General features: G+C 42.8%; 6 protein-coding genes across 7 annotated transcripts in view; 5 read left to right on the plus strand and 1 right to left on the minus strand.

Moving 5' to 3' along the window:
• Positions 1 to 6,466: 6,466 nt before the first annotated feature.
• LOC139922494 (odorant receptor 131-2-like) lies at positions 6,467 to 7,414 on the minus strand. Its single transcript, XM_071913023.2, has one exon. It carries the CDS (start codon positions 7,412 to 7,414, stop codon positions 6,467 to 6,469), a length of 948 nt encoding a protein of 315 aa, XP_071769124.2.
• Positions 7,415 to 21,680: 14,266 nt separating this feature from the next.
• On the plus strand, positions 21,681 to 31,931 carry LOC139922495 (odorant receptor 131-2-like). Its single transcript, XM_071913024.2, has 7 exons — positions 21,681 to 22,625; positions 22,962 to 23,115; positions 24,796 to 24,889; positions 26,205 to 26,302; positions 26,818 to 26,940; positions 27,598 to 27,709; positions 31,907 to 31,931. The coding sequence occupies exons 1-7, from the start codon at positions 21,681 to 21,683 to the stop codon at positions 31,929 to 31,931; spliced, it is 1,551 nt and encodes a 516-aa protein (XP_071769125.2).
• A 2,256-nt stretch (positions 31,932 to 34,187) lies between these two features.
• Positions 34,188 to 35,156, plus strand: LOC139922497 (odorant receptor 131-2-like). Its single transcript, XM_071913025.2, has one exon. It carries the CDS (start codon positions 34,188 to 34,190, stop codon positions 35,154 to 35,156), a length of 969 nt encoding a protein of 322 aa, XP_071769126.2.
• An 8,985-nt stretch (positions 35,157 to 44,141) lies between these two features.
• On the plus strand, positions 44,142 to 45,110 carry LOC139922498 (odorant receptor 131-2-like). The gene has a single exon (XM_071913026.2). The coding sequence runs from the start codon at positions 44,142 to 44,144 to the stop codon at positions 45,108 to 45,110; it is 969 nt and encodes a 322-aa protein (XP_071769127.2).
• Positions 45,111 to 60,002: 14,892 nt separating this feature from the next.
• Positions 60,003 to 60,965, plus strand: LOC139917561 (odorant receptor 131-2-like). Its single transcript, XM_071906702.2, has one exon. It carries the CDS (start codon positions 60,003 to 60,005, stop codon positions 60,963 to 60,965), a length of 963 nt encoding a protein of 320 aa, XP_071762803.2.
• Positions 60,966 to 69,845: 8,880 nt separating this feature from the next.
• Positions 69,846 to 72,089, plus strand: part of pgap2 (post-GPI attachment to proteins 2) — a 15,321-nt gene continuing 13,077 nt past the window's right edge. The window contains exon 1 of one of the 2 annotated variants that reach the window (XM_071906704.2): positions 69,846 to 69,941. The gene's annotated coding sequence lies outside the window, so the exon portion shown is untranslated. Of the gene's footprint in view, positions 70,132 to 72,089 lie in introns of both variants that reach the window. The other variant, XM_071906703.2, reaches the window with a different exon arrangement.

Raw genomic sequence — 72,089 nt, forward strand, 5'->3', positions numbered from 1 at the left:
AATATATGTAGTGTTCATCGTGTGAGGCAATGCAAATAGCGCGATGCAAATAAAAAATAATGACCCACAAATAACGGTGCGACCCTATAATTGGTCCGGGTTACCGGGGACTGTTATCGCCGACGGACAGGTGTCGCTATGTGACTGCAGACTACATTAGGCTACATTGAGTTCCTTACTTTTCTTTTATCCCGCCGCGTACGCATCACTTTGATTTATTTTGTCAGAGAGAGACATATATGCGTATAATGTCCCGCTGGGCAGCAACTTAAAAAACTTTTTTTTGGAAGTGTTGTGAACGCAGCGCGCTGGGACGAATGTCCGCGTGTGCCCAATAGAAACGAGGCAGCCAGCCAGGCACGGAAGAAAACTCTCCATGGCAACGCTGCTGTAACTTTCACTCATTGAGAAATGTTTCTCTGCTTGCATCAAGCCCGGTCGATGTCCCACCCCCGAGAGCCATATACCCCACCGTGATTGGTAGGTTCGTTCAGCTCCGCACACAATACTGTAAAGTGCCATCCATATAAAACTTGCGGGCCGCACTAACATTAAACTTTCATATTAAGGTGGGGGCCACAAAATATCGTCTCGCGGGCTGCAATTGGCCCGCGGGCCGCGAGCTTGAGACCCATGGTCTAGACTAACAAACAAGCAGAGAAAGGTGGGTGGCTGAGAACTTAAATACTGGACTAGCAAATTAACTAACAAGACACAGCTGGGGAGGCACTGGAACAGCATGTGGGGAACACCTGACTCATGTTGGAAAACCCCAAACAAGGCAGACTAAGACAGATGAGAGGGAAACAAGGGAAACTGAACCAGGGCCAGGTGTGGAGTCAGGGTGAGCACAGGAGACAGAGGTCGTGACACAGCAGACGTAGTACAACATGACAAAGTTGTGAATGCAGTGTGGTGGAACTTGGATTGTTAAAGAGGGGTTCAAAGGAGCTCAACCTAAGTCACATACTATCCTTGTCAATGGATGGGCCCAATGTCAATTGGAAGTTTGTGGAGCTCCTATAGCAAGAACATGGGGAGCAGTTTGGCAGAGCCCAACTTGAGATAGGAAGCTGTGGCCTTCACACCCTGCATAACTCTTTCAAGAGTGGTTTTGGAATGTGGCGGATGAAGAAACTTCGCAGAGCCCACACTCTCTCTTCCACTGTGCACCTGCAAGGAGGGAGGATTTCAGCTCTGTATCCAAGTCTGCTAAATTCCCCTTGCCCTTCTGCAGCCATCGTTGGCTTGAGAATTTGCCAGCAGTGGAAACGGCAATCGAGATTTAGTCGTCCATTGTCAACTACGTGGACCTGGTCAAAACCAAAAAGCTCCCACACCCAGGGACATCATCATATGACACCATCTCTGAGGCTTGACTGGATCCCCTAATTCTGTCAAAATTACATTTTTTCATGGCCATCTCCAGTTTTCATCCTTTTCTGTCCAAGTACCAGACATATGCCCATATGATCCCTTCCCTCTGCAAAGACCTGGAAGATTTGATCAGGGTAATTATTCATAATCTCTTTGTAGGTAATCAGGCTGTTACTCTATCCATCAGCGGGAATTAGACTGTACCTAAATCAGTTTAAAATGTCCCATCTCTGCCACCCTGCATATATAGCCTATATATTGATAATTAATGTAATTCATTCAGTTAACCCACTTGGCCACACACACCAGCATTGATCCTAACCAACTAACTCACTCAACCACTCACTCATGTTGTGAACATTTTATCTCTTTTCAGAGTCTTCTCAGACGCTTCATCAAACGGGACGTCCTGACGTTTCCCTGTCCAAGCTTGTCGAGCTGGGTGTTACAGACCAGAAGCTGTGGGTCAGTCCAAAGCAGGTGGACATTGGCATTGGCAGCAACAGCTGCCCTGAAGGTAGGACAGTAACTGTACTGAAAGTTAGACATATTCATTTTTCATATTTCCTATCAGTGACACTGGATACACACTGTAAAATCACTAGAACAATTATTGATTGGTAAACATTAAAGAATGTTATGTGAGAATGAAGTTATGTGAAATTGAAGTCAAGGATTTATTACAATTGTGGAATGATTCAAGCAGTTAACATGTCGTTTAAAATGTACAGCTGGGTAAAGCATAACCAATCACTAGTATGTTTGTTTTTTCTACAGAGAAGATATACTGTATTTTTTTTACTTTTGTCAGGGACCAGGGAGCGGTGTAAGTGAGCTTGGTGTCTTGCAGTTTATGAAAGACAATGAGAATGCTCTCTCAAACATCTGCAGGAAAGCTCTGGAAAAGTGTCCACTGAAGTACCCCATAGTTTGAAACATGATGTGTTTGGACCCAAAGAGAATGTACTCTGAACCAGGTGTGTGCTTGCAGAGAATGAAGTGTCTCATCCAGAAGTTTGTGCAGGATAAACAGTTGTCAGGCAGAATAACTGCTGGTAAATTACAAATAGGAATAAGAATAGGAATAATATAGACAACACATTTTAGCATGAGAGGCCATGTAATCCGTTGCCTGAGTGTTAGTGCCATGCTCTATGCAATGAGCTACACAATCTCATCACAGATTTTGTTAGCACTCTAATCTATATCATGGATAATTGTTACTAATACATAGACAGATGATCTGCTGCATTCAAATGGTATTATCTGGGCTACATTGCTGGAATCATGGGACAGTCATTCCACAGTAGGGGCACATTTGTATTTTTATTTCATAGGTGTCATTAGTCCTTATTTTACTTGATTTTTATTTGTTTTTAATTTCATGTCTATTATTTTAATTTTTTAATTTTGTGTTTTTACTCCCTTTGTGTTTATAATGTGTCTATTTTTATGGCTTTTAGTTCATTCTAATCTCTGTGCTTCTAATGTGTTCTGTTTATTGTAAAGCACTTTGTAACCGTGTTTTGAAAGGTGCTATATAAATAAAGTTTATTATTATTTATTATTATTATTGATGATCATCAGTTCAGATTGACTGCCCTAGTTGGGCCTCGTTAATCATCAATTGTCAATATAGGTAAAAGGTTTAAATTTGAAAATTTACTCTGCCGTGCCATGCTTAAGTTAAAGCACATATTATGCATCCCAACTGTTTCCAGAAGACAATAAAGCTATTTGATATCTTTGTATTTTGGTTGGTAAATGTGTGAACATTTATTAATGTTTTTTCCCATGTCTAATTGCAGGTGATGTGATCACACAACAATTTGAGAGGTTCCTCTTCAATGAGGTCAAAGCTGCAAACTTAATGGCCTTCAATCCCCTGGACCCAGGCTCAAGGGAATTGAAAAGAAGGCATTTGAGCTGCGACATGTTATGAGAGACATTGTCATCTCTACAAGCAGAGAATACAATGGGGACTAAGATGACAGCTTTTAATAAGATTGAACACACATTACAGACAATGTCATCTTCATATTTAATTTCTGCCTCAGTCTGTTTAAATACAATAAATAGAAATGCATGCTGTATTGAATTTCGTGGTTCATGCTGTACCAGTAGACTCCTATGTCCTATGTTGACTCTTTGTCAAATCCCTTGGCGTCGCTGTAACAACGTTTAAGGTACCCTTTTGCATCTGTATAGGACGCACCGGGTGTGTTCTGACCGTAACTACAACTTCTGTACGAAATAAACGAACGGAACGTCACTGTTGTTCTTATGTTCACTTTACTGAATGTTCTCAAACATGTTTACATCAGTAGCATAACCTTAGGCTAGTCGCCATATTTCTCTCCGGAACACACTTCAGTCTAACATTCTCTTCCTGTATATTCAAGAACAAGGCATTCTGGGCCTGCCAAACATGTAGGCATTCTGACGTTAACTGACCAATACTGCCACCTAGTGGCAACTATCAGGTAGGTTTCTTAAACGGTACATAGATCAAATAAATCAATAACAAATGCTACATAAATCTATGTCCATGTATTATATGCAAATATGTATTATGTATTAATCCCAAACTAGCCTACATAAAACCAATACAACAGGGTGCTCAATAGACTCCATGGCCTACAGCTTTCTCTCCTAGACCACGAAACACGGAAGCGTTACAGAGTCTAGCCTACATTTTCTGCCCAAATAAGGGATTCCAGTTTGCTGCATTTCGTTGCTTGAGCTCTTTGGTTTAATATTATTTTTTTTTTTAAATTGGTTGATATAGTTGTAGATCAATTTCGAGGCCAAATGTAAAAAAAAAAATCGCTTGCATTTTAGTATTTGATGTCACCTGCAAAATAAATAAATAAATACTTTTGGCTCATAACCTATATAACAAGTTATTTCAGTGGCATCTCAATAAACTCCATAAAAGATAGCACTTTATAACGACTGTATTGTTACCCTCTACTTTACAATAAGCACAATTTAAATAGAAGAACGCAGCCGGGAGTTCTGTTTCTAAACGTTGCATAATCCGTTTCGTCATTGAACATACCTCTTCTGCCCGTGAAACATAGCTGAGAAAATCATGGCAAAATAGCGACAACAAAAGTATATTTTTGTAATTTTGTAATCCTCTTATAACATCAAACTTTTGGTTCAGATTGTATTGCATCTTTGTAATATTGAGCAGTTTGCCTTTTCAAAACCGTAACCTTCCACCCAGAAAATCTACAGTTTGCACTGTTTAGCACTACACAATAAAAGCCCTGCTGCGTGGGTTTTGTAGTTTTATTGTTGTTTCTCCCATAGTGGAACGTTGTAAACATGGAATTGATATTGTTACTGGGGTATTTGAGGGTGGAAAAAAACATTTTTTTGTCAGATTTGTGCCATCTTAATGGGAAGCAGGAGAATTTCAGAAAATATTGCATTTCAACCCAACTCAGTGCCGCCTGCCATCAGTAACCCCACTCCCATGAAAGTGCAGCTCAATAGCTTTCTACATAGAAAAGTAGACCCCATGTCTCTAGCCCGGGGCTATTCAATTGGTGGCCCTGGGGCCGGGTCCGGCCCTCGAGGTAATTTGTACTGGCACTTTGAGTAGGCTACTTATTGCTTAAAAAAAAATAATAATTAGCCTAGTTAAAAAAAATAAAATAACTAAGTTTATAATTTTTGTATGATCCTGTGTCACAATTATTTTCCACTCTGTTTGTCCCGCCTCACTGTGTCACAACTATCCCTGTTTGTCCCGGACCAATATACCTACGGGACCAATCAATGTAAAAAAGTCATCCCTGGCTGACGCATGCTCTGCTCTCCGCTCTCGCCTCTCCACGCGCTCTTCTCGGTGCCTGTGGCATTGAAAACCAACTTTGCCACTAGGTTTGATAATTTCAGTATCCCCACTGAAGTGATGAGATTTGTGAAGGACCCTTTCTGTGTGAATGTTGAGGGAGAGTTTGCATTGAAAGCAAAGGAGCTGGTAACGTCATTGAATGACATTCAGTCATCAGATGACCTGCGACAGTCATTCCAGCTGGCAGGTTCTGAAAAGTTCTGGACTCATGAAGTCAGCCACGAGAAATTCCCTCATTCAAGGGGTCTTGCGCTTTTTATCCTCACGATGTTTGGCTCAACATACACATGTGAATCATCATTCTCACACATGAATGCCATTAAAACTAATAATCGTGCATCCCTCACTGCCCAGCATCTGCACCACTGTATGCGTATTGCCCTGACAACGTATACAGCTGACTTCACTTCTCTTGCTAAATCGAAAAAATGTCATTTCTCTCATTAGATGGCAAATGTTGGCTAAGTACATATGTTGGTAACAGGTATGTTAGTCAAGTTAGTAATAAGGATTGATTTTTGAACAGGTTGTATGTTGCAGTTTGAATATTACTGACGTGTCTTGATATTCACTTAATAATGCCATATTATGCACTTAATGTAGCTATTGATGTGGTATGGCTCACCTGGACTGATTATTGAGGTGTCTGATGCAATTTCAATATAGAAATAATTTGCCTTGATAAAATACTATGCACTGATGTTGTTATAATTCTATTCAATACCATTTTATGCACTCATGTTTTGTTTTTGTTGGTACAGTTGTGTGCACTTAAGTGGATGTTGCCTGTTAGTTAAATGAGTGAAATTCTAAATGTCTGTGATATGGCTCACCTGGACTGATTTCTGAACGTGTAGAAATGCCTTGGGCCTATGTGTCTTGATACAATACAATGCACTGATGTTGTTGTTATGCATTTACAAAATACAATATATGCACTCCTATGTTGTTGTACTTTACTGTATCTGTAGCTGTTAATATGATTACTCATATTTCAAGCCATATTTCTCAGGCCCCTCATTTGGGATCATTTTCATGAACTGGCCCCCGTTCCAAACTAATTGAATAGCCCTGCTCTAGCCTGTTCTGTTGCTGCATATTAAGCCTTCAAAAGTGGCCCGGGGTCAGGGTTCTGCCATTGCTGCTCTCACAGAAGTGGATGTAGTCTGTGATGCAATGGGAGAGACTCTCGATTACAAACACATATTCAAAGCATTCACTTCATTCACTGGTTAGGAAAGCTGAGCGTCTCCACTGACAGCATAGGTGGTACATGAGGATGGGTCTGATGGTTTGGTCTCTGAGGCCATAGATGAGAGCATTCAGACACCTGGGGAGGATACTGAAGCACACAAAGAAAACATTGTAGAGACGCACAACAACTAATCTGTCTGCTGTTCTAGCAATGGCTATGATCATGGTGGAGTACAGGGTAGAGGTGAGAATCAGACCCAGCTGAGTCAGGTGAAGCAGAAGAGTTTGACTAGCCTTTCTGGTCGAGGCTTTGTCTGTTGAAGCAGACCTGGCTACAAGCATCACACCCATATAGGAGCAGATAATTGCCACACCCACTGACAGGAAGAGAATGCCTGCATATGCTTTGTCAAAATGATACGAGATCGGTGCAAGAAACAGGGCTTCTTTGGAGCAGAAGTCCTTCATCTGCAGAGTCAGTGAGAATTTAACGTTTGAATATAACAGCAACAGTCGAATAAAGATGTTGAGGAAACTGAAGGCCCACACCACAGCGATCGACACGCCTGTGCTTCTGATGGTGATGATGGCCGCGTGCCTCAGCGGATAGCACACAGCCACATATCTCTCAAACGACATCACCGCCAGGGTGAGAGGGGAGATTGTGGTCGTGAGAATTGAGAGCATGATGAGGGTGCCACATACGTAAAATGTCAGTTTTATCCGAGAAGCAGCCAACACGTAAAGCAGCAGGTTTAATACCAGCTGCAGAGTGTCTGCAAAGAGGAGATTGTACAGCAGGATGAAGCGGGAGGTTTCACGAAACACCATCTTACTCCTCAAGGTGAACAGCAGAACACTGTTAATGTACAGGAAAGTGCAGCTCAACCCTGCGGACACAATGATAGATATCGTTAGCTCCTGTGATGTTTGATACTGCAGGCCAGCAGTGATATTGGCCTTAGACTGTGGCATATTCAACATGTCAGAAACGCATCTGAAGAAAAAAGAATATCTTTCAGCTTGGTTCTGTTATTGGAGCAGAAGACTACAAAGAAAAGTGCATCATTCCAGAAAAGTTCAAAAATGATCCACACCAGAGATACTTATGTCGACCTATTGAGTTTGCATGTAGAATACAAAATCATCCATCGATTTTCCCAGTGCAGACAGTTAGCAGGTTAGAGGTTGTGCTTTATTTCCACAAGAGCAGAGCTGGTCTGGAGGGTTTGCCTGCCCTCCCATCCTGTATATGAGCTTTGTCCTCACACCTACACACATGACACCGTCACATGTGCCAGCATGGTCACCGGATTAGAAATGTGTGATGTAATCTCTCTGCCACCATTTCCCCAATAACCTCCCATTTTCCCTACTTTCCCCGTCCTTCTTAATGAGTTTATGACAAGTGTTCCTTCGAAGCTTTGAAAGGTTAGGGTTAGGGTTAGGGTTGCCCTCACCCTCCACACTGCCCTCTCCCACCTGGACCAGAGGAACACATATGTGAGACTGCTGTTCATCGACTTCAGTTCAGCATTCAACACCATTGTGCCCTCTAGACTGGTCACAAAGCTCAAGGATCTAGGTCTCAACTCCACACTGTGTAGCTGGATCCTGGACTTCCTGACGGGCAGACCATCTCCAACCACCTCCACTCTGACTCTCAGCACTGGAGCCCCCCCAAGGCTACGTGCTTAGTCCCTGGACAGGCCCATCAGCGAGGGCCCGTCCTGGACCCGGCACACCGGTGTCCTCATCAAAACGGCAAGGCAGCAGCAGCTCTTCTTCCTACGCAGGCTGCAGAGGTTCGGCACAGACAGCAGGATCCTCTGTAACGTCTACAGATGCGCCATCGAGAGTATCCTCACTGGCTGCATCATCGCCTGGTATGGCAGCTGCACCGCCCTGGAGCACAAGGCCAGACAGAGGGTGGTACAAACAGCGCAGCACATCACCAGGCCTGAGCTTCCAGCCGTGTAGGACCTCTACACCCGGAGGTGTCGGAAGAAGGCCCTGAACATTATTAAGCACTGCAGCCACAAACAGTTTGAACTGCCCACTTTAGCCAAGCGCACTTAACATCTCATCCTCATTCCATCTCATACGCCCATATATTTTGAAAGGTGTACATATATTTTATTTTATTCAATTTATATATTCTATTTTATACTGTTATTTACTCTGCCACTTTATATTTTTATTACTTCCTGCTGATGGTCACTTTACCATTTTGCACTGCTATTTTATTACTGCATTGTTTGTATACTTTATTTGTTAAACTTTGTTTACATTGTTGTGGCTAGCTCTAGGCTCAAGAATTTAATATGTAACACTGTTCTGCTCTACTGGCCTTATGAACAGCGCCTAGATTCGTTTACTTACACTCAATAGTAATACTAACTATGCTGTATACTTCTGATGTGTACTGAGTGGATGACTGTCTACTTTATAAAAGAATAAAGACCCGTAAAGTATGTGTATGGTCTCAATTATAATGCACCTCTAACTCTCTCTGAATAAATCACATTGGCAAAAATGAATCACATTAAACAGTTTTAATCCTCAACATTAAAATATTTATTAAACCAAAATTAGGCCTAAATAGTGAAAAAATAAAATATTATAACTACCCAAATAGGCTACCTGTTGTAGGCAAATCTCACAAAATAAAAGTAAACAAATTCACCAGTTGAGGATTTCACTCTTTTCCCTTCTGTTGGGAAGTAGTCTACTCAACTCCACTTAAACAGTAGTAGAACTACAGCAAATGTACGTTTAGGACACTTTAAACAATTGTACCTTTAATTACCTTACCCAAAATGATTCAACATAGCAATACACATAACATGTTGGTGGGCCCACATTCTAATTAAAACAAACAAAAAGCCGGCAAAGTCCTGAAATTAAACCCCCCTGATGCAGGCCTGATCGTGGCTGGTGTGCGTTGGGCCACACATACGATGAATGTGACCATCCATGAAAACAGGGTTACTCACCACCAGGAGTCCGGTCTGCCTCAGTCTGTTAGCAACAGACCGGCGGCTCCTCTCACTCCTTCCCGGACAGTCAGAGGAAAGTCTCTCCTCCCTTGGCGCCAGGGATGCTGCTGGGCTCTGCCTGGTCACCCGGTGTGCGATCGGGTTTCCCCCCGTGCGTTGTCGGGCTGATGATATCCACTAGGGTGCTAGCTAACGGTTAGCACCAAAGCTAATGAAGTCCGAAGTCCACATGTGCTAGCTTAGCGATAGCGTGCAGTTAGCTTAGCGGTTAGCTTAGTTGAAACTCAAACTAAACTTCGACACTGAACACACTGTATTGACTTAACATAGCAGCGACTGCAAATCACTGTGTTTCACAACTTCAATATTACACTTATTAAAGCGCATTGACAGCATTACACTGAATTTCTGGAGCTTCTCTCCGCCCTCACACCGAGACGGCAGTCCAGCGAAAAACCAAAACATGAACTCCTCTCACACAGCCTTGCTTCACGCGCTGTTGTAGTTCTCCCGCCCCCCAGCCAATGGTAGCTAAGGAACTTGACGTTGCCTCATGACTGATCAATTAGAGGTAGAATACAACAAACAGCAATATATGATGTGAAATTAGAATAAGCAGGCTAGTTTGTAACACTTCCCCACGTGTAACCAACTGTACCTTTCAACCGAACTTCTTATGCTGCATTCACTGTCATCAGTAAATTACACTACTCCCCCATGTAAATGGTTACAGACATTTAAACACTATATTACATACACACAGAAAACAGAAAATATCCTAGGATTGTGAACAAAATAACCCAGGGGGTTACAAATAGCTAGCATTATCAGTCAGCAAGTGGCAAAAACCACAGGTGAATTTTGAAGCCAATACTGAAGTGTCCTGAAGTGAAATGTTCCTCTAACGTCTGCTAGAGGCCGGCTCCAAAAAGACTCCAAACTGCCCAACTCTATCAATCAATCAATCAATCAATCAATCAAACTTTATTTGTATAGCACATTTCATGCAAGCAAATGCAGCTCAAAGTGCTTCACAACAGATAAAAAAATGCAGTAGAATAACGGAAAAGGAGACAATGTATATGAGTAGAATAAAATGGGAACATTAAAATTTAAGATTTTAATTTAAGAAAGTAAACAATATTATAAGATTAAAATAAAAAACATTATACCTAAAAACATTAAAAAAAAACTTCCATGAAGTCAATGGGACCACAACCCAACTTCTACTAAAAATATAAAGTCAATGAAATTTTTCCACACGAGGTTTTGGCCTCAGTAGATGTGTGTCCTTATAGAGATTTTCAAAATAACCATGTCATTAACGTGTCATTAACGTGTCATTAACGTGTCATTAACAGGATATAACGGATATAACATGGTGTTGTTTCGGGTTGTTTGCCTAGTGATTGACAGGTCGCCATGCATCACCTATTATGGGCCAATAGTAGGCAGCACTTTGCCACCATGGCTCCATGCTTTGCCTTGCTTTGGTTCCAAAAAATGTCAACATGGAGCCGACTGTAAACACAATCTCCAGGCATCAAAACGGCCCTTCAGAAGTCAATGGGTGACATCACACTCACTAGTCCATCTGTTTTTACAGTCTATGGTCAGCACAGCGGTGTGAAACATTGCTGAGTTGTATTTGCAGACCAAAGAAGAGCTATTTGCTGTAAATCAGCACAACAAATGTAGAATACAAAGTGTTGTATTTATTTTCACCATGAACACAGTGAACAACAGCAGCACTGGCTCTTCCACTACACACATCATGCAGCGTGTGTGGGGCCCACACATGCTGATGGGACATCCAGCCATCCATTACTCCAACAAGGCCTGAAACGGCCTTGTTGGAGTAATTCCAGGCTTCCACACAGAAGAACCGGTTGACCTCCCTTGAGAAATAACAGCTGATAATGATGTAAATATTTATCCAGAGCATTAGTGATTACCTGGAGGCTTATGTCTCCAGTGATTAAATGAATTATTGATATGTTTTAATAATGGAGCAGGGGAGGCTTCTGACTGACACCTCCCTTCTAATTGGCTCCTCAGGAGTGGAAGTTTTCCTCGAACTTGTCAACAGGTCTCAACTTTCAGGCCTTGACAAGTTTAGGCCCTGCGGGATTCATTCATGCTAACAAGGACTACAGCTTCACATGGGTGAATCCTTCTAACTATGAACTAGATAAAGCATATAGCATTTCTACAAAATGATTAAGTTTAATTCACTTTTCCAACTCTGTTGCTTGTATGTAGCTTGACCAGTTTTCCAAGTTGGTTCTCTGAAACAGTTCCCAGTCACAAAAGAGACAAATGGAAGTGAATAAAGATGGAGGCTTCCTGGATTGACTTGACGCCTATTCTTCCTGGTTTCCACATTAAAGTAATAATCTGTGGCATTTTCATATAAATAAAATGTTGTTACTTTCCATTGCCAATAGATTTAACACAATAGTGATCCAACCTATATCCACTTCATGAAAGCTTTTACATATATGCATATTGGGAATGCGGAAGCTGAATACAACGGAGGCAGACTCGTTTTGCATTAAATAATTGATAAAAGAGCAATCGTATGGCGTCAGAAGACTTGGATTATGCTGCATGAGCTGTATGGAGAACATTTATGGACATTTTTACCCTTTTTGAAGCCTAAAGGACTGGCCTCCATTTACTGCAGTTGTTTGGAAGAAAGCTTCTCTGGCAGTGAGCCTGGCGAACTCCTGGTACGTTGCATGAAGAAAAAACTCATCAACTCATTTGTACTGGCATGAGGATGAGTAGATAATGACCCAATTTTAATTTTTGGGTGATCAATCCCTTTAATGTTACCACAGATTTTTGATGGGTTACAGACATGCAACTCAAAAAATTCACCTTTGCCCCTAGTGGTCAAATATGGTAGTATTCTCTCTCACAGAGTTACAGGGCTCTATGAAGTGTCTTATGAATGATTGAAACCTCCAATTGTGGATTGAATTTACTGACATGTATAATACAATCCATATAGTATTTCCTGTAGATTCGCTTGATCATATGTTTCTGGTAAAAGGTGTGCTTTTGTCCATTTCCACATGGTCTGATCAACATGATTTCCAGTTATAGCATATATAACTTTTTTTTTTCGGCTGTAGTGTTTTGCTGAGTGTGGAAGTATCGAAGACTCTGGGCCATGATTTTATTATTATTTTATTTTGCCTTATTTTATTTCTTTTATCTATTTTTTATTAAGGTTATTCTGTTCTTATTGCTGACAAGTAAAAGAGCAAATTGGCACATGATCACCCACTTTGTACATGCTGGACTTGTCCACCTGTCGCTGGATAGGCAGCAGCAAGCACAGCTACGTCCTCATATCTTATATCCTGAATGCCATGTGGTACATAATTGTATGTATCTAAGCTGACTAACTCAGTCAGATAGGTCAATGATGAAATGATCAGTTCAGTCAAAAACAGCACAGAATTTAATCATGTCTATCTATTTTGATGGACAAGTTATACGATTAGAAAAACATCAACTGTTCACACCCACCGCTGGGTTAGGCCCAAGAGCTGAGGACCTTTAATATGGCTGCCAGAGGGTGAGTTATGTCATCTGAAAACCCTCTATTGCATGCCTCCAGTTTAACATATGGTTAAGATACAGAATAAGAGAAGACTGTCCATTCTCTTTGTTGGCAACATACACACGTGCACACATACACTTACGCAACACATGTAAAATGATTGTAATGTGATGTAAATATTGTAATTTTTGTATGATCATGTCACACGTATGAGAATGTCACTACTTATTATGTGTTCAATTAACTAATGTACTTTTGGTAATGATGATATGTTATGACCATTTTTAAGTAGTAGAAAAGCCTAACCAGGGACAGGGGTGGCAAATTAGCCTTGGCTAGAAATCCCATATGCAACACAACTGTATCATGTTATTGTAACCTATTACAATGTTTGTTTTGCATTGTCCCTGACAAATAAACTAATAAATAAATAAATAAATAAAAGGAAATAGCTGACTCTCTTTTAAGGTCTCATACCAACAACAAAACAATACGGCAATATGGACATAAGTCAGAAAAGGTGGACTTCTGCTGACTACTCCAAACAAAGTTTGTTACGTTACTATTGTTGTGGCAAAGTTGTTTTTCCACTGCTGAAATCCTCTGAGGTGTCAGAGAGAGAAATCCCTTCTGTCTGATCCGGTCCCCTGGTAACTCATTTACACACATTAAATATTCAAACCCTTACTGACCTTTCTAATCTTCAGGGTTGTCATGAATGTTTTCAGTAAATATTGACAGGATTAAAGCCTACCATGGGTGTGTTTATCAGGCATCTTCATGGAGATGATGTACAGGCTACCTCTGGGGAGACAGAATCTGCCAAAGTTTACCAAGACACTGAAAGTACAAACAAGTACAAAGTGAAAAGAGAAAACTTCACTTGGACCTGATGCCCTCAAAGGTTAAGGTTGTATATCATGTAAATAACTGCACTAGGCAAGATTTTTTACGCAAAACTCCAGCTGTCTTATCAGCTAAATCATAAAGTGGGGCTACAGCATCCCATCCCTACTAACTGAGATGCTGTAGATTCTCCCTGTTTGTCCAAATTTAATTCTGGTGTCGGTTGGACTGGTGGGAAGTCTTCCACGCAGGAGGTGACGAATCCAAATTTAACAGTGAAATCCAAAAGTGTCTCCTAAACAGCAGAGAACAAGCGCTCCGTCCAGAGAAAGCTGGACTCACCAGTGTTAGAACTTTTGTCTCTCTCATCCCTTTGGTATCCTTTGGTATAGGGAGCCGAAGTCGACGTCATCCCAGCCCGGCTGCGGTTCACTCCTGTCTATTCCAGTACATTGCAGATTACTTGATATAGGCAAACTACAAACTGTACGCTCCTCACACTACATTACCAGTATCTGCTCACCTTCGCTTTGTTTGGTGCCTAAGAACTAATCTGCAGACTGAAGAGGGCACTAGCCGAAACGTTTGCATTTATGAGAACATAAAAGTTTATTTTTTGAGTGCGAACCATTTTCTCGACTGACAACTTAGTAGTTCGAAATGTTCCAAATACGTGACGGTGACAATCATTCATATGAACTCCTTCTTTGGCAATATACAGCATTATCCGTGGTGAAAATAATTACAAATCAAGCCATGTTGAAGAGTTTAGGCAATATCAGGGGCGGCTAAGATGTCTAGTCAGAGCTAGCCTGAGGGACAAAGTTTACAAAGTCTAGTGTACACTGTCACCAACCAGAATAATTTTGGTACACTCCTTACTGTGAAGAGAAGCCATTTCATGGGAAATGTAGTTCAATAACTGCACTTGTAAGTACACAATCTTGTACCCAAGCCTTTTCCCTAGTCTCATAATTGCCTATGTAACTGTGGGACCCACAAGATGGTTTTGAACACAATCTATTGCTTTGTGTAGTTGATATAAGAAGTGCCTCCCTCCAGTTTACTCAGGTTATTTTACAGGATTTCTGTGTGGCCACCAATGTGCGAAGTTGCCTAGTTGCAGCTTTAATCACGCCAAGCTACGATGAAGATAAGATGAAACTTTAATGATAGACAACCCATTTTCCCATGGGGATCATTCAAGTTTCATCTTATCACACTATCCCTCTGTCATGGAAAACTTCGCATATAAAACCAATACCCAAAATTCCATGTCCAAAAGAACATAAGGACTTTAGACCAATAGCCCTTACCTCAGTGATTATGAAATCTCTAGAAAGAATTATGCTCCGATATCTTGTCAGTACAACAAAAGACAAACTTGACCCATATCAATTTGCTTATAAGCAGGGTTGTGGTACAGAAGACGCTGTTGCCACTTTGGTTCATATAATTTCTAAACATTTAGACAAACCCGACACCTACGCAAGAGCCCTCTTTCTAGATTTTTCGTCTGCTTTCAACACAATACAAGCAGACATTTTGGTGTAAAAAATGGTCCAGCGGGAACTGAATCCCTATTTGATTCATTGGTATGCCTCTTTTCTCACTAACAGAGTACAGATTGTAAAGGTGAACAAAACCCTTTCATCTGCCATCATGACCAATGTTGGGGCCCCCCAGGGTTGTGTGAGTTCAACCATGCTTTTCACTTTTTATACCGACGATTGCCGTATAGATACACCAAATCAATATATTTTAAAGTACTCTGATGATACAGTTCTAATATCTCTGTTAAGTAACTCAGGCAACCCTGGGCTGCACCAACTTGGCGTGAACAAACTGGTCGAGTGGAGTGATAATAATGCTCTTGAGATGAACACAAAGAAAACGGAAGAGATTGTATTTGGCTCACCATCTGACTCTCATAAAATTTCTATTGTTATCCATAATGAAAAAATCAATCAGGTATTTTCATATAAATACTTGGGTGTAATGATAGACCATCTATTATCCTGGAAAGACCACATTGAAACTGTCTGTAAAAGGACAAAACAAAGAATTTGGTTTCTTCGCCGCCTTAGGTCTTTTGGGGCAAGTAGACAAATTCTTCTTTTGTTTTTTACTTCTGTGATTATGAGTGTTCTACAGTATTGTAATAATACATGGTACAAGTGTTTGTCCACTACTTTAAAGTCAAAACTGCTCCACCAAATAAAAATTTGCTCAAAGATCGTAGGCCAATCACTTGAGAAACTCTATGAATCAGCCTACCATAATAACATATTAAGGCTGGCCAACAACATCGTCTCTGACTCCGACCACGTCCTGAACAGCGAATACAAACTGTTACCATCAAATCAGAGATATAGGGTTCCACGATTTAATAGGGTTAGACTGAAGCACTCTTTTGTACACCAGTCAATCCTAAAATTAAATATAGAGCTTAATCCCAGATCAAATGCACGTTGAAGGGCCTTGAATACTGTCTTTTGTGATTGTAATGATATGTTGAATGTATATATCTTTGTGTCCTGTCTTAATTTTTGTCTTTTTTGTGATGTTGCAAATGGAGCTGCTGTGATGCAAGAAAAATTTCAGACTAGATCTGACAATAAAGTATTATCATCATTATCATCATCATAAGCTGTAAACTAAGCTTTCAGAGTTGGACATCAAACATGTAGAAAGGACTTTTGGGGGGCAGCAGCCTTGAGGTTTGAGAAGTGGACTTGTGAGCGGGAAGTTTCTGGTTCGAATACCAGCTTGGATGTGGTGAATGAGAAATGTTCTTCCCTTGCTGAACAACTATCATTGAGATACCCATGAGCAAGGCACCAAACCCCCAACTGGTCCAGTGGAGCTACTCAGTAGACACCAGCTGAAGTAAAATATATGAGGGGGAGCTCTGTGGGGCTTGTGTAAGCAGCAGAGACAGACACAGAGCAGATGCCTTGAATTCTTTAGTGATGTAGTTGCAGGGACTTACAGATGAGATGAGAACAGATGTATGGACATTGAGTTTGATTACGCATCCTGAGTCAAGCAGCCTTTGAACCTCAGCATTGTAGACAGCAGCCTTTGCAGGACCTTTAGTCAGTCTCTTCTCAGTACTCCTGAGATTTGCCATTACAGACTCCTTGGTAGCCTGCAGAAGGGGAGCACCTATAATGTGCAGCAAGGGGGTAGCCTTATTGTGTCCTGGACTCCAGTGTGTCTGCGGCCTGTTGGTCCTGACAGGACCGTGTGAAGGCATGCCTTGGGGGTGGCAGTTGCATCTCTGCCGATAGGCGACAGGGTTGCTTTGTGGAGTAGGCGGCTCATCAGCCTGATGGCGCTGTGCCATTTTCAAGGACAGACGGTGGGCTTCTGCCTTAAACTGAAGCCATGAACCTGCAAGTGCTCACTGAAGCTATCCGTGTACACCAGTAGAAGTCAAAATGAAACAGGGATAATGAACATTGCTTATGTAATAATCTTATCAAATTAATCTATTTTTTCTTTTAGAAAATAAAGCAATGCTTAGCACCAAAGATGGAGACTAAATCAGTAAAGCAAGAATCTGAGCTTTCTTGCTGAACAAACTTAGACAAAACACACAGAGAAAATAAGAATAACAAACACTCTCATTCACACACACATGCACACACACACTAAAATGTTCCAGGTCACTTTGTTGTCCCCCACAATGAAATCGGGGCAGGGACTATATATCGGCCCTGGGGCCTCATGTATAAAAGTCTGCGTAGATTTCATACTGAAAGATAACGTACTCACAAGGAAAGGTGCGCAGGTCCTGCGCACCTTTCCTATATACATCCTAATCAATGTGAAATTGAGCGGACATGCACAAGCCTCTCACCCCGCCTTGTCTCCTCCCAGAACTAACTATGCAAATGACTATAAATGCGCCCCTCTTGTCACTTTCTTGTCAAAAAACAATGGCGAATATGCGGCGTGTTCCAAATATTTCCAGTGTGCTATTACGCACGCAGTGTCTTTGTAAATAATGCAAAATTGCACAAATAAACTGATTCAAAGATAAAAACAATATGTGCTGTGTTCAGTGTTCTCTGCTCTGCCGCTCCAAATATGGACAATGTGCTTTTCTTTTTGATTTTGTACTTTTATGAACGGGTTGCCTTTCTTCTCTTACCGTTCAGTCCCACAGTCAGCGCACAGCTTCGATGGTTTGTGTGAGCAGGTACTACACACAAATCATTTGGACATCACATAGTTGTTCCAGTCCATTGGCCCACCTGACACTGCATTTTCTTCCCAGAGAGATGGATCTCTGTGCACCTCAGCAACTGTACAGTCCCTGATGTGCATTAACATGTCCATGTCACATAAACAAAGAAAACTGTCTTTACTGGCGATCTTGGTTTTGGCACAGGGAGAGGGGCCTGCTGTCATCTGTGGGAAATTAGTTTCACAGGTTTTCCATTGCGCCTGTCTGTCTCAACGGGTCAGTCGTTCACGTACTTCGAGCGAGCCGGAGGGCAGAGAGACACGCATTAATACATACCCATGTACTGAGGGTTTTATGCAAATTGCAATGAGTGCTTGTATCTATTTCCTAAGTTCCTAAGTTTTTTAGAATTACAAAAACCCAGTTATTTAAAGCCCTCATTTTTAGGAAACGTTATGGTAGGAGGACGAAATTGCATTTTCAGTGTTGGAGGAACGTAAAATTGAAAATAACAACGCCAGATGGGCTTTGGCCTTTCTAGTGTTAAACATTATCCATATAAATAACCACACTATTATGGTGTATCAACGGAAATAATTATGGTTTTATCATTTTTGCCTTTATTTGATAGTTCAGAAGAGATTGACAGGAAAGTGAGGGCAGACGGGGGACGACATGCACCAAAGGGCAAGGGTCAGATTCAACCCCCCCGGCGACATGTTTACCTGTTCCTCACTGTCATTGGTGGCTGGACTGTCGTGTGGAGGTGTGACTTGAATGGTCAACTTTTTATAAGAGTCGGCTCGGTTTGCTCAGCACATCAACTATCAACTTTCAACCATGAAGGTAAAGTTATTTCATTATGATAATATTACTGTAACATAGTCATAAACTACTTTAGTTTGTTTAGTGGGCCTGAATAGAGACAGAAGTAGAAGTCTTCCCTCTGTTATAGCTGATGTTTCCTTTGTTCAAAAACACTGAATTATTGTTATTATTATTATTATTATTATTATTATTATTATTATTATTATTATTATTATAGGGTTAGAGTTGGTTAGGGTTAGGTGTAGGGTTAGGTTTAGCTTCTAGTACAACCACTACTACTAATTTATTACAACATTATAAATGCTATTGTCTTTGTGGAAAGTTATATATTATATAGTAGTAATAGTAGTAGTAATAGTAGTAATAGTATTAATGTTATTTGTCTTTTTTGTAAAGTATTGGTCTTTTTATGCAATCGCTGAATCAGAGTTTTTGCATTTGAATGATGTGAAAGCGAGTTTTACCAAAAGGATGTGATGTCTGTTGTGTTGTTTTAGGTCTGAGAGCATCAAGAGCGTCTGTGTAGAAAGCTGGTAAGTTATTGGCTCCTAGATCAAAAATGTTTTGTTGAATGGTTGATTCAACACAGCATCTCCAGAAAAAAGGGATGGTTATTCTGAGGTGGTGTGTGTGTGTGTGTGTGTGTGTGTGTGTGTGTGTGTGTGTGTGTCTGTATGAAAACCTTCATTTACAGATTTTAACCTCATGACCTGAAATGTAAAGAGTAAAACTCTGCAAATGAAAGGTTTCATTCCAAAACCATATAATTTTTCATTTTGGAAAACAAACTTCTCGAAAAAAAAATCAATATTTAAAAAACAACAACAACAGAGATCACGTCTTCTAAAATGGTACTATTTTCCTCCAGGAAAATTATCACTTCAATAATATTCAACAGTAGGGGTGTAACGATACACGCTACAGGCTTCAGTTCATACAATGACGATATTTTTAACAAAGTTTAAATGGAAACAAATTATGACTGTAGAAGATTCTTTCCTTATTGCTTGGACATAAAATGTACAAAAAAAACAATATTTTCAACTTGAAGTTTAACCTATTCCTACAGTTTCTTTTATAATGGTTTCTTTCTTTGTTATATATTTTTCAGTGCAAAAAGCAAATGATAGAATCTGTTGAATAAAATAAATCAGCTTTTAACAGCAGATGCTTGTCTAAATGAAACAAATTGTAAATTAAAATAAAATGTCTAAACAAGGATGTCCTCTTTACAATTAAGTGCAAATTGATGATCTAACATTCTCCAAACACCTTAGTTGGCCAGGCAGGCCACAAAACTTCAACTTAAATTAAAACAACAAATATGTTCAGACACTGATTTTCTAACCTAGGAGGACATGTTTTATTTTTTTTAAGAAAATTAGCATGTCAGCATTTTCAGGCAGCAGCTGAAACCTTTGACAGTTAGCTACGTACACACTGCCAGAATTTGGTAGTGACGACCGAATTTATGAATGAGAGTGAATTTGCATATTTCTGGTTCACACTGGAGCAGAGCGGAGTAAAATTACCACTGTGTCTGTACGGGTAACAGGAGTTACTGCACTCCTCCGACCTCGCGATGGTTGTAAATAATGTCTGTAACCATAGTAACGTTTACTTCAGACCAATATGGCGTCTACCATTGCCTGTGTTTTCAGTTTACACACCAGTAACACCAGTAACCAGAGGCGTCAATTTATCCATAAGATCTTAATAAACCGCCACTGACAGCGGCGTCATGTTCTTTTTTTCCACCACATGGACTTGATACTTTCAACCGCAACATCTGGGCCGAGACCTCAGAACTGGAGGAACAACCGCAATGTTGAGGAAACAGACGATAGAAAATTTGAGAATGTCTCACAACACTTAACCTCCGTCTCTTTCAAAATAACGATGATAATGTTACGTAACGTAACGAGTGTATTTCGATTTCACCGCTTTCCGTTTTCCTGTTGCACGCTACACACCTGGCTCATCGGGTCTCGAGTGAACGTCGGTGAACGTCGGTGTCAATGACGTCATAACGCCAGTCAGGCAAACTAGGATCTAGGATCACTGTTTCCGCCCTCTGGCGTTTAAAGTATGTAAATGAAAATGAAAACATTTTGGTGGCGCAGCTAATTGATAAGCTTTACTTGATATCGCAAACCATTTTTCACCTCCGCGATGCCTATCGTCACGTTTTTGGATCGTGAAATTTAGTTCCACGATATATTGTTACACCCCTATTCAACAGGGATTTTTACGTCGGGAATTATTTCAAATGGTAGTTATCGCTGTCATGTGAAAACCTCATAACTCTGTGCAACGTTCATGCTTTGTTTGAAGGATTACCTGCTCCTCTATGGGTTGAGAAATTTTTACAAGCCTTTCAAAACCCCATTGGATAAAATCTAAAATGCATTGTCATCAAGCTAAAAACAAGCCTGTTTTTCTTAGCTCCTGAAAAGTTGACATTTTGATTATACAAGGTTTTCATTGTGACAATATGTCATTTTTGAATGAAACTGTCACAAACATACACAGCACACGCTAGGTATATTGGGGGTTTGACTCCCTGTAACAGGAAGGAGAACACACTGATGGGCAGGTTGTTCCTGTTTCCACTGTCGCTCCTACAATACAATACAACACAATACTACAACACATGTAGAACTGTCTCTGTTTCCACTGTAAGCTGTTGTATCAGCATTGCACTCTCCAAATAAAGTGGAACCAAAATGTTTCTCTTTCTGTCTGTCTTTCAGATGCAGTGTGTATCTGTGCTGACAGGCTTGTCTGTGACCAGCCAGCATGTTCAACACCATCCAGTCATGGAAAAACTCTTCGGCCAGTCAGCAGTATGAAGTGGACCCGGTGAAGGGACTCTACCGCTTCCTATCGGCCTTGCCCTGCTTAATCTTCCTCTACATCAACAGCATCATGCTGTTCACCTTGAGGAGCAAGCCGGTCTTCACTGAAACACCCCGCTACATCCTGCTGTACAACCTCCTCTTTGCAGACACAGTCCAGCTGGCACTGGGCCAATTACTTTACATCCTAGCAACGGCCAGGGTGTACCTGGTGCACTACGTCTGTCTCATCATCATCATGGTGACGGCACTCACCACTGACATCTCCCCCCTCAACCTTGCCGTCATGTCCCTGGAGCGCTATGTGGCGGTCTGCTTCCCGCTGAGGCATGCCAGCATTGTCACCATCAGCAGCACCATCACTGTGGTTGCTGCCATCTGGGCTGTTTGCTTGGTGAACATACTTCTCCGCCTCCTCATGCTGGTCTTCCTGGACGCCACGCCTTTCCACCGCTTCATGCAGGACTTCTGCGTCAAGGATGCCCTCTTCCACCTGAAGATTTTTCACGACTTTGAGAAGGGCTTCATGTGTGTGGTGTTTGTGTCTGTAGGCACGGTCATCGTGTGCTCGTACATCGGTGTGATCGTCACCGCCAGGTCGGCCTCGTCAGACAAAGCCTCGGCCAGCAAGGCTCGTAAGACGGTCCTGCTGCACCTGATCCAGCTGGGCCTGACTCTCGCATCCACACTGCATACCACCATCTTCACAGCCCTCCACGGAAGAGTCGACCGAGTCACCCTGGTACGCATCCACTATGTTCTGTTCCTCTGCCTCATCAATTTACCCAGATGCCTCAGCTGCCTCATATACGGCCTGAGAGACCAAACCATCAGACCCATCCTCATATATCACCTCAGCTTCTGTATCAGATGTCCCATGATGTCTGTTGGATTGTTGAAAAAGCGCTGATTATTACAAACTTTCAAACTACTGGCCTCGTTACTGTATTTTTTCCGGTGCCTTTTCCCCAATTCCCCATCAAGGGGGATTCCTTCTGTTGCCGGGCCATCATTGTAAATAAGAGTTATTTCTTCTTTATTGACTAGGGTTAAATATATAAATTACTATTACAAAATTATAGAAAAAACATATTTCTCTAAAGGGATCGACAAGGTTTCACATCATCACAAATAAAGACTTTCTTGTCCTTGTTCTTGTCTTTTTTGATTGTGCTGCGTGTATGTGTTTTGCAGGCAGTTGTGAATGTTTCCTTTACAAAAGCTACTGGAGGAGCAGCCACGCACCTTGGCGGGAGCCTATGAGTTGGTACACAGGTATGAGACCACCTGGAGAGTAGCCAAAATGGTTACCCAGCTCATGCGGGTGGGTGCACGGGCAGCCACAGTACGGGAGAATGCAAACTCGAGACTAAGTGGTGAGGAGTGCAGCCAATTCGCCAACTAAACTGCCTGCAAGGGCACCAAAACCCCACCAGAAATCGAGACCCAAGAAAGGTAACTATATGAATCTTGAGAAAACAGAAGAAAAAGTGTCGCACACTCCAGCTCCATAGAAAATACTCTTTAATTGATAATGTTTCGGCCTTCCAGGCCTTCTTCTAGATCAAGAGTGAAAACACACAAGCCCTGGTGAACTATATAGACCAGCAACACCTGATAGTAATCACACAATCAGGCTAAACCATTCAGGGTAAAGTGGGAGGCTCCAGGCTAATCAAATTACTTTTAAGAAAACAATGACAGGAAATGTAATAATAAACATAGATATATACACATCAAAAATACATTGGTCAGTAACATTATAGAATAAACAAATTGATAAATATATCTTGATTAGATTTCTCATAAACATACAGAAAAAAGTTTTAAACATTAATTCAAAGAGAGAATCATAAATAACTTGATCTGTATGTCCAATAGGTTAAAGTGCATTACAAGAAACTTTTCAAATCAAAATCTATATTTAATCCAAGAGGTGCCAGAGTTCTCAAACGGCGAATCCAATGTTTGTTTTTTGGTGTGCGTTACCTCTCTACAAAACTATATGAATCGTAACTTGGACAAGGTTATATGTCAGAACTATTCAGGTATAGGACATCTGCAGAGAAACTGAATGGGCTGAATGTGGTCAGTCCTTTTGATTGACCAGGGTGATTGTTTTAGGGAAGAAGTTATTGAGGTGATGAGTAGTTCTTGTTTTCAGTGACCTGTAGCGCTTTCCAGATGGCAATAGCTGAAAGAGGTGGTTTCCAGGGTGAGTGTGATCCTTGATGATGTTTCCTGCTCGCTTCTTCACCCTAGAAACAGGATAGATGGAAGTTTGAGGTGAACGATCTTTTCTGCTGTTCTGATAATCCTTGCAGTTTATTTTTAGAGTGGACAGAGTTTCCAAACCATACAGTTATGGAGGATGTGAGAATGCTTTCAATAATAAACCTGTAGAATGGACGAGTACTGCTTATGATATGTGAAATTTTAAAGTTGACGGAGAAAGAACATGCGTTGTTGTGCTTTTCTGGTGTTTGATGAGACATTTTCCTCCCAGGCTAGTGTGCGTGAGATGGTGGTGCTGAAAAATGTAAATGGTTCTACTGTGCAGAGAGTTCTGTCATTAATTATCAGGGATTCCATAGGTGGGTCTTTTTTCCTACAGTCCACAACCATCTCCACTGTCTTTGAGCTGTTGAGCTCAAGGTTGTTGTAGGTGTACCACTGAACCAGCCGTTCATGGTGCCTCGTCCCCATTTGAGATAAGGCCAATCAGGGTGGTGTAGTCTGCAATCTTTATAAGTTTGCTGATATAGGAGTTGGAAATCTGCACTCTGCTAGACACTGGTGCAACGAGAAACATCCTGCCACTACACTCCTTCAATGCCATTCCCACTCAGACAAGGCCTCCAATACAGCCATCAGTCGCACAGACTGTGCAGGGTATGGGCCAGGGAGTATTGCAGTCCTCAGAGAAATTGGTCTACCGATGCAGTTTGGCAGGCTAATGTGAAGTTCATCATTGCTGATGTAGCCCAGAGCACTGAGGCTATCCTGGGACACTTAGGAGCAGGCGTGTAGCAGGCGTGTGCCTGGTCCTGAAACAGTCCTCTTCAAAGATCAAGTATCCCTCTTTATCCCCAAAACCCGGTCCAGAGTGCACACTGTCAGCGTGGCGCACACCATGGTTCTAGAGTCCGGGTAGGAGTACATAATACTCGGAAACGGCCACTTTCGTTAGCCTGTTGAGGGAGACATGATGCTAAGTACCACCAAAGGCTTCATAGAGAAACACCATGTTTTAATGGCCCAAGTCTTTGTGTACAGTGGTGTAGTGGTATTTGTAGAAGTGGGGGAGCTACTACAAATAATATGTTGCTGTCTTTCACATTAAAAAACATTTATATGGACAATTTGCATCAATGCGCAGCGTACCAAAAATGTTGTAGGCCAAGCCTATATTGTTATACTATACTTTCTTATCTTTACTGTAAACATAGTCTTCATATCTTTCAATTGCAGATAATTATTTACCTCTTAGTGTAGTGTAGTATAGCCTAGTTCGTTGTATTGAAACTCAATTTAAAAAAAATATATATTTATTACAATTTATTGTTCATGTAGGTACTGTAGTACTAGTTACTGTCTCTTTAAAGACGAGATGAAATGAAAAATGCCTTTTTAACCCTTTTAGATCACATCCCCGGTCATACTGTGCACCTATTTAACAATATATGCCAAAAAAACATACCAAAAATCAATTTCATTGTATTCTTATATCAAAATTCAATCATGTTTTCTTCCTGTAAAACAAAATATGCCGTGTGCTTACGTAAGCATGCCCGTAACTAATTTCAACCAATAATATCATGACATCCACCCATCAATCAATCTTCAACTTTTAGCGCACAGAGCTAAGAGGCTAAGATTCATTAGTTAGCTAGCTAGCAACAGCATGGTACTTCGGTGTGTCTTCGGGTGTTATGACACGCCCACTTTTCAACGTTCAAATCAAATTCCTCCCAACGTTATGTCCCGCCTGTCTTTCCTGTTTCACTCGGAAATACGTCACGATACGGAAGTTAGATACTCTCGAATGCCGTTTCATCTCGACTTTAAGAAACTCGCTGGTCAGTGTTCTGTTCCTCTTGGATTTGTTTAGGCTACTTTTCGACTATAATGGTAATTTTGAATCTTAAAATTATTTTTTACTTTAGTTATTCATATTTTTACTCTTGTATTGGATAGTAAGTACTGCCTTGTGAAATCACCTATGGGATTGTGGATAAATCGTTTTGTCCATGGATGAATAAGTGTTAGAGGATTGTGGATACACATTGTAACGTAATGTTAACGAGTAAGCTGCTGTTCAGGCATAACCAAGACACCCCATATTTTACCCACAACTGTCTAATTAACAAGATATTACATTGTTAATGTAAATAGTAGAGCCCCAGTCCATCCTGGTCCCTACTGAACCTCAATCTACTAACCCTGCCTATGTCTCTGTACCTAGTCACCTACAGGTCCTGTATGCTGAGAGCTCTGTCGGCCTGACCACCTCAGGGCCACCAGTGAAACAACAACCCCGCAAGATGGCCATGGAGAAGACCAGTCAGTGCTGCAGAGTCTGGAATTGCCAGACACAGTAACAGCAGCTGGGCTTCGCCAATCGTAATGGTAAAAAAACCAGTACCAGACACCCTGACTGTGTAGATTACAGACCATTGAATGAGTGTACTATCAAGGATGCTTATCCCGTGCCATGTATGCAGGACATTCAAGACACACTGTCCTCAGCCAGATACTTCAGCACCCTGGATTTGATTTCTGGGTACCTGCAGATGGAGTTGAGCCCCAGGGCCCACAAAGCTGCTACCTCCTGCACATGGAAAGGGCTGTTGGAGTGGAATGTGATGCCTTTTGGGCTCTGTAACACGCCGGCTACATTCCAGCAATTAATGGACTGTGTCCTGGCTGGGATGCAGTGGGAGACATGCCTTGTATAGCTCGATGACATAATACTCCTGGGGTGGGATGTGCCCCAAATGTTGGAACGTCTCAAGTGATCGTCAGGCTATATGGGGCCAACCTGAAATTGAAACCATTGATGTGCCTCCGGTTTCGAGAACAAGTGACCTACCTGGGGAACATCATCTCGGCCCAAGGTATCGTTATTGACCCCCAGAAAGTCCAGAGGGTCAGAGAATTCCCCACACCCCAGAATGTTTCAGAGGTCTGCCAGTTTGATGGTTGGCGTCATACTACCATTGATTTTTGAAAGACTTCACTACAGTAGCAAAGCCCCTTCGCTTCGCCCCTCCATCGCTACGTGGGCTCAGAAGTCGCTCATCTCGGTCGCGACTCTTCTCAATGCACTTATTGTAAGTCGCTTTGGACAAAAGCGGCTGCTAAATGACATAATGTAATGTAATAATGTAATGACTTACTAAAAAGTAAGCACATTTCCACTGGACAGCATTCGAAGAACTGAAGAGGCGGCTGACTTCTGCACCCGTGTTAGGCTACTCCCTCGACAGTGATGACCTTATCCTTGACACAGACGCCAGTGACTGTAGAATCAGAGCAGTAATGGCAAAAATACAGGGAGGGGAGTGGCAAGTTCTGGCCTACGGAAGCAGGAGGTACCACCAGACGGGTGCTCCTGGCAGTAGTGGAGTTCACCTCCCACTTCAGACAGTACTTACTAGGGAGGTCATTCACAGTCCGGACTGACCACAGTAGCCTGTGCTGGTTAACAAGAATGAGGGAGCTAGAAAGCCAGCTTGCCTGCTGTCTTGAAAAGCTGGCAGAGTATGACTTCCAGGTTGTTCATCGGCTGGGGTGTCAGCACCAAAACTCTGACTTATTATCCAGGAGACCTTGTCGTAAGTTGTGTCCATGCACAGTGCCAGAGCCCAGCCTCAACTACAGTGAGCAGCCTCAGCAAAAGGGAATACAGCGCGACCTGAGTGACAGTCTGGCTGGACACATAGTCCAACCTCTGCTGGCCTGCCTTCAGTGGGTGTAGTAGAGATCAACAGCAATAGAGAGAGAAATGCATGACTACAGTGGGGGTAGGTGATGTCACTAGCGGTGACAGAAAAGACATCCTCCTCTCTCATCCGAACATCAACAAGGTCAGTGAATTAGATAACACGAAACTGTTCTATGGCTGGACCCAGGAGCAGCTGAAAGCAGCCCAGATGACTGACCCAGACCTAGCGCCAGTGTGGAAATGGTTAAAGGAAGGGGGAGGCTGTCCCTCTGCCCTGCAACTCTGCCACCAAAGCCTACTGGGCACAATGGAAAAGGTTATACTGGAGAGTCAGAGCGCTACTGAGGCGGTTCTACTGCACAGAGGAAACTGTATTTAATCCATGGATCCTGCGACATAGAGGCATAATCACTCTGTAGTAGTCATACAAGACTATTTCAAAAGAAAATGAGGGGAAGCCTACCCTATTCCCAATGAGCAGGTGACAGCAGTGATGTTGGTGTGTCTGGTGTGTCTCTCTCTGGTGTGTCGCTATGGAGCCCTTCGAGCCGTGCACAGCGATAAAGGTACCAATTTTGAATCTGAGGTGTTTGGAGGAATGTGTGAACTGCTGGCCATTGAAAAGACTTGAACCAGCCCAGTTCTTGGCCATCAGACCTCAGTCTGATGGCCAAGCGCTTGGCCATCAGACTACTCTGCAGAAGATTTTAGCCACCACCGCAGAGTGTTTCCATTTGGACTGGGATGTCATGACCCTGTATGCAGTTTCATTGACCATCTATGGTTAATTGTGGGAGTTAAGGGGCGGAGTATGAGGCTCGTGCACGTGCGCAACATTTCAAGTTGGATTGTGATTTATAAAGGGGAAATTGCGTGCAGGTGTGCGTACGCACGGTTTTATAAATCCGATTATTTTTGTACGTACGTACTTTTCCTCTTTTGTGCGCACATAACCTTTTAGTGTGGAATCCACGCACAGTTTTATAAATGAGACCCCTGGACTATACATGTTTTTAATTTGATTATATGTTATAACTTTTGGTTTGAGCCAGATGTCAGTAGCCCATTTTTCTTTATAGTCGAGAAATAACCTGTGCTTAATATAGTGAACGCTACATCCTAAACGTTTCTGAAAATATATTGCTGGTCAGCTTCCCTGAAAACAACATTCATATTACTATACCATGGCTAGTTATGTGCTTTATCCCAGTTAAAAACTTTTTTTGCTACTCTACCCTCTGGCATATTAGATAGATGGTTCCATAGTCTACGCATTTCGCCTTCTTGCCTAATCACACATGGCTCCCAGCCCATGTCCCCTTGGAACGCCAACACAGGTGCAAATTTATGCACGCCCAGAAAACAGCGAATTGCCCGGTTTTGAATGGCATTCACCTTGGAAAATTCCTTACTACCCCAGACTCCAGCTGCATAAAATAGAATTGGGGTTACACATGCATAATAGAGCTTTGAAAATGTAGCATAACCAAGATCTTTGCATGTTTTCACTTTACTTATTGTTGTACCCAGGGCGCTACCTGCAGTGTCAGCCAAAACACTAATGCCCTCTTCAAACATTAAATGTTCATCCAAAGTAAATCCAAGGTATTTATATGAGCTGGTGTATGCTAATGACATAGCTCCAGCATGAAAATTAAAGGTGCTTCTACCTGCTCCTGTTTTTCTGAAGTGCATAATTTGAGTTTTTTCCAGATTAATCGATAATCTCCATTTCCTACCCCAGAGATTAACAGTATTTAGCATGTTCTGCAACTCCTCCTCATTCCCTGCAAGGAGTGCTATGTCATCAGCATACAACAGAATATTCAACTTCACATCACCTATTTGCAGACCAAGGTTTTCACTTTTAATTTGTTGGGCTAAATCATTAAGGTACAGAGCAAAGAGGGTAGGAGAGAGAACATCTCCTTGTTTGACTCCGTGTGGAGCAGAAAACCACCCAGTCTTCATATCATTCACCTGCACACATGCAACCGGGGTTTTATATAAAGCTTTAATGGCTTTATAAAATTTTCCATCCACACCAGCCGAGATAAGTTTAAAGTCGAGATGAAATGAAAAATGCCTTTTTAACCCTTTTAGATCACATCCCCGGTCATATTGTGCACCTATTTAACAATATATGCCAAAAAAAATACAAAAAATCAATTTCTTTGTATTCTTATATCAAAATTCAATCATGTTTTCTTCCTGTAAAACAAAATATGCCGTGTGCTTACGTAAGCGTGCCCATAACCAATTTCAACCAATAATATCATGACATCCACCCATCAATCAATCTTCAACTTTTAGCGCACAGAGCTAAGATTCATTAGTTAGCTAGCTAGCAACAGCATGGTACTTCGGTGTGTCTTCGGGTGTTATGACACGCCCACTTTTCAACCTGTCCTGCCTGTCTTTCCTGTTTCACTCGGAAATACGTCACGATATGGAAGTTAGATACTCTCGAAATGCCGTTTCATCTCGACTTTAAACTCCAGTAATTCCCTGTCAACACAATCAAACGCTTTTTGGAAATCAATAAAACATACAAAAGTAGATTTCCCCTCAGAGATCCTAGCTCAAATTACAGTATTCTTAGTGTAAATATGATCTAAACAAGACCTGTGTTTTCTGAATCCATTCTGCTCATCCACAAGTATATTTTCGGCCTCTAGATACTGGGACAGCCCGGCATTTAGTGGGAAGTAAGTGGGACCCTTCTGGCACGTTCATTGAGAATATGGTTTCACCTATCGCCGTCAGGTGCCACTATGTCAAAGGGTAAATACAAAGAAGAATATATTTCTATTAAGTGTTCCGAAATGACGAGGAGCGCCAACAATGTGTTTTGTGTGGAAAAGTGCCGAGTAATGAGACTTTTACAATGAACAAATTAAACAGAAATCAAACAAAGCACCCTCAGCGTCAGGGCAAGCCAAAAGAGTTTTTCCAATGCAAAGAAGGGAACTTCAGGAGACAGTGTTTTGACAGTGGAAAAGTAAGTTACGGTTACAGTTATTGTTACAGTTACAGTGTGTGTGTGTGTGCCTGCGTGTGTGCGTGCACAATGGGGGAGGGGTGGGCAATAGGAAGGAGAGGGTGAAAAATGTAAAAAAAAACAAAAAAAAACATGTTGAGAAAATGTACATGTTGCTGTGAATGTGAATTTGTAATGAATTAAATACATTTCTATATATTTCAATTCATGGTTCTTTGTGTTCTTTGGATTTATTGATAGTTTGCTAATTGAGATGTCATGGCAACTCATGTATTTTTCCTGTGCCCAGTCCCCGGGAAACACCAAATTTCTCTTTTAGGTCTCAAGCTGAAAAAGTTTGGGAACCCCTGCCTTAAGGGAATGATGTGTGTCATTGCATTCTGTTATAAGAAATGTAATTGCATTGATTGGCTTAAGGGGGGCAATACAATGTTTGTTTACTTGCTACTGATTGGCCCAAGAGGTGCATGCATCATTCATCTTGTTCGACTTGTTTAGTTGTTCCTCACTGTCAGTGGTGGCTGAACTGACGTGTGAAGGTGTGATTGTAATTGTTAAACTTCTTATAAGAGTCAGCTTAGTTTCCTCAGCACATCAACTACCAACCCTCAGCCATGAAGCAGCACAGCTGACTTCAGGACAAACAAAAGGTGAATCTTTTTGTGCAGATGCAGAAGGAATTTATATATTATTCATTGTTTTTTACTTAAAGTTATTTTATTCAGTTTGTTTAGTGGGCCTGAAAGGAGACAGAAGTATTCCCTCCGTTATTTCTGATTAATATATTAGCTTTGTTCAAATAACACTTATTATTATTTTTATTATTATTATTATTAATATTACTACTACTAGCACTGGTACTGCTAATAATAATTATAATGTTTAAATGACAACTTTATGAATGTCATTGTCTTTGTGAAAGTTTTTGTATTTATATCTTATGTTACAATCAGTGACTCTTGGATGTTAATGGCTCTAAGTTTATGCATTTATTGTTACAACCAAAATATACCAATACACAGAATATGATGTCTATCTGATATTATTGTTATAGTAGTAGTATTAGTAGTAGTAGTAATAGTATTAATGTTGTTATTTGTCTTTGTTTAAAGTATTTGCAATCGCTTGGTCATTTATATCTCTGAGTTTTTGCATTTGAACGATGTGAAACAAGTTTTACCAAAAGGATGTGATGTAATTGTCTGTTGTGTTGTTTTAGGTCTGAGAGCATCAAGAGCGTCTGAAAGCTGGTAAGTTACTGGCTTCATCAAGTAGGCTCCTAGATCAAAAATGTTTTGTTGAATCAGACACACAACACCTCCAGAAAAAAGGGAGGGTTATTCTGTGTGTGTGTGTGTGTGTGTGTGTGTGTGTGTGTGTGTGTGTGTGTGTGTGTGTGTGTGAAAACCTTCATTGACAGATTTTAGCCTCATGACCTGCAAAATATTGGGATTTTCCACTTTAAATGAAAAGTGTAAAAGTGCAAATTAAAGGTTTCATTCAAAAACCATATAATTTTCATTTTAGAAAAAAAGGTTTCTAGATGACGATCCATTTTTCAATATTTAAAACACAACAACAAAGATCACGTCCTCTAAAACGGTTCTAAGTAAAGGCCTGCAGGAAAATGATCACTTCAATAATATTCAACAGCGATTTTTACTGTCACGTCAGGAATTATTTCAAATGGTAGTTATCGCTGCTGTCATGTGAAAACCTTGTAACTCCGTGCAACTTTCATGCTTTGTTTGAAGGACTACCTGCTCCTGTATGGGTTGAGAAACTTCTACAAGCCTTTCAAAACTCCACTGGATAAAATCTAAAATGCATTGTCATCAAACTAAAAATAAGGCTGTTTTTCTTAGTTCTGAAAAGTTGACATTTTGAGGTTTTCACTTGACAGTGACGATATGTCATTTTGGAATGAAACTCCACAAATATGCACAGCGTATATACAGTATATTTGGTATTTTGTGGGTTTGACTCCCTGTAACAGGAAGGAGAACACACTGATGGGCAGGTTGCTCCTGTTTCCGCTGTTGCTCCTACAATATAATACTACAATATGTAGAACTGTCTGTCTCTGTTTCCACTGCCATTGCTGTTGCTAATGTGCTGTCTTATATTGCCTTTTCCTGACAGCTATTATTATGTACTATTGTTTTTGTTGTTCTTATTTCTGTAACTGTTTCCTTATTGTTTTCATTGGTCTCCTTTTCCACGCTGTTTTTACTATTGTTCTATTTGGCTGTAAAGCACATTTTGCAAGATCGCCATCCTCTTCTCCTATCTTATTCTCTGGACACACTCTAAACACAGTGTGTGTGTGTGTGTGTGCTGTAAAAGCGCGCACGCACACACACACGCACACACGTTTCCCTTCGATGCCGGCGACCAGGGTTCGATTCCCAGCTTTTTCAAAGTACATTTCAACTATAAGTCACATTTTAATTAAACATTTTAACGCTTTTCTTTCCTTTCATTTAACCATGACCAAACCATTTCCTTAACCTTAACCAAGTTGTTTTAGTTGCCTAACCATAACCTTAACCCAAACCTTAACCAAGTTGTTTTACTTGCCTAAATTTAACCAAAGTCATTTTACTTGCCTAAATTTAACTGTTAACCAACATTTGGGACGTAATTCTGGAGGAATGTATTTAAATTTGTGGTGGAGGAACGTATTTAAATTCGTTGCGGGGGAACGTAATTCAGTTTGTGGTGGAGAAACGTTATTTTCCCATAATGTCCATAGAACGTAAATCGCCGTTTTAGAGTTTGTGTTCATTTCACGTATTTGTGTGAGATCATGTTGGATCCGTTGTGTCTGTCCGTCTACGTTCATTTAATTTCATTTTCAATGAGACCTGTCTGTTGTCCGGCTGATGATCCGTCAGTCTTTCCATCCGTTTTGACGGACAGAAAGTTTAACCCAGTAGAACTTTTTCTGGATGGACAGATTCATCACCGTCCGTTTAGCCAATCAGAGTCATTCCTACTTTTGTTTTGGAAAAAATAGCGGTGATCACAGAAACAACGGTAGGACCAAAACTAATAAAATGGAGAAAGCCTGGTATAACACTGGGATGACTGGGATAACCTTGGGTTTTCCAGGTCAGTTTCTTATTAAATTTATTCTGTATAGACTGTTACTTCTTTTTTCTTGTAATACCGTTATGAGCAAAGCTGTATTTCTGCCTCTCCCACCTTGTTGACGTTCCAAAACAGCCCAACAGACAGAAATCTATCTGTCAATAATTCTGCCTGTTTTCCAATGTCAGTGTGGCCACAGCCTAACCGTGACATTGAATATCTATTTTTCACACTATTCGATCAGGTGAAGCGCAGTAGACTTAAGTGACACATTATAGTCACTTGATTGTAAGCTGTTGTATCAGCATTGGAGTATTCAAATAAAGTGGAACCAAAATGTTTCTCTCTCTGTCTCTTTCAGATGCAGTGTGTATCTGTACTGACAGGCTTGTCTGTGACCAGCCAGCATGTCCAACATCATCCAGTCATGGGAAAACTCTTCGGCCAGTGAGCAGTATGAGGTGGAGCTGGTGAAGGGACTCTATGGCTTCCTGTCGGTCTCGCCCTGCTTCATCTTCCTCTATGTTAATGGTGTCATGCTGTTCACCTTGAGGAGCAAGCCGGTCTTCACTGAAACACCCCGCTACATCCTGCTGTACAGCCTCCTCTTTGCAGACACAGTCCAGCTGGCACTGGGCCAATTACTTTACATCCTGGCAACGGCCAGGGTGTACATGGTGCGCTACGTCTGTCTCATCATCACCATTGTGGCGATAATCACCACTGACATCTCCCCCTTCAACCTTGCCGTCATGTCCCTGGAGCGCTATGTGGCGGTCTGCTTCCCGCTGAGGCATGCCAGCATTGTCACCATCAGGAGCACCATCGCTGCGGTCGCCGCCGTCTGGGCTGTTTGCTCGGCGAACATGCTTCTCCGCCTCTTCATGCTGGTCTTCCTGGACGCCACGCCTTTCCACCGCTTCATGCAAGACTTCTGCGCCAAGGATGCCCTCTTCCACCTGAAGATTTTTCACGACTTTGACAAGGGCTTCATGTGCATGGTGTTTGTGTCTGTAGGCTTGGTCATCATCTGCTCGTACATTGGCGTGATCGTCACGGCCAGGTCGGCCTCGTCAGACAAAGCCTCGGCCAGCAAGGCTCGTAAGACGGTCCTGCTGCACCTGATCCAGCTGGGTCTGACTCTCGCATCCACGCTGGTCTCCACCATCCTGACGGCCCTCCACGGAAGAATCGACCGAGTCACCCTCGTACGCATCCACTACGTTCTGTTCCTCTGTCTTATCAATTTACCCAGATGCCTCAGCTGCCTCATATACGGCCTGAGAGACCAAACCATCAGACCTGTCCTCATGTATCACCTCAGCTTCTGCCTAAGACGCCCCGTGATGCCCGTTGGATCTTTGGAAAAGCACTGATTATTACAAACTTGCAAACTACTGGCCTTCTTATCTTGCTTCCAATAGCAGACTGACCATCTGGAGCACCAGGAGTCTCGACATTTGGGCCGATGCGATCCCAGGGGTTACATCCATAGACCGTAAATACATCCTTCAAATGTATGTCTACCAAATGCTTCACGTCTGTCAGCCTCTCTCTCCCCTGTCTGGCCAACTGCTTTGGTCTACTCCAATCCATCCGGCCCCACGGCCCCACCCCTCCCTTCATCTCCTGAGTAGGCTACAGCAGTGGTTTTCAATCTTTTTGGGACTAAGGCACACCAAAGGTGAAACCCAAACTCAAGGCACACCTACATAAAGTGAAGTCATAATTAACTTAATTAACACGTCATCATCATATTGTATTCAGAGATACAGTATGCCACACGTGCGCATGCACACACACACACACACACTTCTATGAGGGGTCAATAAACAGGATTTGCCAAACCAAATCTTGTTAATGTGAATTCAGAAATGATTGTAAATTATAAAGTGCAATTTCAATAACAGTACAAGTACCACTGGTATGCAAAACTAAAAAAGGCATCAAAAAGGTAGATGAAATGAATACAATTAAGCAGTTATTTTTAGCAGTTCTTGCACCTACCTCAGGCTGCCAATAGATGGCAGCAGAGACTATGTGTTATTTTAGTTTGTATGTTTTGTTCCACCTGTTTGTTGGCCTGTTCTTTGTTTCCCTGCTCAGCCTTGAGAGTTTCTCAGTTGATGCTACTTCTGCCAGAGTTAGAGTTAAGCCTATTTGTCAGTCCTTAGTTTGATGTAGCCTACATTTTGCTGACTGCTGTTCACTCTTTTGATTAATACACATCCTGAAAACGACTTCCTGATCTCCTGCTTCCTTTCTGCACTTCCAATTCCTCACCCCGTTACACAATTCCCCTTAACTGAAAATACTTAAAATGGGAATGAAGGGTAAACATACCAAACAAAGCTGCAATAGGAATAACTGAATTTTATCAGTTATTAAATAAACATTGTCATGTTATACTTAGTTTCAAGACTGTTGATACATTTCCATCTAACAGTTGATATTGGTAACACTGGTAACACAATAATGAATGTTTATAAGACCTTAATAAACAATGAATTAATGATGAGTTCATGTGGAGTTAATCATCAATTCATTATTATCAATGATTTATCAATTATATCTTAATAATTTATACCAAATGAGTACATCATTAGTAATGGCATTAGTTAAATCTTTGTATTTGATTCATAAGTCAAGAATACTTTTGCTAATAAATCATTTGTAAAACATTACCTAATGTAGTGTCCATGTAACTTCCTAGGGAGCATGTGAAGTCATTATTGTTCTTAATTAATGATGAACAAATTATTTGTTGATCATTACAAGATGATATCTAAATGCTCGACAAAGTATTTACACAGGTTTTATTTATTTATTATAAAATATTTTTTAGAATATTAATTACCATCTGTTAAACAGTTGTAGACATTTGGCAGCCCCCAATCTAAAGTGGCAGCAAATAACATTCATTAAACATTTGCTAATGTTTAGTAAGACATTTGTTGCCATGACTGTGACAAAGGAAAGACAAACAAAAGTACAATGACAGTAGCCTAATTATATTTTATTTTTCACTTCCTGCAGGAAAGTCACAAGAAAATCACAAGACTGCTCTCAAACCGACTGGATTTGACCAAACAGACCAGTGTAAAACAGTTTAAAAAAAAAAATTTTTTTATTGTCCATTGTGTAGCTGTAGGCTACAGCAAAAACACTGATCTTAAACAGTTATACACTCACTAAAAATGCTGGGTTGTTTTATCTACCCAAACACTGGTTTGAGCCTGTCTGGCCATTTTTGGGGTTATTTCCATGAGCTGGGTAGTTTGTGTTACCCAGCCGCTGGTTTAGTTTAGTGGCTGCATGGGTCAGCCTCAGTGACAGTTGCTGACTGCTGCTTTTGCAAGGAAGCAGTCCTCCTCATCCTCCTTGTGCACTTCAGGGGCAAATAATGTAATAAAAGAAGGTTGGTATCCACTTTTGTACCTCTCTAAGTCACTACAGCCAAATTATCACTCCGTAATGTTAGCTAATGTGTCACTTTTGGTCCATTCTAGGCTAGCTAGATAGGTTAGCTGTTAGCTAGCCAAAGAGCCCCACCAAATGTAAAATAAATGTACTTTAAAGGTAACCTTAATAAAGTGCAACAGCGTTAATGTTAGATATTAGCTATTTTGTCCCATGTTAGCCCAGAGTCAGAGGCGGATATGTACGAAGATGGCAAAATGATGACAAGAGGCAAATACTTTTAACGATTCTTAGCTAATAATGACTTCATATGCTCCCTAGGAAGTTACATGTACACTACATTAGGCAATGTTTTGAAGGGGTCCTTTATTATGTTGGCCACCCTACTTGTACAGCGGTTGAGGTAGATATCGTGGATGGAAGGGAGGGGGCGCCCGATGATTCTTTCTGCAGTTCTCACTATCCTCTGCAGGATCTTGCAATCTGAGGCGTTGCAGTTACCAAACCAGGCTGCTTTCTTGGCTGTAGAGGTGGTGTTGAGTGACCAGCTGAGGTTGTCCGTGATGTGGATCCCAAGCAACTTGGTGTTCTTGACTGTCTCTACAGCAGAGCCATTGATGAGCAGTGGGGAGTGATCAGTGCGGGCTCTCCTTAAGTCGATGATTAACTCCTTGGTTTTGTCCACGTTGAAGGACAGGTTTTTAATCACACACCAGGTTGCCAGCTGCTCCACCTCCTCTCTGTAAGCAGACTCTTCACTGTTGGAGATGCAGCCCATAACCGTCGTGTCATCAGCGAACTTGAAAATGTGGTTTGAGTTGTGCTTGGCAGAACAGTCTTGTGTCATGAGCGTGAACAGCAAGGGGCTGAGCACACAGCCCTGGGGAGCGGCGGTGCTCAGCGTAATGGTGTCGGAGGTGTTGTCCCCAATTCGGACTGTCTGGGGTCTTTCAATCAGGAAGTCCAGGAGCCAGTTCCATAGAGGGGTGTTCACACCCAGTGGGGCCAGCTTGTCAATCAGCTTCAGGGGGATGATTGTGTTAAATGCCGAACTGAATTCGACGAACAGCATTCTCACATAGGTGTTTGTGTGCTCCAGGTGGGACAGGGCAATGTGAAGAGTAGAGGATATGGCATCGTCAGTGGATCTGTTAGGACGATATGCAAACTGGTAGGGGTCCATTAAGCTGGGAAGTCCTGATTTCAACTGGCTCATGACTAGCCTCTCAAAGCACTTCATGATGATTGGAGTGAGTGCAACCGGGCGATAGTCATTAAGAAAGGAAACTGTAGACTTCTTTGGCACTGGGATGATGGTGGTTTTGAAGCAGGCTGAAACGACCGTGTGGCACAGGGAGATGTTGAAGATGTCTGTGAGGACATCTGTTAGCTGGTCTGCACATTCTCTGAGCACGCGGCTGGGTATGTTGTCAGGTCCAGCCGCTTTGTGTGGATTAATGTTGGAAAGCATCCTCCTGACGTCGTTAGTGGGCAGGCAGAGTGCTTGTTCACCAGGGAGAGGGGTGGACTTCAATACAGGCATGTTGTTCTGTGCGTCAAACCGTGCGCAGAAGTCATTCAGCACATTTGGAAGATTGGCATCACCGTCACAGGCACGTGGAGCAGGCTTGTAGTCGGTGATAGACTGGATGCCCTGCCACATGTGCCGAGTGTCTTTGGTGTCCAGAAAGTGACCATGGATTTTCTGTGTATGTGCGTGCTTAGCATCCCTGATGGCACAGGGCAGGTTGGCCCTTGCTGTTCTAAGAGCTGCTTTGTCGCCGGATTTGAAGGCAGCATTCCAGGAGTTCAGCAGCGCACGTACCTGAGTGGTCATCCATGGTTTCTGGTTAGCACGTGTGGTGATGGTCTTGGAGACAGTGATGTCATCTATGCATTTGCTGATGTATCCAGTCACAGATGCAGCGTATTCTTCCAGGTCGGTGTGCCGGTTGTAGGTGGCAACCTCCTTAAACATGACCCAGTCTGTGCAGTCGAAACAGTCTTGCAGTGTTGAGGTAGCTCCCTCTGGCCAGACTTTGATCTGCTTCAGAACTGGTTTGGCACGTTTGAGTAGGGGGGTGTATGCTGGCATTAGCATAACAGAGATGTGATCAGAGTATCCCATGTGGGGGCGGGGTTCTGCTCTGTATGCGTTGCGGTTTGTGTAGACTAAGTCCAGTATGTTTACTCCCCTGGTTGCAAAATTCACATGTTGGTGGAATTTTGGGAGAACAGACTTGAGGTTTGCGTGATTAAAGTCCCCAGAGATAATAAATAAGGCATCAAGGTGATCAGTTTGTAGTCTACTAATGGCTTGGGAGAGTTCACGAGGAGCTTCCTTGGCGTTCGTGTCGGGAGGAATGTATACAGCCACTATGCCAATGATAGAGAGTTCTCTTGGCAAGTAGTAAGGGCGACACTTAACTGCCATAAACTCCGCCATCGATGAGCAGTGTGTTGAGATAATGCCAGCATTCTGGCACCATTCCTTGTTTATGTAAACACACAAGCCGCCCCCGTGGTTCTTACCAGTCAAAGCAGCATCTCTGTCTGCACGGAAGGAAGTCAGTCCGTTCAGTTGAATAGCTGCGTCGGGGATGTTGTCAGAAAGCCACGTCTGAGATAGTCCAATTTATTATCCAGGGAACGAACATTGGAGAGTAAGATGGACGGAATTGCCGGTCTGAACGGGTTAGCTCTTAGCCTAGCCTGAATCCCTGCTCGCTTCCCTCTCTTCTGTTTCCTGGCGCAATGCCTGCGATGGCACCGCTCTCCACGGACAGACAAGTCAGGCAACTCCGAGGATTCTGGGTCTGGTCTGTGCAGCAGCCTGTAGCTAGCTAGTGTTTCCTTTGGAAATGATTGTGGATGAGTCAAGCTTTGTTTCCTTATTTCCAGCAGGGTCTGTCGATCGTAGGAATGTACTCCGGTGTTCTGCGCGTATTCATGTCTTGTACCACTTGAAAGACTTTGACAACAAACAACATTAACACAACATTTAAAGGTCCCATAACATGCAAAACGGGATTTCCCTTGTGTCTTTGATTATAAAGGAGTTGGATGTGCTATCTAAACATCATGGAAGTATCAAAACACATGGTCCCCAGCTAAATCCACACCATCCATGTAAGGAAAATATGCCCTTAAACGAGCCGTTTTGGACTTCCGTAAATTTGTGATGTCACAAAGATACGCTCATTTCATATGCCCACCTACAGCACCGTCCGCCATTGCCCGGCAACTGAATGCGGAAGAACAAACCCTGTTGTCTGTAGCGTAGCGTAACACAGAAAAATGTCCAGAAAACAATCAACTGCACCTGAAAGATGGATCTATCCTAACTGGACGTGACCCAACAGCAAACGTGCAATCGGTAAGTGTCACCACTTTGTGATTATACACTGAACAAAAATATAAACGCAACACTTTTGGTTTTGCTCCCATTTTTCATGAGTTGAAATAAAAGATCTAAGACTTTTTCTATGCACACAAAAGGCTTATTTCTCTCAAATTATGCTCACAAATTTGTTTAAATCCGTGTTAGTGAGCACTTCTCCTTTGCCAAGATAATCCATCCACCTGACAGGTGTGGCATATCAAAATGCTGATTAAACAGCATGATTATTGCACAGGTGTGCCTTGGGCCGGTCACAATAAAAGGCCACTCTAAAATGTGCAGTTTTATCTTGAAAAAAGACATTTATTAGGCACTGAACTATGGATCTCACATGACTAGGGCTACAGATATGCATTTTTTGAAACCCAGTCAGTATCTGGTGTGACCACCATTTGCCTCATGCAGTGCGACACATCTCCTTCGCATAGAGTTGATCGGGTTAGGTTAGCGCCCCGGCCCCCGCTCCCGTTCTGCGGAGCCGTTGCGGCCGGGCCATCCCTCCCCCTCCACGTTGACTTTCTCTGTTATGGTGAATTCTGGGGGGACGTATGTGGCGGACTCTATAGACATTATTCACCATAATCTGTGGTTTGGGTATGTTTAACACATGCAGTTATATTGTGTGCTTCTCAGGGTTAAGGAGACAAGGTCCCTTTAAGAAAGTCTGGTTTTCTCAGTCTGACGTCAGCTCGACGTATGTTGTGTTTTTGAGCACAAAGTAAATTGTCTTGCTCTGTGGGTAAAAAATAAATGACACACGAGTTGGTGTAGTCAACGAGAGAAGTTGTCCGTCTCAACTTTCCTGCCACTTCTACAGGTGAATCTTTTTGTGCAGATGCAGAAGGAATTTATATATTATTCATTGAAAGTTATTTTATTCAGTTTGGAGACAGAAGTATAAGTCTTCCCTCCATTATTGCTGATTAATATATTAGCTTTGTTCAAATAACACTTAATCATTATTATTATTATTATTATTGTTATTATTAATAAGATTACTACTAATAGCACTGGTACTACTAATAATAATTATAATGTTTAAATGTATTACAACTTTATGAATGTCATTGTCTTTGTGAAAGTTTTTGTATGTATATCTTATGTTACAATCAGTGACTCTTGGATGTTAATGGCTCTAAGTTTATGCATTTATTGTTACAACCAAAATATACCAATACACAGAATATGATGTCTATCTGATATTATTGTTATAGTAGTAGTATTAGTAGTAGTAGTAATAGTATTAATGTTGTTATTTGTCTTTGTTTAAAGTATTTGCAATCGCTTGGTCATTTATATCTCTGAGTTTTTGCATTTGAACGATGTGAAACAAGTTTTACCAAAAGGATGTGATGTAATTGTCTGTTGTGTTGTTTTAGGTCTGAGAGCATCATGAGCGTCTGAAAGCTGGTAAGTTACTGGCTTCATCAAGTAGGCTCCTAGATCAAAAATGTTTTGTTGAATCAGACACACAACACCTCCAGAAAAAAGGGAGGGTTATTCTGTGTGTGTGTGTGTGTGTGTGTGTGTGTGTGTGAAAACCTTCATTGACAGATTTTAGCCTCATGACCTGCAAAATATTGGGATTTTCCACTTTAAATGAAAAGTGTAAAAGTGCAAATTAAAGGTTTCATTCAAAAACCATATAATTTTCATTTTAGAACAAAAGGTTTCTAGATGACGATCCATTTTTCAATATTTAAAACACAACAACAAAGATCACGCCCTCTAAAACGGTTCTAAGTAAAGGCCTGCAGGAAAATGATCACTTCAATAATATTCAACAGCGATTTTTACTGTCACGTCAGGAATTATTTCAAATGGTAGTTATCGCTGCTGTCATGTGAAAACCTCGTAACTCCGTGCAACTTTCATGCTTTGTCTGAAGGACTACCTGCTCCTGTATGGGTTGAGAAACTTCTACAAGCCTTTCAAAACTCCACTGGATAAAATCTAAAATGCATTGTCATCAAACTAAAAATAAGGCTGTTTTTCTTAGTTCTGAAAAGTTGACATTTTGAGGTTTTCACTTGACAGTGACGATATATCATTTTGGAATGAAACTCCACAAATATGCACAGTGTATATACAGTATATTTGGTATTTTGTGGGTTTGACTCCCTGTAACAGGAAGGAGAACACACTGATGGGCAGGTTGCTCCTGTTTCCGCTGTTGCTCCTACAATATAATACTACAATATGTAGAACTGTCTGTCTCTGTTTCCACTGCCATTGCTGTTGCTAATGTACTGTCTTATATTGCCTTTTCCTGACAGCTATTATTATGTACTATTGTTTTTGTTGTTCTTATTTCTGTAACTGTTTCCTTATTGTTTTCATTGGTCTCCTTTTCCACGCTGTTTTTACTATTGTTCTATTTGGCTGTAAAGCACATTTTGCAAGATCGCCATCCTCTTCTCCTATCTTATTCTCTGGACACACTCTAAACACAGTGTGTGTGTGTGTGTGTGTGTGCTGTAAAAGCGCGCACGCACACACGTTTCCCTTCGATGCCGGCGACCGGGGTTCGATTCCCAACGTTTTCAAAGTACATTTCAACTATAAGTCACATTTTAATTAAACATTAAACATTTTAACATTTTTCTTTTCTTTCATTTAACCATGACCAAACCATTTCCTTAAACTTAACCAAGTTGTTTTAGTTGCCTAAATTTAACCAAAGTCATTTTACTTGCCTAAATTTAACTGTTAATCAACCTTTGGGACGTAATTCTGGAGGAACGTATTTAAATTCGTTGCGGGGGAACGTAATTCAGTTTGTGGTGGAGAAACATTATTTTCCCATAATGTCCACAGAACGTAAATCGGCGTTTTAGAGTTTGTGTTCATTTCACGTATTTGTGTCTGTCCGTCTACGTTCATTTAATTTCATTTTCAATGAGACCTGTCTGTTGTCCGGCTGATGATCCGTCAGTCTTTCCATCCGTTTTGACGGACAGAAAGTTTAACCCAGTAGAACTTTTTCTGGATGGACAGATTCATCACCGTCCGTTTAGCCAATCAGAGTCATTCCTACTTTTGTTTTGGAAAAAATAGCGGTGATCACAGAAACAACGGTACCACCAAAACTAATAAAATGGAGAAAGCCTGGTATAACACTGGGATGACTGGGATAACCTTGGGTTTTCCAGGTCAGTTTCTTATTAAATTTATTCTGTATAGACTGTTACTTCTTTTTTCTTGTAATACCGTTATGAGCAAAGCTGTATTTCTGCCTCTCCCACCTTGTTGACGTTCCAAAACAGCCCAACAGACAGAAATCTGTCTGTCAATAATTCTGCCTGTTTTCCAATGGATCAGTGTGGCCACAGCCTAACCGTGACATTGAATATCTATTTTTCACACTATTCGATCAGGTGAAGCGCAGTAGACTTTTAGTGACACATTATAGTCACTTGATTGTAAGCTGTTGTATCAGCATTGCACTCTCCAAATAAAGTGGAACCAAAATGTTTCTCTCTCTGTCTCTTTCAGATGCAGTGTGTATCTGTGCTGACAGGCTTGTCTGTGACCAGCCAGCATGTCCAACACCATCCAGTCATGGGAAAACTCTTCAGCCAGTCAGCAGTATGAGGTGGAGCTGGTGAAGGGACTCTACCGCTTCCTATCGGCCTTGCCCTGCTTCATCTTCCTCTATGTTAATGGTGTCATGCTGTTCACCTTGAGGAGCAAGCCGGTCTTCACTGAAACACCCCGCTACATCCTGCTGTACAACCTCCTCTTTGCAGACACCGTCCAGCTGGCACTGGGCCAGTTACTTTACATCCTAGCAACGGCCAGGGTGTACATGGTGCGCTACGTCTGTCTCACCATCACCATTGTGGCGATAATCACCACTGACATCTCCCCCTTCAACCTTGCCGTCATGTCCCTGGAGCGCTATGTGGCGGTCTGCTTCCCGCTGAGGTATGCCAGCATTGTCACCATCAGGAGCACCATCGCTGCGGTCGCCGCCGTCTGGGCCGTTTGCTCGGCAAACATGCTTCTCCGCCTCTTCATGCTGGTCTTCCTGGACGCCACGCCTTTCCACCGCTTCATGCAAGACTTCTGCGCCAAGGATGCCCTCTTCCACCTGAAGATTTTTCACGACTTTGAGAAGGGCTTCATGTGCATGGTGTTTGTGTCTGTAGGCTTGGTCATCATCTGCTCGTACATCGGCGTGATCGTCACGGCCAAGTCGGCCTCGTCAGACAAAGCCTCGGCCAGCAAGGCTCGTAAGACGATCCTGCTGCACCTGATCCAGCTGGGTCTGACTCTCGCATCCACGCTGGTCTCCACCATCCTGACGGCCCTCCACGGAAGAGTCGACCGAGTCACCCTCGTACGCATCCACTACGTTCTGTTCCTCTGTCTTATCAATTTACCCAGATGCCTCAGCTGCCTCATATATGGCCTGAGAGACCAAACCATCAGACCTGTCCTCATGTATCACCTTAGCTTCTGTCTCAGATGTCCCATGATGCCTGTTGGATCTTTGGAAAAGCACTGATTATTACAAACTTTAAAATTACTTTCCTTGTTTTCTTGCCTGCTGCTCAATATTAGGGGTCCAAGCACATAGTAGTGGAACCCTATTGTATTTGGTGAAATTCTTCTGTCCTTCTTTTCGCTAAAAGTGTCTGCAGCTCAGAAACCGTAAATCCTACAGCAACCATATTTGGCATGTGGGCTCCTATGGCCACTACTCAGCAGCCCATGTACATTGGCCAGATGGTGACGCTGTAACAAGCAACTTTACATTTTGGGCAATAACCTTGAACCATGTGCCGTAGAGAGTCCAACCATGCATCACTGTCAATGTCCATCATATTGGATTTTCCGCCTTTTTTAATTCTTTAAGAAACATTTTTTTCACAATTCCTCCTAGGCCATTCATCCAATTCACACAAAACTTTGTGTGGACAATCTTGGGACCGTCCTCTTTCAAAGTTGTATAAAAGTTATTGATAGGCCAAATGGTTTGGCTTTTATGGACCAATAAACCTTTAACAAAACACGTCCTAACACTGAAAACACATGAAATTTGGTCGTGATTGAGTGTTTACTTGCTACTGATTGGCCCAAGAGGTGCATGCATCATTCGTCTTGTTCGACTTGTTTAGTTGTTCCTCACTGTCAGTGGTGGCTGAACTGAGGTGTGAAGGTGTGATTGTAATTGTTAAACTTCTTATAAGAGTCAGCTTAGTTTCCTCAGCACATCAACTACCAACCCTCAGCCATGAAGCAGCACAGCTGACTTCAGGAAAAACAAAAGGTGAATCTTTTTGTGCAGATGCAGAAGGAATTTATATATTATTCATTGTTTTTTACTTAAAGTTATTTTATTCAGTTTGGAGACAGAAGTATAAGTCTTCCCTCCGTTATTACTGATTAATATATTAGCTTTGTTCAAATAACACTTAATTATTATTATTATTATTAATAAGATTACTACTAATAGCACTGGTACTGCTAATAATAATTATAATGTTTAAATTTATTACAACTTTATGAATGTCATTGTCTGTGAAAGTTTTTGTATGTACATCTTATGTTACAATCAGTGACTCTTGGATGTTAATGGCTCTAAGTTTATGCATTTATTGTTACAACCAAAATATACCAATACACAGAATATGATGTCTATCTGATATTATTGTTATAGTAGTAGTATTAGTAGTAGTATTAATGTTGTTATTTGTCTTTGTTTAAAGTATTTGCAATCGCTTGGTCATTTATATCTCTTGAGTTTTTGCATTTGAACGATGTGAAACAAGTTTTACCAAAAGGATGTGATGTAATTGTCTGTTGTGTTGTTTTAGGTCTGAGAGCATCAAGAGCGTCTGAAAGCTGGTAAGTTACTGGCTTCATCAAGTAGGCTCCTAGATCAAAAATGTTTTGTTGAATCAGACACACAACACCTCCAGAAAAAGGGAGGGTTATTCTGTGTGTGTGTGTGTGTGTGTGTGAAAACCTTCATTGACAGATTTTAGCCTCATGACTTGCAAAATATTGGGATTTTCCACTTTAAATGAAAAGTGTAAAAGTGCAAATTAAAGGTTTCATTCAAAAAACATGTAATTTTCATTTTAGAAAAAAAGGTTTCTAGATGACGATCCATTTTTCAATATTTAAAACACAACAATAACGATCACGTCCTCTAAAACGGTTCTAAGTAAAGGCCTGCAGGAAAATGATCACTTCAATAATATTCAACAGCGATTTTTACTGTCACGTCAGGAATTATTTCAAATGGTAGTTATCGCTGCTGTCATGTGAAAACCTCGTAACTCCGTGCAACTTTCATGCTTTGTTTGAAGGACTACCTGCTCCTGTATGGGTTGAGAAATTTCTACAAGCCTTTCAAAACTCCACTGGATAAAATCTAAAATGCATTGTCATCAAACTAAAAATAAGGCTGTTTTTCTTAGATCTGAAAAGTTGACATTTTGAGGTTTTCACTTGACAGTGACGATATGTCATTTTGGAATGAAACTCCACAAATATGCACAGCGTATATACAGTATATTTGGTATTTTGTGGGTTTGACTCCCTGTAACAGGAAGGAGAACACACTGATGGGCAGGTTGCTCCTGTTTCCGCTGTTGCTCCTACAATATAATACTACAATATGTAGAACTGTCTGTCTATGTTTCCACTGCCATTTCTTATGATTTGGCTCAAGTTCAAAGTCAGTTCAAAGCCCTACGATGTTTTCTTCATGCTTGGATAATTAAGAGATGAGCCTCTTATGCCTGACAATGATTTTTTATATTATGTTATTGTTCTTATTTCTGTACCTTTCTTATATTGCCTTTTCCTGACAGTTATTATTATGTATTATTGATTTTGTTGTTATTTCTGTAGTTGTTTCCTTATTGTTTCCATTGTTCTCCCTTTTCCTGCTGTTTTTACTATTGTTCTATTTGGCTGTAAAGCACTTTGTAAATTATTTTGAGAAAAGTGCTATATAAATAAAGGTAAAATAATATGAATAATAACGATGATAATAATAACAACTGATACTTCAAAATAATCTAATATCATAATGTATGTATTATATTTTAATAATAATAATAATAATAGTGATACTACTACTGCTAATAATAATAATAATAATAACAATAATAAATTATTATTGTTGACATTTTAAAAAAATTTTAAACTCCAAACCCAAGCTGGTCATCCTCAGCCTTTCCTATTCTCTGGATGCAATCTAATAGTGTTTTACAGCACACATACACACACACACACACACACGTAAGGAAGCAAAACAGGTAATATAATCAGGCAAAAGCACTGCACAGAAAGAGAGAGAAAGAGAGAAAAAATGAAGGAAAGGAAATAAGAAACAAAACAAATTAAAAAATGGGTAGCACTTCTTTTTGATAGTACAATGTTGATACTCAGCTGTTCAATAAAATGAGTACATTTGCATGCACACCAATACTTTGATTACTGGGAGTAATCAAAGTCAATATTTCAATTACATTGTTTACATGGTTTAAAGTAAGATGATTTCTCTAATAACTCGGTTTATATGGATTTATTTAATAATTGGTCTATTGCTCGTCGGAAGAGCAGCCGTGGTTGCTCTTATATTTTTTAATCTCGGATATCGAAATCACAACTTAATCAAGCTTTGTTTTCTCATGATCACGATTTACAGTATTATCTTATCATTCAATAACAAAAACATATTTTTCTTAAAGGAGGGGTATCATTTGCTTTTTCAGCAATTTTATACAATTACCTGGTCTCTATAAAATACATCTGTTAAGTTTTTTTCAGTAAAAATCGTTTAGTTTTAGCTTTAGCAATTCACTTCCCAGTGTTTGTTTCCCACCTACAAGAAAATAGGTTGTTTTACATAAGCACCTTCATATGCTAATGAGCTACTGCTCTGATTGGCTGGCCATTCTGGAAGGCCTGCCCTCCTCTTAGCGCTGATTGGTCGATTTCAGACAGTCCAGTGTCTACATAGAAACTGGAGCAAAATCTGACTGGCTTGTACAAGGGGGCGAGTCTTATAGTTAGTGACTGTGGGGAAACAGCATAGTAACATGATTCTATTTTTTTTACTGTGATTACTTCACACCTTCAAGAACCAAAATCACCATAAATACAAAGAATTGCCACATCCTAGGATACCCCCCCAAGTAGTTGATTGTGGATGAAATTTCTGCCTGTGTTATACCTTCCATCCATCCATCCATGTTCTAGCTGCTCACCAGGGGCAGAGTCGTGGTGGCCACAGGGCGAGCCGAGCAGCCCAGAAGTCCTTTTCACCAGCAACTTCCTCTAGCTCCTCCGGTAGCTCCTCAAGCGCTCCTAGGCATGCTGGGAGATGTAGTCCCTCCAGCATGTTCCAGGTGTACACCAGGGTCTCGTTCCAGGCGGTCGTGCCCGGAACACCTCCAAAGGGAGGCGAGGGGGGTCATCCTTACCAGGTACCCGAACCACCTCAACTGGCTCTTCTTAATGTGGAGCAGCAGCGGCTCAATACCAAGTTCCTCTCAGATCGCTGAACTCCACACCCTGTCACGCAGAGTGATGCCAACCATTCTGTGGAGGAACCTCATTTCGGCCGTTTGTATCCGCAATCTCATTTTTACGGTCACTACCCAGAGCTTATGGCCATAGGTGAGGGTCCGAACCAATATCGACTGGTAAATCGAGAGCTTTGCTTTGTGGCTTATCTCTCTCTTCATCACAAAACACCAGGGGCAAGTCACTTTTTTTCCGAGAGAGGACCATGGTTTCAGACTTGGAGGTGCTGATCCTCATCCCATGTCACACTTCGGTGCAAACCAATCCAGTGCAAATCGGAAATCAGTCTGATGAAGCCAGTAGGACAACACAATCCATAAACAGAAGCCACCCTAATATCACTGAACTGGATTCTCACCAGACCTCAGCTGTGGCTTTATATCCTGTCCATGAATATCACAAACAGGAGCGGGGGCAAGGTGCACCCTTGTTGGAGTCCGATGCCTATCTTAAACGTGCTTGACTTAATGCCAAGAATGCGAACACGGCTCTCGCTCCGAGTGTACAGGGACTGAACGGCTCACAGCAGCGACCCCAGCACCCCATGAGCAATTGAGCAGAAATCTAGCTGTGTTGCCTTGGTTCTGTTCTGCTACTTTGATTTTGATCTTAACCTAATTAAGGCAATCAGATAAGGGTGTTTTGATGACAGTTTCTATAGTTTGAGTATTGCCTTAATCGGATTAAATCTGAATTATTAGTGTGCATGTAATGATACTCATTGTCTGTTGTCTATTTGCTGAATCTCTACAGAGTCATTTAAGCCAAAAACTAACCCTAACATTTGTAAACCTAGACATGACCTTATCCTAACGTTAACCCTAAGATTTACGCTAAACCTGACATTGAATATCTACTCTTCAAACTATTGTGAGAATCACCCTAAACTCAGTAGACATTTTAGTCACACACTTGATAGTAAGTTGAGTATCAGCATTGGAGTATCCAAATAAAATATGTTTCTCTCTCTGTCTGTCTCTTTCAGATGCAGTCTGTATCTATGTCCATCCAGTCATGGAAAAACTCTTCAACCAGTCAGCAGTATGAGGTGGAGCTGGTGAAGGGGCTCTACGGCTTTCTGTCGGTCTCACCCTGCTTAATCTTCCTCTACATCAACAGCATCATGCTGTTCACCTTGAGGAGCAAGCCGGTCTTCACTGAAACACCCCGCTACATCCTGCTGTTCAGCCTCCTCTTTGCAGACACAGTCCAGCTGGCACTGGGCCAGTTACTTTACATCCTAGCAACGGCCAGGGTGTACATGGTGCACTACGTCTGTCTCATCATCATCATGGTGACGGCACTCACCACTGACATCTCCCCCCTTAACCTTGCCGTCATGTCCCTGGAGCGCTATGTGGCGGTCTGCTTCCCGCTGAGGCATGCCAGCATTGTCACCATCAGGAGCACCATCGCTGTGATTGCTGCCATCTGGGCTGTTTGCTTGGTGAACATACTTCTCCGCCTCCTCATGCTGCTCTTCCTGGACGCCACGCCTTTCCACCGCTTCATGCAGGACTTCTGCGTCAAGAATGCCCTCTTCCACCTGAAGATTTTTCACGACTTTGAGAAGGGCTTCATGTGCATGGTGTTTGTGTCTGTAGGCACGGTCATCGTGTGCTCGTACATCGGTGTGATCGTCACGGCCAGGTCGGCCTCGTCAGACAAAGCCTCGGCCAGCAAGGCTCGTAAGACGGTCCTGCTGCACCTGATCCAGCTGGGTCTGACTCTTGCATCCACGCTGCATACCACCATCTTCACAGCCCTCCACGGAAGAGTCGACCGAGTCACCATCGTACGCATCCACTATGTTCTTTTCTTCTGCCTTTTCTGTTCACCCAGATGCCTCAGCTGCCTCATATACGGCCTGAGAGACCAAACCATCAGACCTGTCCTCATGTATCACCTTAGCTTCTGTCTCAGATGTCCCATGATGCCTGTTGGATCTTTGGAAAAGCACTGATTATTACAAACTTTAAAATTACTTTCCTTGTTTTCTTGCCTGCTGCTCAATATTAGGGGTCCAAGCACATAGTAGTGGAACCCTATTGTATTTGGTGAAATTCTTCTGTCCTTCTTTTCGCTAAAAGTGTCTGCAGCTCAGAAACCGTAAATCCTACAGCAACCATATTTGGCATGTGGGCTCCTATGGCCACTACTCAGCAGCCCATGTACATTGGCCAGATGGTGACGCTGTAACAAGCAACTTTACATTTTGGGCAATAACCTTGAACCATGTGCCGTAGAGAGTCCAACCATGCATCACTGTCAATGTCCATCATATTGGATTTTCCGCCTTTTTTAATTCTTTAAGAAACATTTTTTTCACAATTCCTCCTAGGCCATTCATCCAATTCACACAAAACTTTGTGTGGACAATCTTGGGACCGTCCTCTTTCAAAGTTGTATAAAAGTTATTGATAGGCCAAATGGTTTGGCTTTTATGGACCAATAAACCTTTAACAAAACACGTCCTAACACTGAAAACACATGAAATTTGGTCGTGATTGAGTGTTTACTTGCTACTGATTGGCCCAAGAGGTGCATGCATCATTCGTCTTGTTCGACTTGTTTAGTTGTTCCTCACTGTCAGTGGTGGCTGAACTGAGGTGTGAAGGTGTGATTGTAATTGTTAAACTTCTTATAAGAGTCAGCTTAGTTTCCTCAGCACATCAAGGGGTTAAGGAGACACGGTCCCTTTAAGAAAGTCTGGTTTTCGAGTCTGACGTCAGCTCGACGTATGTTGTGTTTTTGAGCGCGAAGTAAATTGTCTTGCTCTGTGGGTAAAAAATAAATGACACACGAGTTGGTGTAGTCAATGAGAGAAGTTGTCTGTCTCAACTTTCCTGCCACTTCTACACTGGTGACCCTGACGTTTGTCTGCTGGACGTTTCCAGTGACAGCTCTTCTTGAACATGGCGACTAACGCAGTTTCCCTCAAACTACCGGAGTTCTGGGAATCGTCGCCTCGGCCTGGTTCGCCCAGACGGAAGCACAGTTCGCGCTTCGGGAGATCACCGCGGACGCCACAAGATACTTTTACGTGGTGTCGGCCCTCGGGAGTTCGACTGCATCCTGAGTGGTGAACCTCCTCAAAACTCCCCCGCTGCAGGATAAATATGAGACACTCAAAGCCCACCTGTTGAGAGCTTTTGAACTTTCCGACGCCGAGCTAGCCGGCTCTTCTCTCTGCAAGGCCTCGGCGACAGCAAGCCGTCTGAGCTCATGGACAGGATGCTGGATCTCCTGGGTGGGCACAAACCCGATTTCCTCTTCGTCCACCTGTTCCTGCGACAGCTGCCTTCCCAGGTACGGGCTGCCCTGGCCAACACCTCCATCACTGACTGCCGTGCTATGGCCGAGGAGGCTGATACATTTTTCCTGGCTGGTCAACAACACTGCGCGGCCACGCTGCTTCCTGCCCCAGCTCTTTCACCACTGCCTGGAGGCACAACGGTCGCCGCCATAGCAACAGCTCCTCGGCGGCGGCAGGACCCCAGCCTGTGTTTTTACCACGCAAAGTTTGGGCCCAATGCCAAGCGGTGCCGATCGCCATGCAGCTTCGGCGTGGCGGGAAACGCCGGGGCTGGCACTCAGTAGTGGTCCTGAGCATCGGCAGGCAGGCTGCTGTTCATCCAGGACACCATCTCCGGACGGCGTTTCGTGTGCGACACAGGCGCGCAGAGGAGTGTCCTGCCCGCATCGGGAGTGGACATCCTGGCCGGCGGACACGGCCCCTCCATGGTAGCCACTAACGGCAGCCCCATTCGCACCTACGACATGAGATACGTGGCGCTGTGTTTCGGCGGACAGCGGTTTGGCTGGGACTTTGTCACGGCGAAAGTGTCCGTCTCCCTCCTTGGCGCGGATTTCCTATGCGCCTATGGACTGCTGGTGGATGTCAAACACCGCCGCTTGATCGACGCTGTCACCTTCAGTTCATACACATGTACACTCAGCGGAGCAAACTCCATCAAACTGTCTAGCATGCTCTCCGCCGCGGACGAGTTTCTCCGTCTTCTCGCCGAGTTCCCGGACCTCACGCAGCCCACCTTCTCTTCATCCACCGCCAAGCACGGGGTGGAACACCACATCGCCACCACCGGCCCCCGGTCTACGCCCGGGCCCGGCGCCTCGACCCGGCCAAGCTCGCCATCGGCAGGACGGAGTTCGAGACTATGGAGCGCCTCAGCATCATTCGCTGCTCCAATAGCCCGTGGGCTTCATCCCTCCACATCGCCCCGAAGCCCAACGGCGGGTGGCGCCCGTGCGGCGATTACCGCCGTCTCAACAACATGTCGACTCCAGACTGCTACCCGGTTCCGCACATCCAGGACTTTTCCGCCCACCTGGCGGGGAAAGCCATCTTTTCCAAAGTGGACCTTGTTCGTGGATACCACCAGTTGCCCGTCCACCCGCTGGACGTCCCCAAAACGGCGCTGATCACCCCATTCGGCCTGTTCGAGTTCCTGCGCATGCCGTTCGGCCTTAAGAACAGACCTTCCAGCGCCTCATGGACTTGGTGCTACGGGACCTGCCTTTCCTTTTCGTCTATCTGGACGACATCCTCGTCGCAGGCACCTCCAAAGCGGAACACCTGTCCCACCTTCGGACTCTCTTCAAGCGGCTCAGCCAGCACGGGTTGATCGTCAACCCAGCCAAGTGCCAGTTCGGGCTGACCACCATCGACTTCCTTGGTCACCGCATCACCAAAGACGGGGCAGTCCCCCTCCCGTCGAAGGTGGATGCCGTCACAAATTTCTTGCGCCCGCTCACGATCAAGTCCCTGCAGGAGTTCCTCGGCATGGTGAACTATTACCACCGCTTTATCCCCTAAGCTGCTCGACTCATGCGACCCCTGTACGAGGCTCTGAAAGGCAAGGCCCCCAAACACGCGGTGGACTGGTCCGCGGAGAGGGACAAGGCGTTTACGGACACTAAGACTGCTCTGGCTAACGCCGCAATGCTGGCGCACCCGTCTCCCACGGCCCCAATCGCCATCACCACGGACGCTTCGGATTATGCCGTCGGCGCGTTGCACGAGCAGTGGGTGGGCGGTGCCTGGCAACCGCTCGCTTTCTTCAGCCGCAAGTTACGCCCCAGTGAAGGGAAGTACAGCACCTTCAATCGGGAGCTCCTCGGCCTCTTCCTCGCCATTCGACATTTCCGTTTCCTGCTGGAGGGCCGCCAGTTACCGCTGACGTTCGCCATGGCTAAGGTGGCCGCCCGCCAACAGCGGCAGCTCTCCTACATTTCGGAGTTCACCACGGACATACAGCATGTCGCTGGCAAAGCCAACCTTGTCGCCGACTGCCTCTCCCGGGCCATCGTGGGGGCCATTCACTTGGGACTTGACTACGCTCGCATGGCAGCTGATCAGGCCGCCGACCCGGACGTGCAGGCTTACAGGATGGTTGTCACAGGGCTGCAGCTGGAGGATGTGGTTTTCGACGACGCCGGCACCACACTCCTGTGCGACGTCTCCTTGGGTCAGCCCCGGCCCGTAGTTCCCTCTGGGTGGAGACGGCGTGTGTTCGACGCCGTCCATGGCCTCTCCCACCCGGGCAAAAAGCCATCTATAAAGCTGGTGGCGGCCAGGTTCGTCTGGCACGGGCTCAAAAAAGATGTGAGAGACTGGGCTGGCACCTGCATGGAGTGCCAGCGCTCTAAAGTGCACCGCCACACCAAAGCCCCCCTGGCGCAGTTCCCGGTGCCCGAAAGGAGGTTCGACCATGTTAACGTGGACCTGGTGGGCCCCCTTCCCCCCTCCCACGGTTTCACTTACCTCCTCACCATGGTGGACAGGACCACTCGATGGCCGGAAGCTGTCCCGCTGTCGTCGACAACGTCCACCGAGGTGGCCCGGTCGTTCATCGGGTCCTGGGTCGCACGGTTCGGCACCCCATCTGACCTCTCCTCTGACCGAGGCCAACAGTTTACGTCCGAGGTCTGGAACGCAGTCGCAGAGGACCTGGGGGTGAAGCTCCACCGCACCACTGCGTACCACCCACAGGCCAACGGGTTGTGCGAGCGGTTTCATCGCTCCATGAAGGCCGCTCTTCGGTCCAGCCTCAAGGATAGCAGCTGGGTTGACAGGCCCCCATGGGTCATGCTGGGCCTCAGGACCGCCCCTAAAGAGGACCTCCAGTCCTCATCTGCCGAACTGGTTTACGGCCAGCCGCTGCGGGTCCCAGGGGATTTCGTCCCTAACACCATGGCTCCCTGGTCTGCAGCCCGCCAACGGGCCATGCTCCGGGACAACGCAAGTGTTTTCACACCGGTCCCCACTTCGCATCACGACCTCCCACGGTCTCACATCCCCACAAGTCTGCAGTCGGCAAGGTACATTTTCATCCACCACGACGCCCACCGTGGGCCCCTGCAACCTCCCTACGACCGCTCCTCGTCCTGGAGGCCAGGGACAAGCACTTCATGGTGGACGTCGGCGGCAAGCCGGAGCACGTTTCTGTGGACCGCCTCAAACCACCTCACCTGGACTTGGACCAACTCGTTGGCCTGGCCCTACCCCCGCAGCGGGGGCGCCCCCCTGCCCTGCCTCCACCCCCCACCCTGCCCCCATGCCGCCGCAGGGTCCACAAGGCTCCTCCTGCGGGCGCCCCGGCCCCCGCTCGCGTTCTGCGGAGCCGTTGCGGCCGGGCCATCCCTCCCCCTCCACGTTGACTTTCTCTGTTATGGTGAATTCTGGGGGGACGTATGTGGCGGACTCTATGGACATTATTCACCATAATCTGTGGTTTGGGTATGTTTAACACACGCAGTTATATTGTGTGCTTCTCAGGGTTAAGGAGACAAGGTCCCTTTAAGAAAGTCTGGTTTTCTGAGTCTGACGTCAGCTCGACGTAGTGTTGTGTTTTTGAACGCAAAGTAAATTGTCTTGCTCTGTGGGTAAAAAATAAATGACACACGAGTTGGTGTAGTCAACGAGAGAAGTTGTCCGTCTCAACTTTCCTGCCACTTCTACAGGTGAATCTTTTTGTGCAGAAGGAATTTATATATTATTCATTGAAAGTTATTTTATTCAGTTTGGAGACAGAAGTATAAGTCTTCCCTCCATTATTGCTGATTAATATATTAGCTTTGTTCAAATAACACTTAATTATTATTATTATTATTATTATTATTATTATTAATAAGATTACTACTAATAGCACTGGTACTACTAATAATAATTATAATATTTAAATGTATTACAACTTTGAATGTCATTGTCTTTGTGAACGTTTTTGTATTTATATCTTATGTTACAATCAGTAACTCTTGGATGTTAATGGCTCTAAGTTTATGCATTTATTGTTACAACCAAAATATACCAATACACAGAATATGATGTCTATCTTATATTATTGTTATAGTAGTAGTATTAGTAGTACTAGTAATAGTATTAATGTTGTTATTTGTCTTTGTTTAAAGTATTTGCAATCGCTTGGTCATTTATATATCTGAGTTTTTGCATTTGAACGATGTGAAACAAGTTTTACCAAAAGGATGTGATGTAATTGTCTGTTGTGTTGTTTTAGGTCTGAGAGCATCAAGAGCTGAAAGCTGGTAAGTTACTGGCTTCATCAAGTAGGCTCCTAGATCAAAAATGTTTTGTTGAATCAGACACACAACACCTCCAGAAAAAAGGGAGGGTTATTCTGTGTGTGTGTGTGTGTGTGTGTGTGTGTGTGTGTGAAAACCTTCATTGACAGATTTTAGCCTCATGACTTGCAAAATATTGGGATTTTCCACTTTAAATGAAAAGTGTAAAAGTGCAAATTAAAGGTTTCATTCAAAAACCATATAATTTTCATTTTAGAACAAAAGGTTTCTAGATGACGATCCATTTTTCAATATTTAAAACACAACAACAAAGATCACGTCCTCTAAAACGGTTCTAAGTAAAGGCCTGCAGGAAAATGATCACTTCAATAATATTCAACAGCGATTTTTACTGTCACGTCAGGAATTATTTCAAATGGTAGTTATCGCTGCTGTCATGTGAAAACCTCGTAACTCCGTGCAACTTTCATGCTTTGTCTGAAGGACTACCTGCTCCTGTATGGGTTGAGAAACTTCTACAAGCCTTTCAAAACTCCACTGGATAAAATCTAAAATGCATTGTCATCAAACTAAAAATAAGGCTGTTTTTCTTAGTTCCTGAAAAGTTGACATTTTGAGGTTTTCACTTGACAGTGACGATATGTCATTTTGGAATGAAACTCCACAACTATGCACAGCGTATATACAGTATATTTGGTATTTTGTGGGTTTGACTCCCTGTAACAGGAAGGAGAACACACTGATGGGCAGGTTGCTCCTGTTTCCGCTGTTGCTCCTACAATATAATACTACAATATGTAGAACTGTCTGTCTATGTTTCCACTGCCATTTCTTATGATTTGGCTCAAGTTCAAAGTCAGTTCAAAGCCCTACGATGTTTTCTTCATGCTTGGATACTTAAGAGATGAGCCTCTTATGCCTGACAATGATTTTGTATATTATGTTATTGTTCTTAATTCTGTACCTTTCTTATATTGCCTTTTCCTGACAGTTATTATTATTATGTATTATTGATTTTGTTGTTATTTCTGTAGTTGTTTCCTTATTGTTTCCATTGTTCTCCCTTTTCCTGCTGTTTTTACTATTGTTCTATTTGGCTGTAAAGCACTTTGTAAATTATTTTGAGAAAAGTGCTGTATAAATAAAGGTAAAATAATATGAATAATAACGATGATAATAATAACAACTGATAACTCAAAATAATATAATATCATAATGTATGCATTATATTTTATTAATAATAATAATAATAATAATAGTGATACTACTACTGCTAATAATAATAATAATAATAATAATAATAATAATAATAATAATAACAATAATACATTATTATTGTTGACATTTTACATTTTTTTTAAACTCCAAATCCCAAGTTGGCCATCCTCAGCCTTTCCTATTCTCTGGATGCAATCTAATAGTGTTTTACAGCACACACACACACACACACACACACACACACACACGTAAGGAAGCAAAACAGGTAATATAATCAGGCAAAAGCACTGGACAGAAAGAGAGAGAAAGAGAGAAAAAATGAAGGAAAGGAAATAAGAAAGAAAACAAATTAAAAAATGGGTAGCACTTCTTTTTGATAGTACAATGTTGATACTCAGCTGTTCAATAAAATGAGTACATTTGCATGCACACCAATACTTTGATTACTGGGAGTAATCAAAGTCAATATTTCAATTACATTGTTTACATGGTTTAAAGTAAGATGATTTCTCTAATAACTCGGTTTATATGGATTTATTTAATAATTGGTCTATTGCTCGTCGGAAGAGCAGCCGTGGTTGCTCTTATATTTTTTAATCTTGGATATCGAGATCACAACTTAATCAAGCTTTGTTTTCTCATGATCACGATTTACAGTATTATCTTATCATTCAATAACAAAAAAATATTTTTCTTAAGATTATGACTTAAGTAGTTGATTGTGGATACAATTTCTGCCTGTGTTATACCTTCCATCCATCCATCCATGTTCTAGCTGCTCATCAGGGGCAGAGTCGTGGTGGCCACAGGGCGAGCCGAGCAGCAACTTCCTCTAGCTCCTCCTGTAGCTCCTCAAGCGCTCCTAGGCATGCTGGGAGATGTAGTCCCTCCAGCATGTCACCAGGGTCTCGTTCCAGGCGGGCGTGCCCGGACACCTCCAAAGGGAGGTGAGGGGGGTCATCCTTACCAGGTACCCGAACCACCTCAACTGGCTCTTCTTAATGTGGAGCAGCGGCGGCTCAATACCAAGTTCCTCTCAGATCGCTGAACTCCACACCCTGTCACGCAGAGTGATGCCAACCATTCTGTGGAGGAACCTCATTTCGGCCGTGTGTATCCGCAATCTCATTTTTACGGTCACTACCCAGAGCTTATGGCCATAGGTGAGGGTCCGAACCAATATCGACTGGTAAATCGAGAGCTTTGCTTTGTGGCTTATCTCTCTCTTCATCACAAAACACCAGGGGCAAGTCACTTTTTTTCCGAGAGAGGACCATGGTTTCAGACTTGGAGGTGCTGATCCTCATCCCATGTCACACTTCGGTGCAAACCAATCCAGTGCAAATCGGAAATCAGTCTGATGAAGCCAGTAGGACAACACAATCCATAAACAGAAGCCACCCTAACATCACTGAACTGGATTCTCGCCAGACCTCAGCTGTGGCTTTATATCCTGTCCATGAATATCACAAACAGGAGCGGGGGCAAGGTGCACCCTTGTTGGAGTCCGATGCCTATCTTGAACGTGCTTGACTTAATGCCAAGAATGCGAACACGGCTCTCGCTCCGAGTGTACAGGGACTGAACGGCTCACAGCAGCGACCCCAGCACCCCATGAGCAATTGAGCAGAAATCTAGTTGTGTTGCCTTGGTTCTGTTCTGCTACTTTGATTTTGATCTTAACCTAATTAAGGCAATCAGATAAGGGTGTTTTGATGACAGTTTCTATAGTTTGAGTATTGCCTTAATCGGATTAAATCTGAATTATTAGTGTGCATGTAATGATACTCATTGTCTGTTGTCTATTTGCTGAATCTCTACAGAGTCATTTAAGCCAAAAAACTAACCCTAACATTTGTAAACCTAGACATGACCTTATCCTAACGTTAACCCTAAGATTTACGCTAAACCTGACATTGAATATCTACTCTTCAAACTATTGTGAGAATCACCCTAAACTCAGTAGACATTTTAGTCACACACTTGGTAGTAAGTTGAGTATCAGCATTGGAGTATCCAAATAAAATATGTTTCTCTCTCTGTCTGTCTCTTTCAGATGCAGTCTGTATCTATGTCCATCCAGTCATGGAAAAACTCTTCAACCAGTGAGCAGTATGAGGTGAAGCTGGTGAAGGGGCTCTACGGCTTTCTGTCGGTCTCACCCTGCTTAATCTTCCTCTACATTAATGCTGTCATGCTGTTCACCTTGAGGAGCAAGCCGGTCTTCACTGAAACACCCCGCTACATCCTGCTGTACAACCTCCTCTTTGCAGACACTGTCCAGCTGGCACTGGGCCAGTTACTTTACATCCTGGCAACGGCCAGGGTGTACCTGGTGCGCTACGTCTGTCTTATCATCACCTTGGTGGCGATACTCACCACTGACATGTCCTTCTTCAACCTCGCCATCATGTCCCTGGAGCGCTATGTGGCGGTCTGCTTCCCGCTGAGGCATGCCAGCATTGTCACCATCAGGAGCACCATCGCTGCGGTCGCCGCTGCCTGGGCCATTTGCTCAGCGAACATGCTTCTCCGCCTGCTCATGCTGGTCTTCCTGGACTCCATGCCTTTCCATCATTTCATGCAGGGTTTCTGTTCCAAGGAAGCTGTCTTCCGCCTGAAGATTTTTCGTGACTTTGACAAGGGCTTCATGTGTGTGGTGTTTGTATCCATGGGCACGGTCATCGTGTGCTCGTACATCGGCGTGATCGTCACGGCCAGGTCGGCCTCGTCAGACAAAGCCTCGGCCAGCAAGGCTCATAAGACGATCCTGCTGCACCTGATCCAGCTGGGTCTGACTCTCGCATCCACGCTGGTCTCCACCATCCTGACGGCCCTCCACGGAAGTGTCGACCGAGTCATCATCGTACGCATCCACTACGTTCTGTTCCTCTGCCTTTTCTGTTCACCCAGATGCCTCAGCTGCCTCATATATGGCCTGAGAGACCAAGCCATCAGACCTGTCCTCATGTATCACCTCAGCTTCTGCCTCAGACGCCCCATGATGCCTGCTGGATCTTTGGCAAAGCACTGATTATTACAAACTTTCAAACTACTGGCCTTCTTGTCTTACCTCCCTATTGTTGTTTGGTCCAATTTTGAGTTCTAAAATCCGGAAGTGAGTGGGGTTTTTTTTAGCCATGGGTTCCCTCGGCTGAAAAGTGATTACGATTTGAATGGGTCTTTGGTTAAAAGCCTGAGCAGGGGGGATACCTCTGCAATCGAGCTATATTGCTTTTCATCACTGAGGTCTGGAGGCACAAACACATCCCAGAGCAGTGGAGGGATGCAAACACAATTAAAGCTGCAAGCAGCCTCGAAAGGTATTCATAGCGCGCGACCGCCTAGTACAGCGAATGCTTACGAAAATCACTCAAGACTGGTGTGAGTGTCCACAAGCAATTAGCAATGAATCCGAGTCATGGTTTAAAGGAATAGTTCACCCAATAATGAAAATTCAGTCATCTACTCACCCCCATGCCAGCTGAAACTCGGGTGAAGTTTGTTAGTCCATACAGCAGGCCCTGAGGTCCACAGCGGAATGACGTAGAAGCCTTCTCCAGGACAACTGAAGTTGCTGGGGACCATGATGTCACGGTTCAAAAAATAATGGAAAATAACCATGAAATGGCTCCATGCAGCTTGTCCAGCATAATCCAAGTCTCCGGAAGCCATACGATCCCAAAGTGACTTGAAAAGACATTTACACCATTATTTAGCTGAAATTGCCACTCTAGCTGTGGAAAAGCTCACGTTTGCGCGCACCTGAGATACGAGAATGAGGAGAACTACATGTGTAACTCTTACTCGAATTACCAGAAACAAGACTTCCGGTTTGGCCATTTAGCCTTCAAAATAAAAGCGCAAGATTTTAAATAGATAGAAATACTGCTTTAAACCAATTACTTTGTATGTAATCGTCAAATTCAGTAAGTCAGCACCCATATTAATGTTTGATGTCCACTTTAGTCTCTGTTCTGTATGTATTCTGCACAGTGTAAGACATGCAGCGTTTAAAGGCACATTTTATGGAATTTTTCATTATTACTATGACATCAAACATTAATATGAGTGCTCACTTATTGAATTTGACAATTACATACAAAGTAATTGGTTTAAAACAGTATTTCTATCTATTTAAAATCTTGCGCTTTTATTTTGAAGGCTAAACAGCCAAACCGGAAGTCTTGTTTCTGGTAATTCGAGTAAGAGTTACACATGTAGTCCTCGTTCTCGTATCTCAAGTGTACGCAAACGTGAGCTTTTCAACAGCTAGAGTGCCGATTTCAGCTAAATAATGGTGTAAATGTCGGCCTTTTCAAGTCACTTTGGGATCGTTTGGCTTCCGGAGACTTGGATTATGCTGGCAAATTTGTTCAGCATGCAAAATGACACTTATATACGAAGTTTCAAGTGTCTAGGTTAAACGGGGCAGCGGGGCTGACGGTTTAAGTTTCACTGCATGTTATAGCACCCCCTGTGGCCGAAGTGCTACCAAACAGTTTGGACACCTGCTTAACGGGGTGTGCTATGTGTGTGCCAAATTTGAAAAATGCCTACCAATCAGACGCTAATTACCATCTACAAAAAGAAGGGTGATAGGTCCAGGGGGGTGATCACTCTTAAAGGTTGCTGGCAAGGATCTTGCCAAGATCATGCTTTGCAGACACATGGACACACCTTATGGAAGATCTGTTGCCAGAGTCTCAGTGTGGCTTTCGGGGGAAAAGATGATCTTCATGGCTCACCAACTGCAAGAAAAGTGCCATGAATAGAAGCAAGACCTTTGTATGGCCTTTGTGGACCTCTCCAAAGCATTCAGCACAGTGCATCGTGATCTACTCTGGAGGGTGCTTCTGCAGTTTGGCTGCACCAAGAGGTTTGTGGAAATCCTGCATCAAATCCATCAGGGAATGATGGTCAGAGTCACAGTGGCATGGTATCAGAATCTTTTCTTGTGGGCACAGGAGTCAGGCAGGGGTGCATGCTTGCACCTGTGCTTTTTAACATCTTCCTTCTATGTGTTACATACCACGGAGGCAGAGAGTGAGATAACCCTGAAATTCAGGCTTGACGGGAACCTCTTCATCATCAGGAGACTGCAGGCTGCCACGAAGCTCAAGTTGGAGAACATCCTGGAGTTTCAGCATGCTGACGACTGCGCTCTTGTGGCACACACTGGGGCTGCTCTCCAGTCTACCCTTGCAGCTGCTGTAAGGGCATACAGTAGGAAGGGCCTGAAGGCAGGGCCGTGCACAGACATTTTCGGGGGCAGGTGCTCAAGCGGAAAAAAAAGGGCACCCCTCTCATAATTATTTATAAAAAATAAAGTTACATACACATCTTTTACTTACTTACATATTTATTTATTTCAATACCCATACACTCATGCAGATGTTTAATACTCAACAGATTTCTACAAAATTACTGTATCAATTCACACAGAGACGATGGTCTTTAGCATCAACGTGACTCTGCTCTGGACTCTGACCTTTCTTCTTCATCTGTGATGGGTTCAGTATCAGGTGGCGATACATCTCCCTCATCCTCCTTACTGCTAGACGGCCTGATCCAGGACAGAAGAGAGCTGCTACCCTGCTGCCTGCTGTAGCTCCCTTTCTTTCTGTTTTCTTAGCCTGTCCTTTTTTGGCATTATGCTGCAATTGGTAAATGAGCAAAATCAATGTTGTGCATGATAATTAAGGGTTAATCTCCCAAAAATAGACCAACAGTACGATATGATGTTTATTTGGGAAAGACTGCTTGGTGACAGAGTCGATGCATTACAACAGTAAGCCTCACCAGACTGTAACTGTCAGTGGCCCAACTTCAAGTACCGTACCACATAGCTGCTTTTTCTGCAGACAAATGTTAATGGACTATTTGTCATTTGGCAATGTTTTAATAATATTTAAGGTAAATACATGATATAGATTACTGCAAGTGTTGTAATGTAGACCTAACTTATATAAAGTTAGTACAAAATACTAATATTCAGCTAAAGTAGCTTCATGTCTGATTTAGAATCGCCAAACCACTTTGTGTAGTTAAAATAAATTGTGGGCTTATAATAAGATTTCAATAAAATTAGATGAACAGTTAAACTTTCAAATCTGAGCTTGTAAAGGCCCTGGACCATTGTATTGAAATGACAACAAGTTGGCTTGCCTACAGTAAATTTTGTGTCACAGGAGTAAGAATCGATAATTTGCTAAGCTACATCTTAAAGCTTTTGCTAATCAGTATGAGCATGTACAGTGGACGAATCATATATTTGCACATTTTCTTGTGACGGGTGACAGGTCAGCTAACGTTTCTGATATCCAAATATGATTGCATAGACTATTAACCACATATTTATTTCTTTCAGTTGCCTGACAAAGGAACTAGCCTACCGGAGTTCACTAGCTTTCATTGAGACGCTATTTTACGCCAGACTAGCTTGCTTGTTGTTAAGCTTAATGGTGGCTACTGCCTAAGTTAGGCTGGCTGTATTGAGATGTTTTAATAGTGGTTTAATTTCACAACAGTGACAAACAATGCCGAAGCTTAGGGCAAACACTATCGTTACCTGGCTGTCACCAATGAAGGCAGGTTGACAAGGGAAGTGGAAGAGGGAGGGGCGGGGGCTCGTGCGCTCTCGCAGAATTACAACTCAAATGCAGTTGTCGGGCATTACAACACGCTTTTAATTGAAAATTGATGCCATGGGCCAAATTTAAAAACTAAAATATAAAATTAGAAAAAAAAGAAATTGCAAAAAGGGCACTTAACCCTAACCCTAACCCTAACCCTAGTCAGAGGCCAAAAGGGCAGGTGCTTGAGCACCACCTGGGGTCTATCTGTGCACGTGCCTGCCTGAAGGATAACATATCAAAGACACAGATCCTGTGTCAGTGGTCAGCATCTCCCCCGCCTGAAGAGCCCCTCTTCTCCATCTTTGACTCTCCACTTGCCATTGTACCACACAATCCTACAGACGACCAACAGCAGAAGCATAGAAGCCACTATCACTCACCATCAGCTAAGGTGGCTTGGCTTGGCCACACCATCAAGATGCTGCCCCCCTCGAAAAATCCAGAAAAAGGGCAAAAAATTAGACTGAAAGACCAACTAAAGATCTTCCTGAAGAAATGTGGGATTGACCCCACCTCTCTGGAGGCTAGAACTGCAGACCGCCCCACCTGGTGCGGTATCTGCGACCAAGGAGTGCAGCTGGCTGAGGAGAAAAGGACTGAATATCGCCTTAACAAAAGGAGGAAAAGATTGGTGGCCATGGCTTCATCTCTCTCCTCTGTCCTTATTCTCCTTGACTTGTCTACTCATTTTGATACAGTTGACCACCAAATCTTTCTCTCCATCCTCTCTGAACTTGGCATTACAGGATCTGCACACTCCTTGATCGCATCCTACTTGGCTAATTGCTCATACCAGGTCTCATGGAGAGGAACTATGTCCAGATCATGCACTCTTAACACCGGTGTCCCTCAGGGTTCAGTCCTGGGGCCCCTGCTGTTCTTCCTGTACACTAAATCCCTCGGCCACATGACCTCCTCTCATGGCTTCTCCTATCATTGCTATGCTGATGACACTCAACTCTACCTCTCCTTCCCCCCCTCAGAAACACAAATTGATGGATGCATCTCTGCATGTCTTAAAGACATCAGTGCTTGGATGTCTGTGCACCACCTCAAGCTCATCTTGACAAGACGGAGCTACTCTTTCTCCCAGGGAAAGACTGCCCTCACACAGACCTCTCCATCACCACTGAGAATGCCACTGTGTTTCCCTCTTTGGCTTCCAAGAACCTAGGGGTTATCCTGGAGAACCAGCACGAGGGAAGCGGCGCAAATTATTGTCCATGCCATTAGACCTTTACAGCACATTCAGAACACTGCAGCCCATCTGTTGCTCAACCAACCGAAATCCTCATTTCACTCCCCTCTTCCGGTCACTTCACTGGCTTCCCATCTCTGCTCGCATCAAATTTAAGACACTGGTACTCTCAGTACCAGTACATTGAACTGCTCCTCCGTATCTACAATCACCGGTCAGGTTCCAAACTCAGGCTTGTTCGCTCCGCTCCTCCACCCTCGCAGGTCGCCTCACCCCTCCATCACTATGTGACTCAGAAGTCGCTCATCCCAGTCCAGTTCTCATCCCTGGAACCACAATGGAGGAACGAGCTCGCCCCTTCTGTCAGAACGGCTGAATCATTACCCATCTTTATTCAAGCTTTGTTCAAACCCACAGAACTTTATTTTAAATTCTAGTCAACATAACAAGTTTTCCAAAGACACCAAATATGTCATGCTACATACAGGGAAATGTGTATATAATGATGCACAAACATCTAGATTTTTTCCATTTGATGTAATGGTGCAGCCATAAAAACATGGTGTCTTGTATTTGAATATTTCATTCAATATAAGCAGCTAGAGCTTCAAGAAAGCGTTGGAACAGCAGAGACAGAATATGGATGTGATGTTGTACAGTTAGGAAAAAAATGTTTTTCTAACTTTGAAGCTACTCAAGGGGAAATTTAAGGGTAAAGTCAGCTAAAGTCAGGGTACAAGGGGTTAAACCCTCTCTGATTCTACGAATGCAACTTATTCCTATTGAAGGCATAGCTGATGAAGACTGTGATATACGATCGGTTTGACTACTGTTGACAAAATGTAAACGTAAGTCGCTTTGGACAAAAGTGTTTGCTAAATTACATAATGTAATGTAATGCCAAACCGAAAACCTCAGGCCAGACATACATGTGCACTGTCTGTGGCAGACAGTCTCAGTCTGTGGCAGACAGACAGTCTGTGGCAGACAGTCTGTAGCAGACAGACAGTCTGTGGCAGACAGACAGTCTGTGGCAGACAGACAGTCTGTGGCAGACAGACAGTCTGTGGCTGACAGTCTGTAGCAGACAGACAGTCTGTGGCAGACAGTCTGTGGCAGACAGACAGTCTGTGGCAGACAGACAGTCTGTGGCAGACAGTCTGTAGCAGACAGACAGTCTGTGGCAGACAGACAGTCTGTGGCAGACAGACAGTCTGTGGCTGACAGTCTGTAGCAGACAGACAGTCTGTGGCAGACAGTCTGTGGCAGACAGACAGTCTGTGGCAGACAGACAGTCTGTGGCAGACAGTCTGTAGCAGACAGACAGTCTGTGGCTGACAGACAGTCTGTGGCAGACAGACAGTCTGTGGCTGACAGTCTGTGGCAGACAGACAGTCTGTGGCTGACAGTCTGTAGCAGACAGACAGTCTGTGGCAGACAGTCTGTGGCAGACAGACAGTCTGTGGCAGACAGTCTGTGGCAGACAGACAGTCTGTGGCAGACAGACAGTCTGTGGCAGACAGTCTGTGGCAGACAGACAGTCTGTGGCTGACAGTCTGTGGCAGACAGACAGTCTGTGGCTGACAGTCTGTGGCAGACAGTCTGTGGCAGACAGACAGTCTGTGGCTGACAGTCTGTGGCAGACAGACAGTCTGTGGCAGACAGTCTGTAGCAGACAGACAGTCTGTGGCAGACAGTCTGTGGCAGACAGACAGTCTGTGGCAGACAGTCTGTAGCAGACAGACAGTCTGTGGCAGACAGTCTGTGGCAGACAGACAGTCTGTGGCAGACAGACAGTCTGTGGCAGACAGTCTGTGGCAGACAGACAGTCTGTGGCAGACAGTCTGTGGCAGACAGACAGTCTGTGGCAGACAGTCTGTGGCTGACAGTCTGTGGCAGACAGACAGTCTGTGGCAGACAGACAGTCTGTGGCTGACAGTCTGTGGCAGACAGTCTGTGGCAGACAGTCTGTAGCAGACAGACAGTCTGTGGCAGACAGACAGTCTGTGGCTGACAGTCTGTGGCAGACAGTCTGTGGCAGGCCCATGCATAGGAGTGTAAACACAGAAGTGGGGAAGATTCACCTGAACGCACGACATCTGGGTGCGCACAAAGCATGAATGTTTTTGAAACAATGACTGTAGTCAAGATTTGCACTATATAATGGTGTAAGTCTTTTCTACTCATAGTGCGATGGTTTGGCTTCAGAATACTTTGATTAATTTTGTGGTCATTTTTTGCCCGTTTTGGAACTCTGAAGATCGGTCCCCACTGACTTCAGTTGTTTTGGCAAATTATTGCACGGTGAGTCCAAAAGTCTAATATTTATGTCATTATCTCCTATATTTGCCACATTTGTTCTGCACCTCACCAACCGTCAGGACAATAGCAAGCAGATGCTGCCTTCAAATGGCGTCAGAAATATTGTATTTACAGGCAGAGCGCGCTTGAACGACCAACTAAAGTGGTAAACAGTCAGGCAAATATTTTGTATTTGTTCTGTGATGTTGACCTCCAATTACTTGCATTTTTTCACTTGCTCTACTCACCAGCTCTACTGAGGAACCTTGTGCTGCTCAGGGAGATTTCTTTCAAGGGAGGCTTCTCAGGAAAATACTTTATACTGTTTGCACATTGACTTGTTATGCACTTTGTGTTCGAAAAAAAATATATACTTTATTAAATAAAATGTTGCACCTTATTTCTGCTTTCAAAGCTTTTTTATGTACTTTGTAATAACAAATGCACACATAGGCCACTGCAGTTGGTAGCAAAATCATATCTTAAATGTGCGATGACAAAATGTTGTGCCACCAAATTTTACGCCAGCGCCACCAGTTGAAAAAGTTAGTGGCACCAGCGCCTGTGGTTCAACTGGCATGAGGGTGAGTAGATAATGACAGAATTGTAATTTTTAGGTGAACTATTCTTTTAAATTCCATTTTAGGTTTTGTTTAATGAATCAACAACCACTATCTATAAGAAGAATAAGAATAAATTAGAATAAATTTCATTGCAAAGGCAATGAAAACAAGGTGAGAAAAATATAAGTAAACCATAAAACGGAGAGAAAAAAATATATATATTTTTAAATGAATAAATAAATAAATGAATGACATTAATTGATGAAAATAAATGAATAATAAATAAATGATAATGATGATAATAATAATAATAATAATAATAATAATAATAATAATATTAAGAAGAAGAAGAAGAAGAAGAAGAAGGAAGGAAAGATGAAAAGGTAGTAGTTATTAAAGACAATATAATAAAAATATAATCTAAAAAATAAAAAATGCCATTACAATTAAACAAAAGATCATTACATAAAGTAATCTGTCAATAATCTTGTACATACAGAACCAGAGAACAACCAGCAGAGAGCCCTCTAGTGGTGAGACGGAGAACGACAGACAAGGCGGCTGGTCGCGTTCCAGAGCTATGCACTGTAACATTGTTGCACGGACTACGTGTTAGATTCTTACGACAAATGTTATATATTTACTTTTAAAATATATATATATATATACGTTATACAACTGATAATATCATATCTTCAGAATGTTATATCCGTTTTCAAGTCAATTAACGTGCCAGGCCATTACGACAAGGGGATATGATTTGCGCAGCGCGATTAAATGCGTCTTGGAACGTGTCCATTGACATGACGGTTGTACTTCCGGATGATGACAACGCTTTCAGCTGCATGACAACCGTTACAGGTAACAGGCAAAAGCTGATTTTTATAAGATATTATGTTACATCATTCCGGGTTTTCTGCTACAACATTTGTGTTTGGGAATTCCTTTGTATATTTTGGCAGCCCACATATATGGCATCTTTTATAGGCGTTTATGGCTATAATATGCTGTGAAAAGGACACTGTGCAAAATCCAGCAGTTGCATTTTAATTTACGTCAGATTATTTTAAATGCATTGCTTATTTCTATATCACCGCTGTACTTTGTATTGCTCAAAAAACGTTTAGACCTAACAGACACGTTCGTCAAGAAATGTTTTATTTTGAAGGTTGTGACCGGAAGTCCCATTCTTAATTTTATCGGTCTTGACTGTTGGCACTGGTATAGAAAGCATATGGGTCCGGGTGAGAATCATGAAAATGAATCGAAAATCAAAATAGAAACCATGGCAGTGAAGTTACACTGATCAGGTAAGGGCTCTGTAGCTGTAAGTAAGCCCAGTCTCTGGCTAGGAAGCTGTTTAGCCGCTAAAAGTATCATTTTCAGGCTAAGTTGCCCATCCATTGAGCTAGCTATGTTAGCTCACCTGGCTAAACGGAGCTACACGTAGTTAAATGGCTCTGAAAAGCACCTGGCCGAGCTAGCTTGGAGAGTGGTAAGGTGAGCATAACTTTTTATACCTGCCGCCTGTCTAATGCTAGCAACTGTTGTTGTTTGGCTTAGCCATAATGTGGAGTGACACTGAATCTACACACGTAAACAAACGTGACTAATTTCCTGACTAGACCAGCTGCTAAGCTAATAATGTATGTATTGAAGACCAGCTGCTGGTTTATCCGAATGGACCCGATACACTGTACGCCAAACTCCATTGAAAAATAAAGGTACATGCCCTATAAAATATTGTGAGTTGTCAGGAGCCACTCTTCAATTCAGCAGACATGTAATACACCAATCAGTACTTCTTTTAATAAAATGTCAACTTCTAGTTTTGTTAGATATTGCTTACTAACCTGGTTATTAACCTGGTTACCTGCCATCACGGTGTACTTTAACTTAGTGAAGCAGTGGATTGTGGGAATGACATTCTAAAAGTTGACTTAAAAAAAAAAGAGTGCTGCTTGGTGGATTATATTCATGCCGAACTGAAGGGTGTCTCACCACGATTCAGAAAAGGTCTTGACTCATATTTTAAGGGTTATGTACCTTTACCGCTATCCAAGGCCACATTAAATAGCTAGATATTTAAACACAGTTTGGCGTGTCGTTCTCATACAAGAGAGAACCTATGAGGCTGAAGTTGGTTTCCGATTCACAGCTTCTAATTCGCAGCTAGTGATGTGGGAACAACTCGATTTTGTCGTCATGTTCTTTTTGTGCCACTGCTATAATATGTTTACTGATAGATAGAAATGTACTTTTAAACTATTCAGTGTTCTGCCATAAAGACCATCTCCAGCACTGTGCCCCAACATAGCACTCAGCCTGACTCGAAGTGTGATTTAACTGTTTATTGCATGACAACGTTTCAATCCATGATGGATCTTCATCAGGTCAGTGTTGTGGGTCTGGCCCAAAGCAGTTTTCATAGTCTAACTGAAGTGAGTAAAGGCTGTAAATCCATTCGATCCGCAGAGTCCCTCTCAGTCTTTAAGAAAAGGCTAAAGACCCTGAAAAAGCTCTTTAGCGAACACCTTCTCACCTGATGGACTCTATAGATTGCCTCTATGCTCCTCTGTCCTGTCAGACCAGATCTTAGCTTTATGGCAATTAGTCTCGTTGTTCTCTCCTGACTAGATCCTTGGCTTGTGTTGTATTAAAATGTCATGTGTACGTCGCTTTGGATAAAAGCGTCTGCCAAATGGGAAAATGGAAATCGTGCCCTAAACTTGTCAAGGGAGACCCAGTTCTTAGCCATTATTAGCCTAAATCTTTAAAGGTCCCATATTCTCCACGGTCCAGAGTAGGGCTGCGCGATATATCGTTTCAGCATCGTCATCGCGATGTGCGCATGCGCAATAGTCACATCGCAGGACGTGCGATGTCAAGTAAGGCAAATTAACTCAAACACGTCATGCTACAACTTTTTTGCTGCTTGATACAAAAGGAAAACTCGCACGGTTCTCATTTTCCATGACTAATCTACAAGAGAAGTCTGTCTGATATAACATCATTTACTCCGATTTAAGGGTTTGTTATAAGAGTAGCGTATGTTACCTTTCCAGCTTTCGCGGCTCCGAACCGTAGTTGGGAAGCCTCTGGTGTTGTGCTAGCTACTTTAGCTTAGCCTGGCTCGTAGCTGGTAACAAGCTTTTTACTCAGAGTCCGGACCGACTCTGCAGTGGAGAACTGGCACTTTATTTCGGTACAGCAGCGAACATAATGCACGGCCTCTCGGTGACGCTCTAAGCTCTTTTCTGCTAACTATGCTAACTTTACTCACTTAGCATCCTGCAACTCACTCTGGCTGCGGCTGAAAACACACTCACTTCCTGCTACGTCACCCGCAGGTTACCCACAAGGCCACCTTCTTAAAGGGGCAAGGCGTGATAGAGCTATTCAAGTCATTTGGTGAAAATTCCTGTATTTTTTCACATCGCAATATATATCGCAGAAAA

The sequence above is a fragment of the Centroberyx gerrardi genome, chromosome 11, assembly GCF_048128805.1.
Source record: "Centroberyx gerrardi isolate f3 chromosome 11, fCenGer3.hap1.cur.20231027, whole genome shotgun sequence".
Lineage (NCBI taxonomy): Eukaryota > Metazoa > Chordata > Actinopteri > Beryciformes > Berycidae > Centroberyx > Centroberyx gerrardi.

Excerpts from the sequence above, each read along its gene's own strand:
- LOC139922494 (XM_071913023.2), bottom strand. The coding sequence starts at position 7,414 with ATGCCACAGTCTAAGGCCAATATCACTGCTGGCCTGCAGTATCAAACA.
- LOC139922495 (XM_071913024.2), top strand. The coding sequence starts at position 21,681 with ATGTTCAACACCATCCAGTCATGGAAAAACTCTTCGGCCAGTCAGCAG. Across the intron at positions 26,303-26,817 it reads GATGGCCATGGAGAAGACCA|AACAAGTGACCTACCTGGGG; the intron begins GTCAGTGCTGCA and ends TCCGGTTTCGAG. Across the intron at positions 26,941-27,597 it reads AGAGGTCTGCCAGTTTGATG|TGCCAGAGCCCAGCCTCAAC; the intron begins GTTGGCGTCATA and ends GTCCATGCACAG.
- LOC139922497 (XM_071913025.2), top strand. The coding sequence starts at position 34,188 with ATGTCCAACATCATCCAGTCATGGGAAAACTCTTCGGCCAGTGAGCAG.
- LOC139922498 (XM_071913026.2), top strand. The coding sequence starts at position 44,142 with ATGTCCAACACCATCCAGTCATGGGAAAACTCTTCAGCCAGTCAGCAG.
- LOC139917561 (XM_071906702.2), top strand. The coding sequence starts at position 60,003 with ATGTCCATCCAGTCATGGAAAAACTCTTCAACCAGTGAGCAGTATGAG.